Source organism: Erpetoichthys calabaricus, chromosome 1 (genome assembly GCF_900747795.2).
Source record: "Erpetoichthys calabaricus chromosome 1, fErpCal1.3, whole genome shotgun sequence".
Taxonomy (NCBI): Eukaryota; Metazoa; Chordata; class Cladistia; order Polypteriformes; family Polypteridae; genus Erpetoichthys; species Erpetoichthys calabaricus.
The window spans coordinates 63,364,989-63,430,090 of NC_041394.2; the positions used below are offsets into that span (position 1 = coordinate 63,364,989).

At 37.5% G+C, this 65,102-nt stretch overlaps 1 protein-coding gene across 1 annotated transcript; it reads left to right on the top strand.

Moving 5' to 3' along the window:
• Positions 1–18,281: 18,281 nt before the first annotated feature.
• LOC114650987 (complement factor B-like) lies at positions 18,282–60,471 on the top strand. The gene is made up of 18 exons (XM_028800945.2): positions 18,282–18,445; positions 27,458–27,667; positions 29,901–30,086; positions 30,503–30,682; positions 37,101–37,202; positions 38,611–38,741; positions 38,835–38,970; positions 40,749–40,877; positions 41,053–41,151; positions 42,165–42,302; positions 43,354–43,475; positions 44,386–44,530; positions 47,812–47,959; positions 48,360–48,436; positions 52,757–52,857; positions 56,803–56,938; positions 59,522–59,571; positions 60,093–60,471. Exons 1-18 carry the CDS (start codon positions 18,388–18,390, stop codon positions 60,237–60,239), a joined length of 2,295 nt encoding a protein of 764 aa, XP_028656778.2. The 5' UTR covers positions 18,282–18,387; the 3' UTR covers positions 60,240–60,471.
• Positions 60,472–65,102: the final 4,631 nt, after the last annotated feature.

Here is a 65,102-nt window from a genome sequence, read left to right on the forward strand (position 1 = left end):
AAAGAAAAAATAGGTGAATGTCAACCCCATGCTAGAAAATAAAAAACTCACATTATAACTATAGATATTATTTATCAGCCTTTGCCAGCAGAGTTCCTGACATGTGATTCCTGTCTTCACCCACTGGTCCATTCCTTCAGTGCTGTGTGTGCATGTACACTACAAGTGGTTTAGTTTGACACGTGTGAGCGCAAGACTACAACAGCACACTCATGAGGGCTGCATTTCTCACTTTCTTCTAATTTGTTAGCACTCCACAGGGAGTGGGCTGGTGCGATGTCTGCCAGCAGTGTTGTGTTGGCACAGTTTCCAGTATTGTGAAAGGTCAAAGCAACACAACAGGAAACATAGGCACTTAGAAACAGAACGACTTCTGAAGTGAAAGATGCATGAAGTCTACTTGCTATATATTAATAAGTCAAGATTAATAAAGAAACATGAAAAAAATAGTTCAAACCAAGTTGTTTCATTTATGATCAATGTAATGCAGAAATTACTGCAGTGGGTTGGCACCCTGCCCAGGATTGGTTCCCTGCCTTGTGCCCTGTGTTGGCTGGGATTGGCTCCAGCAGACCCCCGTGACCCTGTGTTCGGATTCAGCGGGTTGAAAAATGGATGGATGGATAATGCAGAAATTAGGTACAAGTATATAAATTGTGCATATTCCATCTGCACTAGTGGAACAAGATAATATTATTATAACATCATCATCATCTTTCTGTCTTTTATTTGACCTACAAACATAAATTGTAAAATGTAAACTAACAAGCAGACAGTTATTTGAAACTGGCAGAACTTGTACATAAATAGAGGACCTTTGCTACCATTGATAGCCCTCCTCCTCTCCTTTTTGTATCTTTATGTATTAGCAACATCAGACAGGCAAATAAGCATTTGGTTCTCTGACTCTTTCTGATACACTACCATAGTCATGCTTTTGACTGCAGTTTGTAGCACGTAGATATTTAACATCATTGACATCAATTTTTTCAAATATTTTGCATGCTGAAAAACCGATGATCAGGATTGAGAGCTTCAATCTGAACACTAATCTAATTTCAGAGTGAGTGTTGTCATGCGTGTGCGAATACGTAACAGTTTAAGGGATCTGGTGATGGTAATTCTCAGCCACTCCAGTGGTTGGTACTGTGTGATAATGCCTTCTCTTTTCTTCCCTCTGCACCAGTAACGTCACTTCCAGTGTTTGACCCGCCTCTTCCTGTTAGAAGTATACATTGTCATGAAAGTAATCAACAGACATCAAAAGGTTTGGGGCAGTCACCCATATAATATGCCCTGGCTGCAAATGGGTAATTTTATTGAGATATTCACAGGTTTGAGTCCAAAACAGAACTGATTTGATGGTGAAAGGCTGGTGCAGGAAGTGAAGTCATCAGCCCCGTAACCAGAAGTGATGTCATTGGGACTGGAAGTGACATCATCATTAGTGCTGAAAATGGAAGTGACATCTCCGGGGCAGGAAGTGAAGTCATCGTCGGTGCCGGTACGGGAATTGATATCTTCAATGTTACCTAGTGGGATTTCCTGTGGATGGTCTGCAGGGAAATGAGAGAGAAAGTCAGTGCAGCTCACCAACCCCTGGTCTTTCATGGTACTACTATTATTCAGGCCCTTTAGCTGCCTCCCAATCGCACATGTGTGACAACATAACTAGAAGCTCTGCCATCTTCGAGTCAGTCAGAACCAGACTGCCATCTAAAAAGATGTTTCTTTAAATGCTCTTAATTGTGTTTTGTTTATTTCTGAAATTCAATTATATAGGGTTTTCCCACAGGTGCCTCAACCCTTCTTATTGTGTCCCCTTGTTCTTACACTGCATAACGTATTAAATTGGAAATGCATGAAATGAACTTTTTTTTAATTTAACATGCTTAATCACTTATTGATGCTGACATGTTGCATTAGTTCAATTGAGTTAAAAATGTGTTGTGGCTGAATTATGTTTGTACCCTGCAGATAATGCTTCTCATTTCAGTCTCCAAAAATATTTGATCTGCACTGATGAATTCCATTTACCCTGACAGCACTTTCCATCATTGCAGTGTTCTTGTGAAACCTTTCACCGTGCTCATCATTGACTGCACCAAGATTAGCAGGGAAGAAGTCTGTATGCAGAAAATTAAACTTTAGTAACATGTTACACTTCATGGTTTTATAGGATAAATGCGTGTTGTCAACCAGCTAGACATTATGTGGTGTTACTCAGAAAATCTTGAAATAACATCCATGAATGGCCTCACTAGCAGATCTTCAAATCACTTGAAATTGATGACATGTCTGATTTTTTGGCCAACAAAAATGCTGTCCTTAATCTTGGCATCTGTTATTCATGGAAACATGGATAACTTTCCTTGTCCATCAGTCCAAGATTTTTGTGAAAAGAAGGCAAAAATATCTTTGTTGTGTCAGCAAGTGGTTTATGTGCTACACCTTTCTGCCTTGGAACTAAATGCTTACAGTGCGTCTGCTCTTTTCTAATGTCATGAGACTCTTCAGCACAGCTGTTACATTTCCTAATAAAACACAGTATTTGGTGTATCTGAACTGTTTTCCTAGTAGCACTTCCATTATTTTTAGATCACCACAGATGTTCCAGTGGTAGCTGGTGTATGTGTAAAATTATAATCTGAAAGAAAATCACAAAAATTAGTTATTGCAGTAAAACCATATGTGACAGAAAAATTTAAAACGGATTTTTGTGATTAGTAGGCCAAATCCACAGGATACACCTAAAAGTGTCCTGGAAGCAAAATCTTTTTTGTCCAGTGATTTAACCCAAAACCAACAAATTAGTTGACACTCACTGACATTTTCAAAGTTGGTTTGCAATCTGAAGTTAGTGCTAGTAATAATTCCATCTCCATTAAAAATTTAAAAAGAAGTTAAATGACAACGAAGTTAAAAAGTGTGCATAATTACGTGCATGTGTGTTTAAGGCTTAACACGATAAATAGATTTACGAACATACATGTTAAAACAAATAACAAAATACAAGAAGAAGTGAGTTAATATTCTGGGGCATCATACAGTATATAAACGGTGTGTATGCACATAAATGTTGCGTATGCCCGTTTCCATGCTCACTTCAAGATGTACAGTATAAAAACTAAACTTGGTATAAAGCCACGCAAATTTTCATGGCAGCCTTCCCCCTTGTGTATGCAAATTTCTGCTTGGTTTTGCAAACTGGCAGCACCCAGCAATAAAGCAGTGCTACTGTTTCTGTGGTCTGCTTTTCTTTTTTAGATTCACATCTAGGATGCAGGTTTTATCAAATACACAGAAATTAATTGCATATTGTTTACAGATTTAATTCACTTGATTATCATCATTCTGTAGCAATATAATGGTGCACGGAATGGACAAACTATTCTAACTACAATGGTTGCTTTAGCATTGTTAGAAAACATTGCAAATGGAAGAATTAGAAGAGAGTGCGTATTTACAGATTATGATGACTTGGCTTCTAAGTTGATTTCGATTTCCAAGAGCTAGCCTCCAAGAGCTGTGTGCTGAACTGGCACTGGCTTTACAAAGGCAGAGTCTGAGAACTTGTGCTCTACCTGCTCCTTTCCACTCTTGGGTTTTTAGCAACAGGAGCTTTTCAACATGAACTTGCTGACTGATTGAGTGTTTCTAAGTCATCACTCAGTCGTGCCATTGCAGCTGTATAGGATTGTATTATCCGCTTGTCACCCGGATTTATAAGATTTCTTTACACTGTGGTTGAACTGGGAAACATCAAAGAGCAATTCACAATAGGTTTTCCAAATGTGATCGGAGCAGTCAACTGCACGCACATTGCTATTGCAACAATGCTGGATAAGTTACATTAGACAGGAATGAATCACCAAAAGAATGATCTGGCATTACATCATCTATAACAGAAGAGCCTATAAAAATGGTGGCAGTCACAGGTGCTTTTTCCAACTAGTGTGGCAAAAGGCAAGTAGCCCTTTTAAGGATAAAGAACAGAGAATCGATCCGTTGTGGTGCTCAGTGCCTACGCTACACTATAAAAGCACCTTCAGAGAATGAATTTGCTTATGTAAATAGAAAGCATTTCCACTCAGAAAGTGTGTCGTATTCTGTAAGCATGTAGCTTGCTGAATAATGTGGCACACAATCATGGTTTGCCCGTACCTGAAGAAATGCGGTATGATGAACCTGACCCAAATTATCAGCCAAATTGGAGAGCGTTACAACTTTGTTTGAATATAATTAGCAGAATGTGAAAACATGTAATCAGATGCAGTATTTTTTTTAACCAATTAATTTAATTTGGGCTTAATATCACATAGTACGGTCCTTTATATTCCTTAGTTCTTTGGCCACATCTCTTACAGCATCTACTATTGCATTTTGTGACTCAGAACAACATCTTTCTGCACACAGCCAGATGGTCGCTCAGTGGTTTCTGAGGCAGAGGCGTGTGTGCAGCCAGCGCCCTGAAGATGTGCTCATCACAGCAGCACCATCACCGCCTGTCCATCGCACAGGGGTCAGCTTATCTAATATTGCCTGAAACAGAATAAACAGACAGCTGGCTGCGACTCGCCTTTTCACGTCGACTGTGATATCTGACCACTTCTTTTCTATTTCAGGCATGGTGCGACTTTCTGAACTTGAACTTTCGAATGTCTCCACCACACTTTTGTTGCTTATACCACTGTGTTTCCTTGCCTCCACTTCGCATTTCCTGAAATACTTCTTTTTTAATGTGCTTTTGCCATTGTCTTTTAACCAAACAATGAATGGAAGGTGATATTTATATTGATTTGCAAATTAAAATATGCAAAATTCTGGGAGAAGTCGGGGTGGGGTGGCAGGCGTGTGCACATTCATTACATTTAACACTGACTGGGATTTAGTGAATGGAAGTGCGTGGAAGTTGACTTATGCACAGTTTTGTGCATCTGAATTTCTTTGTGTGTACGCACACATTTCCACTTTTGTCCGTATGGCACATTTTAGTGTTAATTCTACGCGTTACACATATATCTATACAGAGGTGTTTTTTACTGAGAAGACTGTAGAGACCATTGAAGAGAGTTAGGATGAGCTAGGTTAGATGGAATCAGATAAAAAAATCAAAAGAGCAGAGAATACTTGATTTGACTTTGCTTATTGAGCTTTATAAGTATGTTTTTCACAATTTTTTTCAAACTTTGTTAGATTGCACTTGTTTTACATGTTAGCACTGCAGCTTGTCAGAACAAGTTTTCAGTGCAAAAGCTTATAAAGACTTATTTATGATATTCAATAAGTGATGGAAGACTGAGTAGTTGGGGGTGTTAAATGTAGAGTCAAGATAATTAAACATGTGGATTATGTAGAGGGGGCGGCACAGTGGTGCAGTGGGTAGCGCTGCTGCCTCGCAGTTGTGAGACCTGGGTTCGCTTCCCAGGTCCTCCCTGCGTGGAGTTTGCATGTTCTCCCTGTGTCTGCGTGGGTTTCCTCCGACAGTCCAAAGACATGCAGGTTAGGTGGATTGGTGATTCTAAATTGGCCCTGGTGTGTTTGTGTGTGTCTTGTGGTGGGTTGGCACCCTGCCCGGGATTGGTTCCTGTGTTGGCTGGGATTGGCTCCAGCAGACCCCCGTGACCCTGTGTTCGGATTCAGCGGGTTGGAAGATGGGCGGATGGATTATGTAGATGTATTTGTCAAAAATATATATTAAATTCAGCCCTAGTTCTGATTTGTTTTGATTTACTTACATATATATATGAGCACTCACACAAGCGAATAGAAAATGTATCCTTACCATGAGAAAAATTGTAAGAGAATATGCAATAAAACACAAAAGGCTTACTCCATATACTTCCGGGTACTTAAAAAAAGATTTATTAAGTAAAATTAAGTAGCATTGGTTTTTGAAAACACATTCCAAATATTATTACATCTCACATTCATCTACCTAACTTTAACATGAAAAGAATTATATTAAGATTCTTGCATAGTAAACTACAATTTGTCATAAATGTTTCTAGCCTCTTTTAATCTCTTGCAGTGGCAGGGCAATGATATGAATTATCCAGAGTTCCTGGGAGTCTCCTGTTTTGATCCTCCATTCCAGATAACCAACAGCAGAGACACTGAACTTCTCACTTTGTAAATTAAGCGTAATTAGGAATGTAATGATAGACAGAGTGCTATGATAAAGCACACTACTTCAGAGGACAGGAGCTATAATTTTCTTAGAATTTTATCAAATAGAAGGGGTACATCACATAAACGCACTAAAAGTAACAATGCTAATTGCAGTGGAGGAGAGCTGTTTTATTGTGTGTCTTTGATATGAAAACCTTAAGAAAATCCTGAATCAATATTTGACCATTAAAACAATCTCGATATATGGGCAATATAAGTTCTACTTACCAGCTGTTACATTAAAAAGGAGAACTTGATGTCATTATTTTTTTTACAAACATGCAATATACATTTATCAATTGACTCCATCAACATACTCATCTGGTTTATGACTTCTTAATTGCAAATTCTTTGTAAACTGTGAATTTCAAAGGGCACACATCTGTTGCACTTTGTTGAACTCTGGAAAGCACTGGCATATGAAGCATTCTTCTGCATTTTTTAAATTTCTCTTTCAAGGCCAAAGAGTTTCCAATGGCATGTAAAATGAGAATAATTACTTTTTAAGTTATTTCAGCAGCACATTGGTTAGTACTGCAGACTCTTATTATGGATCAAATCCCAACTCATGTCAACTTTCTGTATTCCTCTCAAGATGGTTTAATTGGCTTGGGATGAATGAATTTGAGTGTGTGTAGCCAGGATAGCATTTAATGAAGGGTCTTGAAGAAAGTGGGTTGGTGAGAACAAATATGCCAATTTAGCAAAACACATTGCCTTGTGACAATTTTTTCTTTTGCTTACTTCTATTAAGTTAAATGAACTGACCATAGTCAAACATTTTCACATACATCTACTAATAATCAAATTGCAGTTTTATTACTACAGACATATTCTGTAAATTAACAAATCAAAGTGTGGTATTTCAACAGAATCATCGATATGTTGACAGTGAAAAGGAATGAAATGCAGTCAGCATTATATCAGCATCACATCAGCAGATTTACATGAAGTAAACTGAGCATTCTGTATAGATTTGCATGTTTGAAGAAAGATCTTTTTTCTGTGGTGCTCTAGAAGCATTTCTGGAATTCATAGGCACTACAAGACTCTTATCTTACTAGGAAAGGGGCTGATTAATCCCATTCAGTGTCTTTTAATGTCCAAGCCCTTTTCAAAAATGAAATTGAAGCACCCAATACTGCAGGGATATGCTTTAGCCTCACACCTTTCTTATCTGGATTTAGCAATACTGAAGATCTTGTAAAGCTGTGCATACTATCACAGTTACTTTAACTATGCTAAGCATAGAAATGGAGGACAGCCATGACACCCTGAGTGAATTCCTCAGCCTAGAGATTTGATAAAGTGCTTCTTTATGATCTTTATTTTGTTTAATGGTATTTAGTTTTTGCTTTTGTTGTTTGTTAATAAGATTACTATTAAATAAGTCTTTAACATTTTCTTTCGTACTTTTTCTTGAAGGAGAGCAGGAGACACAAAAAGCTTTGGCCACCCCATATACTGAAAAGCAGAAATTTTAACACATTGATACAAACGGAGTTCAAAACAGAACTGAGCACAGATGTGATACAGAGACATTTATTTGGCTAAAACAGAAAGAGGGTGGATCAGGGGGGCTGGAAGTGAAAGTGATGTCTTCGGTAGGTGAGTTCTGAGGAGGAAGATGCCATCAAAGATGGATGGATGAGACGTCATCAGAGGGGGGTTGATGGTGACGTCGCTATTTGGTCTGCTCTTCTACTGATCTGCAGAGGGACAAGAGGAGAAAGGATTAGCTGACAGTTCCAACCCCCAGAACGGCTGAGAAATAACATCTTTTAAGCCCATCAAGCTTCGTGTGTGACAAAATATATACCCAGTTAGTGCTATTCACAGCAAAACATTTAATAATCCAAGACCATTCACCTTTATTGTAGGCATAGGGCTCGAGGTCTTACAATAAAATTTATGAAAAGTTTCACTTTATGGAATGCAACATTTTTCCTTGCAATTTTTTGAAAGTATGATATTTAACCTTATATTATCCACCTTACAGCATATGTAAACCAGTTTAAGATACTTGTACAGCTTAATAATGTATTTTTCATTTTCAACATATTTCAAAGATGAATTATAAACTATAAACTGCATCTTTTAAAGCTCTACATGATTTGGCAAGCAAAGCACAATAAAAAGGGAACCCATAATTCAGGGTAAGGCCTACTCAGGATATGGGCAATGTGCAAAACTGCATTATGCAATGTTTTTATTTCTTCTTTCCAGCTAGGCCACTTCATGTTCTGGAAATCTCTTACTTAATTATTTCCGGACCATGTTCCAGTTTAAGCCCCAGATGTTCTGTGGTTTGTTTGTGTTTTGGTGTTTTCCACACAACTCAAAATAGATGGATAATATATGCTTACATTTGATGCATGTATAGTCAGACAATTAGGATGTGTGGTTTGGTATTAAACCAAAGTACAGCAACATTATATTTTATATTCTCCACATAAAGTATGCCTTAATATTTTAGAATAACTTTACATTTTTTATTAAATTAACAATTTCTACAAAGAGTAAATGTGGAAAGAAATTAATTGAAGAAAAATTAATTCGTTAAAATCAAGTGTTGACCAAGGTTTCTATAGGTAAGTTGACATTAAAGGGTAGAAGGCTAAAGTCTCCTAGAAAGCATTACTTTTGGCTGCAAGGCACATTGTGAATATTTGTGAATTCAGTGGTCCTTAAATATGTCCAGACTTTAGATGCAAGCAATTTAAACTTTTATTCTTACAGAAAGTTGTATTTTGATTTCCACAACTTTAACAGCTATGGCTTATCATTTAGTTTCTCAAGGTAGTTGCATGAACCAGTAGATTTATCATTCTTTAAATTACTTATTTATTGAATAACATTGCATATAAGGTAAACTTATACAACAAATGACATCATAATGAAACTAGAGAGTAAAATGCATCAGAAAGTTAAAAAAGAAACTGGAACAAAAAAAAAGATAAAAAACTAACAAAACAGAATTTTATCCATCATGGTATATACTGATTTGTGTAAATTTTAGCCATGAATTTTCCTTATTACTTCATCAAATAGTGGCAGCCAGAAAAATTCTCTGCAACTATTTTGTATATTAAGGGCAGAGATTCAGAAACCGAGAAGAGCAAAAAAATAAAACAAGGTTTTATTAGGACAATCTTTAAATTGCTCTGATAACATGTCCAATGATAGATAGATAGATAGATAGATAGATAGATAGATAGATAGATAGATAGATAGATAGATAGATAGATAGATAGATAGATAGATAGATAGATAGATAGATAGATAGATAGATAGATAGATAGAGTGGAACCTCGGTTCACGACCATAATTCGTTCCAAAACTCTGGTCGTAACCCGAGTTGGTCGTGATCCGAAGCAATTTGCCCCATAGGATTGTATGTAAATACAATTAATCCGTTCCAGACAATACGAACTGTATGTATATATATATATATTTTAGTTTTTAAGCACAAATATAGTTAATTATAGCATAGAATGCACAGCGTAATAGTAAACTAAATGTAAAAACATTGTATAACACTGAGAAAACCTTGAACAACAGAGAAAACTAACACTGCAATAGTTCGCGCTATAGTGCTAGGAACCGCTCGCTAAAAACACTTTTTTTAATGAGTTTTAAGCACAGGGGAAAAAATGAACATTTGAAAAATCCGTAATTTAATAAACCACCAAGAAAAGTAACATTGCAACAATGCAGGCTACGAACCGATCACTGTAAATAGAACTGAAAACAAAACAAGCCTTCTCTACCTTATGCGTCCCTCCCTCTCTCGCTCGCTCGCTCTCTCTCTCGTGCCCTGTATGTGTGTGCGTGCGTCTCTCTTTTGCGAGCCTGGAGCGCATGTGTGTGCCTCTCTAGCGCTGCTGTGTGTGTGCGCGCCTCTCTCTTGCACTCCTGTGTGTGTGCACGTCTGTCTCTCTCGCGCTCCTGTGTGTGTGTGCGCGGCTCTCTCTGTCTCACGCTGCCTGTGTGTGTCCATCTGTCTCTCTCTCGCTGCCTGTGTGTGTGTGTGTGTGTGTGTGTGTGTGTGTCGGCTGTCTTGCTCTCTCTCTTGCTCGCTGCACAGGAAATGCACAGGGAGAGACTGAACATGTACAAACCAAAAGGGAAACTGGCTTGTTCGTATACCGAGTGTGTTGTCGTGAACTGAGGCAAAAGTTTGGCGAACTTTTTGGTTGTAAACCGATTTGTACGTGTACCGAGACGTTCGTGAACCAAGGTATCTATCTAGATAGATAGATACTTTATTAATCCCAAGGGGAAATTCACATACTCCAGTAACAGCATACTGATAAAAACAATATTAAATTAAAGAGTGATAACAATGCAGGTATACAGACAGACAATAACTTTGAATAATGTTAACGTTTACCCCCCCGGGTGGAATTGAAGAGTCGCATAGTGTGGGAGAGGAATGATCTCCTCAGTCTGTCAGTGGAGCAGGACAGTGACAGCAGTCTGTTGCTGAAGCTGCTCCTCTGTCTGGAGATGATACTGTTCAGTGGATGCAGTGGATTCTCCATGATTGACAGGAGCCTGCTTAGTGCCCGTTACTCTGCCACAGATGTCAATGAGTGCTTAGCAGTAAATTTTGGGGGCTGCTACCAAGGAAATGGCAAATACAAAAGGATATAAAATAGCAACACTAATAGGGAAAACAAAATGGCATCGCAGCAATATGTAAACAGGTTCTGTAATTCTTAATAAAGCCAGAAACACCAATTCAGAGCACATATTTGAAATACTTGCACATGAAATCCCTAGATTCCATATACATATTGCCAGGGATATATTCAGAGAAGACCAAATAAATTTATAAAATGTATACATTTATAGAAATTCAAGACCACAACAGAAGGGGCATCTTTAAAAGTAGACAGATCAATCTACAGCTTTGTGGCCCTCTAACTGAACACTGTTATTTTATTAATCCTTAGAAACTTGAGTAGTCTGGTTCTCTGGTTTATAAGTAATGGCAATTTCAGATGGGTAAGAAGGCCTTGGCCTTTTATGGCTTCATACGTAAAAAGGAGGATTTTGAAATCAGTCCAAATCTTAACTGGAAGCCAGTGTATAAACCTTATGTGGTTGTTCTAGTTTTTTAATGATCTATGCCAGGGGTTGCTAACTCTGGTCCTGGGGGACCACTGTGGTTGCAGGTTTTCATTCTAACCCTTTTCTTAATGAGTGTCCTGTTTTTGCTGCCAATTAACTTCTTTTGAACTAATTTAAATTGACTTGCTCTTGAAGACTCAGACCCCTTAATTGTTTCTTTTTCCTTAATTAGCATCCAAACAATAATGAAATATAAAATGAGCCAAAACAACTGGTGTTCATCATACAATATCTGAAAATAAAGGAAGATGAACTTCTCAGGAATGTTGATCTGCTCGGGTTCCCAAAACATTTGAACAGTGCTCTTAGAAAGAGAAAATCAACAATTTCGAAAATGTCTGCTGATGCACCATGAGAGCAGCAACAAAGCCATGGAATTAAAGAACGGGTTTAATTAACGACAAGAACTGGTGCATAATTAAGCAGCTGGTTGGAGTGAAATTGGTTGGAGTTTGAGGCCCTGACTTAGTTGGTCTTCTGTTGGCTCCCTCACTACACATTTAATTTCTGTATGGGTGCCATTTTAGGAAAGAAATGAAGCAATTCAAAGGAACAAATCATAAAAAAAACAAGTCAATTAAAATGAATTCACAAGAAGTTAATTAGCAAGACAAACAGGGCACTCATTAAAAAATGGGTAAGAATGAAAACCTGCAGCCACAGTGGTGTTGGTGACCCCTGATCTATGCAGCAGGTTTTTGAATTAACCTAAATGAAAGTGTATATAGAATGGTTTTAAACAGCCAGTGAATAATGCATTAGAAGTATAAAGAATCACTGAAATAACATGAACTAGCCAAAGGTTAGCATGCTCAGAATATTTAATTAAGCGGTGACTAAATTGATCAATGACTGACTGTTTTTTTTTGTTACAAATAAAAAAGGGCATAATTTCACCAATATCTACTCTCTCTCTCTCTCTCTCTCTCTCTCTCTCTATATATATATATATATATATATATATATATATATATATATAAATAAAATCCTAAGCCTAAAAGTGCAATTTTATGTGACGTGTTTATGTCACGTTTTTGTCACACTTTAAATCTGGCTTATTTTAAAACCTATAGATATATTTTTGGTATCATTCTTTTCTGAACTTATCGAATTTTAATGTGATGTTGTTAGATTTCAGAATCAGAATCAGAATCAGAATCAGCTTTATTGGCCAAGTATATGTACACATACAAGGAATTGGACTCCAGTTTTACCTAGTATTGTCCCTGATGCTGTGAGATTGACTTAAGTGTTCATGAGAGTGATGGCCTGAGGAAAGAAACTGTTCACATGTCTGGTAGTTTTGGCGTACAGTGCTCTGTAGCACCTACCAGAGGGAAGAAGTTGAAAAAGGTTGTAACCAGGGTGTGATGGGTCTGCAATGATGTTTTCTGCCCGTTTCCTGACTCGAGATCTGTATAAGTCTTGAATGGAGGGCAGATCAACACCAATGATTTTTTCTGCAATCCTGACTGTCCGTTGAAGTCTGTTCCTGTCCTGTTTTGTGGCTGAGCCAAACCAGACTGTGATAGATGAACAGAGAACAGACTGGATTACTGCAGAGTAAAATTGGATGAGCAGCTCCTGAGGCAGGTTGAACTTCCTGAGCTGGCGCAGGAAGTACAACCTCTGCTGGGCCTTTTTAACAATTGTGTTTATATTTAGTTCCCACTTTAGGTCCTGGGAAATTGTGGATCCAAGAAACCTAAAGTTTTCCACAGCAGACACAATGCTGTTGAGTAGTGTGAGAGGGGGCAGCACTGGGGGGCTCCTCCTGAAGTCCACTGTCATCTCCACAGTTTTAAGCTTGTTCAGCTCCAGGTTGTTTTGACCGCACCAGAGGGCCAGCTGTTCGACCTCTCGTCTGTATACAGACTCGTCACGGTCCTTGATGAGGCCAATGACTGTCATATCATCTGCGAACTTCAGGATTTTAACAGACGGGTCTCTTGAGAAGAGCAGAGGAGAGAGGACATATCCCTGGGGGGCGCCAGTGCTGACTGTTCGTGTGCTGGATGTGATTTTTCCCAGTCTCACTTGCTGCTTCCTATCTGTCAGGAAGTTTTTGATCCACTGGGAGATGGGAGCTGGTACAGTGAGCCAAGTGAGTTTGGTGTGGAGGACTTCTGGAATGATAGTATTGAACGCCGAGCTGAAGTCCACAAACAGGATCCTAGCATATGTCCCTGGAGAGTCGAGATGTTGCAGGATGTAGTGCAGTCCCATGTTGATTGTATCATCCACTGACCTGTTTGCTCGGTAAGCAAACTGTAGGGGGTCAAGCAGGGGATCTGTAATGTCCTTCAGGTAGGTCAACACCAGTCTTTCAAAGGATTTCATGACCACAGATGTCAGGGCGACTGGCCTGTAGTCATTTAACCCTGCGATGGAGGTTTTCTTTGGAACCGGGATAATTGTGGAACGCTTAAGGCAGGAAGGAACTTCACATAGCTCCAGGGATCTGTTGAAGATCTGTGTAAATATGGGGGCCAGCTGATCAGCACAGACTTTAAGACAGGAGGGTGACACACCATCTGGACCTGGTGCCTTCCTGATCTTCTGTCTCCTGAAGAGCTGACTCACGTCCCCTTCACAGATCCTGAGTGCAGGTATGGTGTCAGTGGGGAGGGGCAGGGGCTTGGTAGTGGGTGCTGGGAGTGTATTTTGATTGGCGTGGGTGAGAGGTGTGAAAGAGGGATTATCAAACCTGAAGTAGAACAAATTCAGCTCGTTGGCCAGTTGATAGTTCTCTTCAGTATGGGGGGATGGTTTCCTCTAAGGTTGTCTTATTTTAATTTCTTATTTGTCTTTTATTCTTCTTTTCTTCATTATGTAAAGCACTTTGAGCTACTTTTTGTATGAAAATGTGCTATATAAATAAATGTTGTTGTTGTGTTGTTGCTGTAGTTGGTGATGTCTTTCAAACCTCTCCACACTGATGCATGGTCATTGGCTGTAAACCTATTTTCCAGCTTTTCAGTGTAGCACCTCTTTGCTACTCTGATCTCCTTTGTCAATGTGTTTCTGGCCTGATTATACAGGATTCTGTTCCCACTTCTGTAGGCCTTCTCCTTAGCCTGACGAAGCTGCCTGAGTTTTGTAGTAAACCAGGGTTTGTTGTTGTTGTATGTGCAAAAAGATTTCATGGGCACACACATATCCTCACAAAAACTGACGTAGGATGTCACAGTGTCAGTAAGCTCATCCAGGTCTGTCGCTGCAGACTCAAAAACACTCCAATCAGTACAGTCAAAGCAGGCTTGTAGTTCCAGCTTTGCCTCGTTGGTCCATCTCTTCACCGTTTTCACCACAGGCTTTGCAGATCTTAAGTTCTGCCTGTAAGTCGGGAGAAGATGAACCAAACAGTGGTCAGAGAGTCCCAGGGCAGCACGAGGGACAGAGCGATAAGCATCCTTTAATGTAGTGTAGCAGTGGCCCAGTGTGTTTTTGTCCCTGGTAGGACACTTAATATGCTGACTGAATTTTGGCAGTTCTTGCCTGAGGTTTGCTCTGTTAAAATCACCAAGAACAATGAGCAGGGAGTCTTTTTCTGTTTTTAAATTATAAACTAAAAAATATCAAGAACTCACGTCCCACGAGATGAGTCTTTGTGCCAAAAGATTTAACCGCGCCCGGGGCTGGAAATAAAAGACAAAGAGTATTACAGCTGCAGTACAGGCTTTTAAATGTTCGAAGCACCACATGAGTTGCAGATCACATGGCACGGCAGCAGCAGCAAACCAGCATCTGATTGAGCAAAGAGAACGTAAAAAAAAAACTGCATTTGTTTCCCATTGTATCACCATTTAAGAGGGGGTTTCGGAGGAGCAACTGCGTCTCCTTGGGGTGCATTCAGCCCCTCTCTTCACAACACGAGCAGCAGAGACGTGAAGTGGCTGGTGTGTAGTGCAGTCCATGGGTATTGGCGAAAGAAGCAGCAGGGGGGAACCCCCTTGTGTTTTTATAAACATACTGGGATTCTTCCTGTTTAGTGAAATGGGATCATCATGCTAGAAGTGCAGTGTACAGTTATCATAAAATATTGTTTGTTAATCAGTTGTGTCCCATTAGGCATAACTCCAAGATCAGTTTTTTGGGAATTATGTGATAATTCCTCCACAGTCTCCAACCAGTTAGGCTGAACATGACACTACTAGTTATGATTTAAAATTCAAAACAGAATCATAGATGGGCAAAGAATGTCTTTTGTGAATTGAATAAAACTGTCTCTGTATTTTAAAGGATTACTCTTATGCAGAACAAACAGGCTACAGTTTCTAATAGGTTTCAAATATTTCTAGTAGATGTTGTCTCTTTAAATGTTCCAAAGCAGCTTCCAGCCAACCTTGTCATTCCTGATTGTTTGCTGTATTGCCATGTAGCCAGAGGAAATCAAAGTGTCATGATGCCTTTATGTTGGCTTTCTCTGGCTTAAACATCTTTCAAGAGTAGTCTCTTCTTTGCATTGTTTATCATTTCTCAAGGTTTTACTTGCCTGTTATACATTACATACTGCACATGTCTTTAAAAGGTATACTAGTTAAGCTCCATTATCATTAATAACAATTTGTAAGTCTGAGATAAGCTTCTTAAAGTACTCAAATAATAGTTACTTGCTTGTCTGCTATGTGCTTAGATCCTCTTTTATGGCAGCCACCCATAATAAACTGTTAGCCTTCATTTTCGAACCAGGGTGTTGCACTCTTAACCAACCTATAGATAAGATCACAGCTCTCTTTGTTAGGATTTAAACAAGAAGTGACTGCATACAGTAAATGTGTGGACTGAGTCCTACTAGCTACAAGTCTGTGGTGTTCTTATGAACACCTATTGAGGACAATCTGTTTTTCTTTTCATCTTATTGCTGAAATTGAGGAGAGGATTGTGAAAGGATACTTGAGACTAATCTCATAGTTTGTTTTTTCATAGTAAAAAGACATATGCTGCTGGTAATTTACAGAAAACTCATAAGAAGAACAACATTTTTAGTCAGAAACGGGAAATTTAGCTTAAAGCAATCTTGCACAACAGGGCTTCCGAGGCTTGCCCAAGATTGAATCACCTCACAAATCAAAAATATTCCTTTTTCTTTTTTTAGCATCATTCACACCATTTTTTATTTAGTGCTTCTAATTTATGAAAAAAAAACAAGGGAAATCTCACTGGGGTGTCACAATACAGTCATTGACCTGAAATGGTAAGTTGGACGCTCTTAGTTTCAAGCCATTTTCTTTTACAGCTTCAATTAATTGAGGTGAATTTAACATCCAGAAAGTCTGTTTGCCACAGAAACTATGAGATTCAGGAGGAAGGATCATGCTGCCTATTGTGAAGAGCTCAAGAATATGAGATATTTGGGCAGAGGAACCCTACAAGAAATCAGTGGCTGAACTGAAATGGAAGTTCAAGGCTTCAGTTACTTCAGAGATTTCTTTCTGCAGTGACCGGCAACATATGTTGAACGTCTGCCTGAAAGCAAAAAAAGAGTGGTTGCCAGTATGTACTAGGTGTCAAACATGCATTGCTTAGGTGTGGACCCTTTGATAAGCGGATCATGAAGTCTCACATGTACCCATTAAACCACACTATGTTTTGTAGAGTCTATACATGTTCTACCTTTTACCATGTAGAGAATCTAGACAGTGAATGCAGGACAACTTTTATACATATATTGGTAAATTACCTCCAAGTTGCAGGGAAATGTTGGGAGTTGGTGGCAGGGCTGGCACTCCAGCCACCGTAAAAAAAAACCTCACACTGTTCCAGAGTGGTGCTGAGGTGTCACCCGCTGCATTGGGGTCCCAGTCCAGGTGGTTCGTCGTGTGGTGGGTGAGGCAACACATTGTATCAGATAGATAGATAGATAGATAGATAGATAGATAGATAGATAGATAGATAGATAGATAGATAGATAGATAGATAGATAGATAGATAGATAGATAGATATGAAAGGCACTATATAATAGATAGATAGATAGATAGATAGATAGATAGATATGAAAGGCACTATATAATAGATAGATAGATAGATAGATAGATAGATAGATAGATAGATAGATAGATAGATAGATAGATAGATAGATAGATAGATAGATAGATAGATAGATAGATAGATATGAAAGGCACTATATAATAGATAGATAGATAGATAGATAGATAGATAGATAGATAGATAGATAGATAGATAGATAGATAGATAGATAGATAGATAGATAGATATGAAAGGAACTATAGATAGATAGATAGATAGATAGATAGATAGATAGATAGATAGATAGATAGATAGATAGATAGATAGATAGATAGATAGATAGAATTAATTTTTGGCAAATGAAACTTTAGTTTATACAGCACCATAAAGATCATGCACCATCACAAGGTGCTTTACAGATCACACATGAGTCCATGAAGTGGAAACATTAGAACTTTATCCAATAACAGAAAACAAATTTTGCAGCTGGTATGGGTAAGCTGTCCTACTTTGGTTGGAGAACCTGAGAACAGTATGCCCTTTTTGTGTCTCTAATTTTTTTAAAATAGTTTTTGTATTTTGTCCCTCTGAATTTACAGTTTACTTAATAAAACACAATTTTTAAACCACTTTGGATCTCCTTGGAGATTTTTGGGTATGAAGATATCTCAATAGCACCCCTTACAGTCCACAATATTCATAAATATGTGCAAACATTCAGTCTTCTTAGAAGAAACTATGTGAGAATAATTAACTATTTACAAATTGTGAATGCTTGCTAATAATTCTCATTTGCTTCCAAACTGACTCATCATTTGAAAACAGTAAAAGTCAGAAACTAGAACTCGTGATCTTATTGCAGAGAATGATAACATGCACATTTTGTAAGCTGTCCAATTTCTGAGATTATGATGCTGTTGGCATGGGTGGAGTCTGGCAAAGTTAAGGAAGCACCACTCATCCAATGGCACCACAATCAATAATTGTTTTACCTCCTCCCCTGGATTGTCCATTTAGCTTAAAAAGTAACAGGATGTAAAGTTTATTTTCAAAGGTGCATTGACCAAGTTACTGTTTTACTGGACAGGCAAAGAAACCAGCACTTAAGAATGGGAACTCCACTATTTATCATCAGCTTTTTCACTCTTGCTTCCTATGCCAGATCAGGTAAGGGTCCATCTACCATTCTTTTAAAGTACTCAAGGAGTTAAGATAATTTTTTTAATGAAATTTCATTAGAGTAAAATGTGCTTTTGTAAATAATGTTAATCCTGACAGTTTCAGTAGTTATATGTGAATTAGTGTTATACATAAAAGTTTATAAAAGTATAAAATGTTATACTTAATCTCTCTCTCTTTATATATATATATATATATATATATATATATATATATATATATATATAGAGAGAGAGAGAGAGAGAGAGAGAGAGAGAGAGAGAGAGAGAGAGACTTGTGGAAGTACACAAAGTTGAAATGGTATGCCTTTATCCCTCTTTAGATTTACTTTTTTTCTTTTTAAATACAGTATGATTTCCTCTTTAAATCTATCTATTGCCTTTCATAACCATCTAATTTTCCATCTATCTATAGCCAGAGAGTTGTCAGGGTATTATATAATAATAATAATAATAATAATTATTATTATTATTATTATTATTATTATTAGTAGTAGTAGTAGTATTATTAGTATTATTAGTATTATTCACTTTACTTGCCATATACAATTTCTTGCATTAGGACTTTGTCATTTTTTGCATACTGAGTCAAAAATCCTCCATCATATCCATAAAATATGTCTTGAATTCCACAAATATATTCATTGTGCTGGACTTTTACCTTTTTACACAGTAACACTCATGATAAGAAAATGAACTTAATTCATTGTTCAAAGTCATAGCTTTTAATTTCTTAGCACTTAAAGAGTGACCTAAATATTTTTTACAGTTTAGCCCTGCAGTAGGGAGGTTTGAAGTTTTTTGGTCCTCTGCCACATAGTTTGCATTTCAAGCCGTTAGAATTCTGGAAAGCACTGAATTACTCAATTTGACTTCTCAGGTTGCTTTCCTGTTGTGACCTTTCATTTTCTTGTTATGTTTTTTTTTTTGCTCTTTTTTCCTTGAAATGAAAAGCTAGTTGGTTTAGAACATTTTAAGCATATGTTTAGTTTGGATATTTGCATGATTTAAGCTTGTTTTTAATGCTTTAATTTTTAAACTTACACTCTTAAATCTCTTTTATTCAGCTTACTGAGATTTCACTTTGTTAGAGATGTAAGGAGAAGATTCATAACTGACAGTTGTTTAAAGTATGCTAATTTGCAAATGAAGGAGAAGTATGTGATCCATCTAAAAATGCAAAATTGTTATAATAAATTTGATGATAAAATGCTGTGAGCCTACAGTAAGTTATAAAATGGTTATTTAGGTATTACTAAAATAACAGGGGGTGGCACGGTGGCACAGTGGTAGCACTGCTGCCTCACAGTATGGATCCCTGGGTTTGCTTCCCAGCTCCTCTCTGCGAGAAATTTGCATGTTCTCCCCGTGTCTGCGTGAGTTTCCTCCAGGTACTCTGGTTTCCTCCCACAGTCCAAAGGCATGTAGGTTAGGTGCATTGGTGATCCTAAATTGTCCCTAGTGTGTGCTTGGTGAGTGTGTCCTGTGGTGGGTTGGTGCCCTGCCCGGGATTTGTTCCTGCCTTGCGCCCTGTGCTGGCTGGGATTGGCTCCAGCAGACCCCCGTGACCCTGTGTTAGGATATAGCGGGTTGGAGAATGACTGACTGACTAAAATAACAGGGCAGAAATTGCATTACATACTGTATACATGTAACAAGCTTGTCAAGGCAAAAATATGAGTGTACATGTAGGATGAATAAACACAAACTATCCTGACTGGCACTCCATCCAGGACTGGTTCCTGCTTTGCTTTTAGAACTCCCAGGATAGGCTCCAGCACCCCATGACCCTGACTAAATGGACCTACGTATGAACTTTTTAAGCGTAGGTTTATTGATACCATTAATGTCTGCATCGATAATTTTTCACAGTGAGTTGTGAAAGGTCAATTGTTAAGATAATATGAGTCAGAATCCAATTACTTTACAGAAGTTGCAAATGCTTGGGCAAATAGCAATGGATTTATAACATTTTAACAATGTTATGATGTATTCAGGTTTGTAGGATATAAGAAATTTACTTAAAGCAGTTTCTGGATGGGAGGTGTTTATAAATACTAAGGATCTGACAGGCCAAAGTCATCATCTTTAATAAAAAAACAACTAACTGAAAGCCATATAAAATACTTTTCAATACGCATTTAATTTCAGCAAATAATGACAGAAATGAGTCAACAAAGCCTTTGATCTTTAAATAACGTCCAAAGGACATGTTTACATAACTACTGAGTAAAACAAAATTCCAATAGAAGGAAAGCAAATATATCAGAAGGGTTTGCACTCTTGGGTCAGTGATTGTGGTGGACACTTGGGAGTGTCCGATTAGAAAAGCTAGGAGATGATACCTAAAGACAAAGATGTGATCTGGGGTATAAGAAAGTCTGAACCGTGAGTCAAAGGCACAAATGAATTTGAAACCAAAAACAAAATTCTACTCCTAGGGCCTACTTGGAAAAGAAGCTAACTGTACTGAGAGATTTTTTAGATGCAGAATATACATAGTGTAACCACCTCCATACTTGTAGTGTTACTTCTATGATGTCACTAGCATGACAATCTAGTTTATGTGAAGAAAAAAGATAGGAATGAAAATGAGCTTTATCAATTTAATTTCCAGATGAAAGTTAAACATCAAAAAAATACTTTGCATGTGTATAAAGCACAAAAAAAACTATTAAAACATTATTACAAACTAGCCAACCTGCGGCGTAACAGACGCCGCATAATTATGTATTGATGGGTGAACACTTGCTGAACGACACAGTTGTCCAAATGGGGTGGGTTTGTGGATACCACTGTGAGTGAATGAAAAGATGGACCTCTGGAGAGAGCAACATACAATTGTCCGTGACTGAAAGCGGGATCGTCTGTGACGATGGAGGCCACGCTGGTGAAAGTTACTTCGTCGGTAGGGATAAGTTTCAGCACTTGTTCATTAAGGTGTAGCGAGTCTTCGTTGTTGACGCTTAATATAGCTTGTGTACTGAGTTGTTCCGGAGTCACAGTTGAGAAACACTTTTTTAATGTCTTTTAAGAACAGGGAAAAAAATTAACATGTGAAACATCCGTAATGTAATAAGCCACCAAGAAAAGTAACATTGCAACAATGCACGCTACGATCCGATCGCTGTAAACAGAAGTGAAAACAAAATCGAGGCCGGTGCATTCTTTAACTGCCTTGTAGCGCAATGGTAGTGCTGCTGTTTTGCAGTAAGGAGACTGTGGAAGATTTTGGGTTCGCTTCCCGGTTTCTCCCTGTGTGGATAGCGCTTTGAATACCGAAAACACCGGTATATCAATGTAATGAAGTATTATTATTCTTATGCGTCCAGCGCTCTCTCTCTCGTGCACCTGTATGCGTGTGTGTGTCGCTTGCTGCACGTGTTCCTGCAGGCATACCAGTAAGTGAATGAAAAGATGGAACTCTGGAGAGAGCAACATACAACTGTCCGTGACTGAAAACTGGTTTTGGCAGATACATTCACATCTTTTTGAAAGTTTGGCCCTGTGTCTTATTAATTGTCATTGCAAAGGCAAATCTAACAGGAAATTGTCTTTGCTCAGATGCACACGCAGGCTCTCTCTCAGCAGCACGCGAGCCCCCTCCCCCTCTGTCTCTCAGAAGCACGTGAGCCCTCTCTCTCTCTAACATTGCAGCAGTTGTATAAACACTTTTTTTTAAATGAGTTTTAAGCACAGGGGGAAAAAAACCCAGGCTCCCTGCATGCGCAGGCTCTCTCTCTCTCTCTCAGCAGCACGCGAGCCTCCCCAGCCCCCCACCCCTCTTTCAGCAGCACGGGAGCCCCCTCCCCCTCTGTTTCTCAGAAGCAGGCGAGCCCTCTCTCTCTGTCTAACATTGCAGCAGTTGTATAAACACTTTTTTTTTAAAATGAGTTTTAAGCACAGGGGGGAAAAAAAGGAACATTTGAACAAATCCGAACTTTATGTAAAAGCCAACCAAGATAGTAACATTGCAGGAGTTCACCATTTTTAATCACGCGACTGACAGTAGTGGAGTCAGGCACAGAGAAGGTCAGCTGCAGAGAGAGCGTCTCGACTGTTGCAGAGCGGTGAAGCAGGTGAGACGCTAATGAAAAAGAGGCACAGGGCTTATTGGTTTTTAAAGACTACTTCCTTCATTGTGTTTTAACCTCAGTTTTAAAGGATTGCGCGGCTCTCTCTGTTGCGCTGCCTGTGTGTGCGCGGCTCTCTCTCTCGGGCTGCCTGTGTGTGCCTCTGTCTCGTTGCCTGTGTGTGCGTGGCTCTCTCTCTCGCGCTGCCTGTGTGTGCCTCTGTCTCTCTCTGGCGCTGCCTCTGTGTGAACCAAGGTTCCACTGAGGTTGACTAATGAAAAGTCAACGTGGCTCAGAGCTGCATGTGGACTGTGGCACAGACAAACAGAAATGACGGCATGTTTTCCGAGGCGTTGCATCCGAGTTGGTGGGCGTGGCTCTGTGAGTTGTCGTCGTATCCAATGGTCTTAGAGTTGGTGGGCGTGGCTCCTTCCTGCGTGCGCCATGGGTGTCTTACTTGTCGGCGACTTAGTGAATCCACACCCCTTCCGGCATGCTTTCCATGGGTGGCTACTTGTCTTCCGGCTTAGTGAATTATATATATAGATAGTGTGATGATGGAAAGTAACGGAGAATGCTGATAATGTAATGCCAATAGAAGAACACGTCTTTACTCTTGAAATGGCCTCCTTCTGTGCCATTAACTAAGAGAGCTGCAGTGCAGTAGGAGGTCTATGGCACAAGGCCCACAGTGAAAAGAGAGACGTTTTAGCCTTGCACAAAGAGTGTCTATGTGCATATATGTTTTATGAAAGTGGATGTTCTGTGTGATACTGTTCAGAAATACAATGTAGCCTGGCTTTTGTTTGCATATTGTGCATTCATGTATGATATGATTCATCTTCTTAAGATTGTTATATGTTTGATTATTGTTAATTATTCCTGGTGTTATTTTACATTTGTGTTGGTATTTTTTTCTTCCATTTGGAGGTTTTTAAACATGCATAACAAGTAAATGCCTCAGGGTTGCATTAGCTCCCACAAAATAATCTGAAGGATCAGAAACATGGGTTAAAAAGAGGAGTGAAATAGAGGGAAAAAGAACAAAGATTAAAAAAAGTAACTTGTTGGACGAGCGAATTGCAAAACCACTGAAGAGGATAAAATAAGGGGAGAAGAGTTGGAAGATTAGACAGAGCAGTTTGAATGGTTGTGTACAGAAGGTTTTTTGAATCATCTTCCAAATCGTAATACATAATTCGCCTGCCTCCTCACTCACTCACTCACTCACGTCCGTCCGAAGCCGAATGCGCAGTCGCCTTCTGCGCAGCTGCCCGAAAAACCTTACGAGACCGACATCCAACCCCAACATCGCGGCAGGTGGCGGATTTACAGCTGCAAAAATTCAAAGAGAAAGGCGACTTCAATTAAAGCTCTAGAGGCCTGAAAGGCGAGGCCTAATTACACATTCTGATTCAATTTCGCATTCATTCAATACACCTATACCAGGTTTGTGGTGCTTATACTTATTACTATTCCATATTGTACTGGAACATTCATCATTCAATATTATACTATAGTCCTGGAAAATTCATCAACTAACAGTACAAGCCTGTACAGTAATGAGTAAAGCGGACTACAATCATTACAAAATAACTTCTTCGTTACTTATCATTTGTTCTTCATACACTGCTGACACAAACTCGTGCCCGTTTCATCTTACGTTTGTCTAGTATTCAATAAATAAAATTGTAACCATGTGGCTGATGCAAGAAGCCATTGCTGGTGCTGGTCATTGCTTTGCTATTTCGGTAGAATTTTCGAAATATTTTCATTTTCACATAGCATCTGTTTTAGTGGTGCCAGATCTGTTTTGACTTTGACAAAACAAAAAAAGATGCTCCTCCATCCTGAAAACCTTCAGTTAAGATTACTCTCTTACAAAATAACATGGCTACCACATGGCCTTTTATTTAGGTGGTATATGATCTAAATTAGTAATAAGTTATGCTTAGACTATAAAGAAGACAATACAGGGTTGCTATTCTGCCCCGAAGAAACAGATGTAATTATTTTTGCATTATGGTTATTTGAAGAGGTCCTGTGTGCTAGAAAGTTAAACTGAAACAATAGATAGAGCTTGCTGTGAGCACTGCGTTGTTGCTAGTGGTCTCTGGAGAAGGAATGATTTGATAGGCAATGCAGTGACTCTGAAGGGGTCCTGTTTTCACTGTAAGTTACCTCAGCTGCAATTCTTGTCTCTCTCTGTCTGCCTTGATTGTTGTACTGGTGACATCACTTCAGATATCTGGCATAATTTGTCCTGCTTCTTGTATATAAATCTTTAATTTTCAATATCGACATGTCTTCCTGGTTTTGTTCTCCTTGATTAGATGATCTCCAAGACCCAGGGTGCCATATGTGAGCATCTAAGTCACTGCTGAAGGACTACTCAATAATGTCATTTTTATTAATTTTTGGTATAGGGCCATTTATGTTGTACTTTTTTTGTGAAATGTATGTTAACGATGCTATTATTCATTATCTTTGCTTGTTTACTGGTGGTGAATGAAAAAAGAATTCTATTGTCTTTCAGACAAAACAATTCAACTGAATTTAAATGATAAAATGAACATTTGTTCAGGTCCCAAAAATAATCAATAAGGCAGCTGCTGTACTTGATAAAACACTTCAAATAGAAATGGTGTTGCATGGGTACGTACATGGTGCTCAGTGGAAGGGTGAGGCTGGATTCTCATGAGTCAAATTTTACATAAATGCAGTGGTTCTCAGTTCTTGCCAAAGCCTTCAGACTTGTATTACCAACTACCATGAGGCAGACATTTCAAATTTTTGCTTTGCATCCTCCCTAACCATAATATATTGTCTATGGGAGCAGCGTTTCTCAACCTTTAAGTATTTGCGACCCGAGTTTTCATAACAGTTTTAATCGAGCCCCCCTAAGGTTTTTTTGAAAGAAGCCCACTAATACCAATTTTTTCTTTTTTAATTAATGATATATCATATATGCATATTTTATTATACCTACTTAACTTTTACGACATTTATCTAACTCTATATTTATTTTTCTAGTATCAGAATGTAGTTTAAGTTAATTTGTTTTGGTTTCAATTGATGTATTTTTCATATTTTCGATTCTTGTTTTCTTTTTTTACATCTTCACACCCTCCTTTTTGTTACTTTGTGCCCCCCTAGGGGCGGTATCCGTCAATAAGGGCGCGCACATAAAAGCGACCTTCAAAAGGGCGACCTCAATTGGGCGCGGCGAATAAAACCGCACATAAATAAAAGCGATCTTCAAAAGGGCGACCTCAATTGAGCGCCGAATAAAGGCGCGCGTAAATAAAGGCGAGCTTCAAAAGGACGACCTCAATTGAGCGCCGAATAAATGTGCGCATAAATAAAGGAGTGCTTCAAAAGGGTGACGTCAATTGGGCGCAGCGAATAAAGGCAAATGCAACAAAATTACAGAAAATTTATTAGATAAAGGCAATGATTGAACGTATAAAAAGGTGAAAGCAAGAATATTAAAACATCCAATTAATTAATGCATGAACTTCTAACGAACTACTTCTAACGAACTATTTCTAAAGCTCTCTATATTTCCTTGTTTTCAAAATTACAGAAAATTAGATTAAGGCAATGACTGAATGTATAAAAAGGTGAAAGCAAGTTACACTTGAAGCTGTAGATTATGGGCAATGCCACATAGATATTCGAGATGCGGTCTATTAGCATAATCAAGGACAATTAATTTAATTCGCTCCGAAGGTCATCCTTTTGAAGCGCTTCTTTATTTACGCGCGCCTTTATTCGGCGCTCAATTGAGGTCGCCCCTTTGAAGATTGCTTTTATTTATGTGCGCTTTTATTCTCCGCGCCCAATTGAGGTCGCCCTTTTGAAGGTCACCTTTTTGTGCGCGCCCTTATTGAATAGAACCCCTAGGGGCACCCATCCCACAGTTTGAGAACCACGGTATGGGAGAAAAGCGAAAGTTTCAGATTCATCAAAAATTTTGATCTCTGGTTTTCGACATTTTAGGATCCCCTGATACCAAAGATATCGATACCTCGATGATGGGTGTCTGTCTCTGTGTGTGTGTGTGTGTGTCACAGTTTCTTGACGACTGTCTAGAGCTAAAATGGTTGGATGAAAAAATACCAAATTCGAAACTTAAGCCTGTTATGAAATGACAATGTGTTGATTAGTTTTTGAGCCAAATCATGCAAGACCAAGAGTCACTATAGAGGAACCCTCATATACTGTAATTCTGCAATTAATTATGAATTCTTCTTATCATTTGCTGTTGTAATGACCAATTTTATGATCAGAAAGGTAAATGATTACTGAAATATTATAGAATAGTTCAGACAACTTGGTTCCTAGAACTCAAAGGCTAGTGACGGTCATGTCCAAATTTTTTTGACTTAATAATGCTTGAGCTATTCACATTCAGTGCTTGTCTGTGATCCACACTGCTGTATAGTGCTCTGAAATCTGAGGTATGCAAATATACTAGAATTTTGTGTTTTACCCATCATGAAAAAAAAGCTAATTATTTTTATGTTAATGCTTTCATGTAGTTTAAATAATGGAGCTCGATTCTTTCTTGCAAATATGCTACATTTTTTCTTCAAATTGTTTTTCTGTCAGATTTTTATGTTTGGCTCTTAAATTCCAGACTGGTGTATGAATATGGCAAATTTTAATTACAAATGAAAAGTCACATTTATTACTGGCAATGTCTCAAGTGTTTGCTAGTTGGTAACTTAATAAATGTGTGCTGAAAATCTGAAATTCTAATTAAGTGAATTTTAAATCAAAATTACATGTCAGTTTATATTGAATGCTATTTTTATATATATATTTTTTGTTAAAATTTACAATGTTACATTTGTCACAAGGGTTCCAGAAAGGAGTTTATCAGCATGGCAGACTGAAATTGTGTCCAAACTTGTGTCTTTCAGCTCCAGTAACATGTAGCTTGGACGATGTGAGCATTAAAGGAGGATGGCTTAGTCAGACAGGGACTGAGTATGGAAGTAAATTAACATACCACTGTCCTGAAAATCAGTATCCCCACCCTATGCCGGAGCGGAGGTGTGAGAGGACTGGTCAGTGGACACGGCTTAAAACTTTTGATGGTGCACGGTATACAAGAACTCCAGAATGTAAACGTAAGTACAATTTATTTGTTGTTTCAGTCAGCCTCTCTCAGTCTCTTTTTCTCCACAGCAGATGGAAACAATTCCTTACTTTTTCTCTTTTCACAGCCGGACTGCACACTCAGTGAGGTTTATTATAGGGGATGGGTTATAAAATATTAAGATCAGGGATAAGGCACATTCTTCAAAAATGTAAGAGTGAGTTAAATGGCTGCTGGAATCAACTACACCTCTGAGCCAAACCCACAGATAACCTGCAGGAGTCCATACATATCTTATGCCTACATCTCATTTCAAGCAGCCAGTAGGTTCATGCTCTCCTTCTGCCACACGTTGATTAGATGAGCTCCTACTTGTTTCCTACTTGTTCTCTTTCAGCTCTGTTACCCTTTGAGCATTTACTTTTAGTACACCCTCAGCACCAACATTAAAAAGGGACTCTCCAGGGTCTAGTAAGGACTTTTCCAGGTGCTGAATTCTTCCGCTGTCCAGTGCTACTTCAGTGCCTCTTATCCCTCCAGAGAATCCCTCACTAGAGTCTACAAAACCAGACTGGCTTTTTTTTGCTGTTAATTTCACATATTCTTACACACATACTCACACTGGTTACTTTATCTGAGCTACATTTAAACATACAGTTTACTGCATATTCTAATAGACAATGACACTCTAACAATTTTAACTTTCACAGAATTCCTCTCAATGTCTGTTTGACATACAGTACACCCCAAAATGTTATCTAGTCGGTAATTTGACACTCTTGGAAACTACGTCACAAATATTAATTCTCTAATGAACTTATTTGTACTTGCTTGCTATTTCAGTTACAGAACATTTCCCACATGAGCTTTGAGTCCACAAGTTATTTAAAAAATTCTAAAATAAAAACAAACTGAAATAGTTTGAAATATTATGAATTGTATCTAGCATACTGTAAAAGCACAATTTTATGATTTTTATGAAAAGCACAGCATTATGATGATGTAATTCAAATAATTCACTAAATAGTTCTGGAAATTTTGTCAAAGAGTGTACTAAAACAAGACTTTCATGAATTGTAAAATAACAATTTCAGTTGTACTTTCACAAGAGGTTTAATTTATTCATAATGAGTGTATATCTTACTGCAATATGAACATAAAGAGAATTTCCAATTGAGAGGTAAACTCATCATTCTAGCCAGATGTAAATATTTTTGAGTAAAAACGTAAAACAATAACAACATTGTACTCTGTGGTCCTCTCCGGGGATAAAAGGAGAAGCAGGCACTCTAAGGTATCAAGGGGCTTCTTGCCTATTTCATTGGGTTTTGCTTGAAAGACACGAGGAGAAGAAGCAATAACTTAAAGGCTCCTTGAATCGAGACTGCATTTGTACTTTATTGTGCTGGAGACCTTGACTCTGAGCTCACCACCTTGACCAGTGAGTAGGAATGAGAGGTAGGGATTAGTTGATCTTTTTTTTTATTTGTTTCCTTCTCTACTTGCCTTTTTTTTTTTTTTTACTTTATCACATACTCTGTGTTCCCCCTATTTTGCTAACTGAATGACCACAAAAGATGTAAAAATATACTAGAATCAGACAGGACAGTCATCCATGTCTAACTGTCCAAACCTACATCTGTATGCTTATGAATGGTCATTGTGAAGCAGAAAACCAGGCATCCATGGATGTCTGCTCATTCCTGCCACATATGTGGGATTAGGTCTATGAATTATTATTTTTCATTTATTACTGTATAAACAAATTTACCCAAGATGAGAAAGGTGATGAAGATATATGAGAATTATATTTTACACACACACACACATGCACACACACATACACACACATACATATATATATATATATATATATATATATATATATATATATATATATATATATATATATATATATATAAGGTATATACAGTTTTACAACTTGAACATATGCAGGTTAATTAACTTGCTCAGAAGCACTAAGTGAGTCAAAGGGATTAAACTGGCCAATTGTGTAACTTTAATGTTTTAAAATTTGAAATGAGTACATCTGAATATTTCATTGTGGAATAGTAACAGCATGGCCTAAACATTATTTAATTTTCTGTTAATAATCATATTTTCAATTTGCATCATTTGCTGTTGAGAGGTTTCATCTTGCTGGAACCGTGTCCAATTAGTTTTTTTAACTGACAATATATAATACTACGGTATATTAATTCAGCATTAAAGCATTAGCTAAATTCTTAAATGTTTTCCTTCAGAAATTATATGTCCAGACCCTTCAGGGTTTCAGCATGGGGCACTGGAGCCATCTCAGCCACTTTATTATATAGGAGACACCACCACATATCAGTGCTATGAAGGATATGAGCTGTATGGTTCAGCAAGCAGGATATGCCAGCCTAATGGAAAGTGGAATGGGTCCACACCTATTTGTGTCAGAAAATGTAAGTAACATTTTAAATCTGATTTTTTTAAAGCATGAAATGAAATGTTAAAATACATTATTGTATTCCTTTCAACTGAGAAAAAAATAATGCAACCTATATTTACAGAAAACTCTAGAGTAAATTTTAGTTTCATTGATATGTAAAAATCTCACTGTGTCCCTGTTCAGACACAGACGCACACTGTGTAGCTCATTAAATTAGATTTTAGATTTGTAATCCAGTTGCACACAATTGCTTTATGATGCAATTTTTTCATGTTAATTTAAGTGCTCTCATTTAAAACCACAGTTTTAAAATAATATATAATTGAATACACTTTTAAACAAATGTAATACATATGACAGGTCAGTTTTGTAAAGTTATGCATTATAAAATATCTTCTAAAGGAAATATTAACACAATCTGCTGTTTAGCTGATGAAGAGGCTTGTACAGACCCTGGGGTTCCTGCCGGCAGCAGAAGGACTGGCAATAGCTTCGACATTGATGACAAGGTGACATATGAGTGTGCAAGAGGATTGATTTTGTTTGGATCCAAAGTAAGAGTTTGTCAAGAATCTGGGGAATGGACTGGCTCTGAACCTGTCTGCTACTGTAAGTCCATCATAATGCAAAAACAGATTGCATTGACTAAGTATTAACTGTGTTTATTACAGTTCTGTTTTTTAAATGTAACACCTAATTTTCTATAAAATCTTTCTGTGTAGGATTTCATAATTTATTTTATGTTACATGTGATTATTTTAAAAATGAAATAGTATGTCATGCAATTTAAAGATGGATATCTGAGTTAATGCAACGTGATAAGGTCACCCTTATCATGCAAGAGCAAACACTCTGTCACTACCACTGTGACTTTCATTTGGGAAACTTTGAGATTGAGCTAATCACTTTTGTAACCTTTTTTAAAGCTGTATCCATTATTAGAAGTTAACCTAATTTTATTAATTTACGTATTACAACTCCACAAAGGTATTTAGTTTGACATTTATTTTTACAGCTAATGTAAGGTGAAGAGATTGTTATTTATTATTAATTAGGGAAACATTCTCTGTATAGTCTTCTCAAATTACACTTGCAGGAATTTACATGGTGATATCCCTCTCTCTGAGGCTTAGGGACATTACAGCAACACTCTCATTGTAACCTTCTTCTGATTGTTCAAAATCCTCATCTGACAGTGCAGAAACAGACTCATCAGCAATACACAAAACACTGGCAGAGTATTTTTTTTTTTTTTAACAAGAGCAAAGGTTGGAATTTGAAGCCATGCAGTAAGGAAAATCAATGCTGCTAGGTTTATTTCACTGACTTTTCTCCATTTACCAGCTAAAACCAAACAGTTTGATGACTTTTGTTGATGTTTAGCCTTCTACCCCCTGATGCTGACTTTTGTCAAGACCCACCCTGTTAAGGTATCATGTTGGGCCTCTCTAGACCCTCTAGATCAGTGGTCCCCAACCTTTTTGACAGCAAGGACCACTTTATTAGATGCAAATTTTTCCACAGACCGGTCGGGGGTGGGGGGGGGCAGTTTTATACACAATTTACATAACATTTCTATTATTATTAAGTTATTAAGCAGTTCACATACGTTTGCAACCCGAGATTTTTCTTCTTTTTTTGCATATAACAAAGACATATGCTTTGCATTTGCCATTCCAACAGATTGCACATCACAAACATTAACACTGTTATCGTTTTTTTCGTGTCTGCCGTTTCCATAGGAGGGTGACAATGAGTTAAATTCCAATGGATGTTTTTCAAAAGTTGACAAGCAATAAGCAAAAGGTATCACTGAAAACCACAGAAAACAAAAACGGCAAAAAAAAAAAAAACAGTACAAGGAAAGTTCAAAGAAAGAATTTTTTTTTTACAATGTTTCTGTTTGGGGATCGTTGTGTAAATGTGTACAACTGAGCTGCGACCACAGATCTAACTGCTCTGTGGATGATTCGTTCAAGCATTTCAAGGTCACTTCGTTGTAATGAAAGCATCTGCTGAATGTACTTCGTAGTAACGAGATTTCTATAGACTCGTGTCATATGGGGAAACTGTCGGGACCATAAAAATACTTTGTTGTAATATTCTCTCATCTCGGTCTCTCTCTTCTCTCTGTGCCACTGCAAAGCCCCGCCCGCCAAGCGTTCTGAAAAGTCTGAGTGAGTCTCCATTGCTGGCAGTTCTCTCGCGGCCCGGCTGTCAGATGGCTGCGGCCCGGTAGTGGGTCACGGACCAGTGGTTGGGGACCCCTGCTCTAGATCACAGGTGTCGAACTCCAGTCCTGGAGGGCCGCAGTGGCTGCAGGTTTTTCATTCTGTCCTTCTTCATTTGTGACATGCTTTTGCTGCTAATTAACTTCTTTTGCCTTAGTTTTGATTAACTTGACTCAGACCCCTTAGTTGTCTCTTTTTCCTTAATTAGCAGCCAAACAATAATGAGACACAAAACAAACCGCCACATGACCAGCTCACCTGTGCCCATCACACAATATCTGAAAATAACGAAAGGTGAATGCTTCAGTAAGGTTGATCTCTCAGGTCACCAAAACATTTTGACGATGTTCTTAGAAAAAACAGAAAATCAACAGTTTTCGAAATGTCTGCCGTGGCAGAAAGAGAGCAGCAACAAGCTGTGGAATTAAATAACGAGTTTAATTAATGGCAAGAATCAGCTTTTCATTAAGAGATTGGTTAGAGTGAAAATTGGTTGGAGTTTGAAATTCCAATTTAGCTGGTCATCTGTCAGCTTGTTTCACATCTCATTTCTGTTTGGCTCTCATTTAATGAAGAAAGCAATAAATTCAGAGGACTGAATCCTTATAAATAGGGCTATTAAAATGAAGGGAAACTGAGTTAATTAGCAGCGAAAATTAGTCATTGATTAGGAAAAGGGTTAGAATGAAAACCTGCAGCCACTGCGGCCCTCCAGGCCTGGAGTTTGACACCCCTGCTCTAGATGCTTTCATGTCTTCAAGTGACAATCACATGATAGGTTGTCCTTTTTTTTTATACCTTTCTGAATGTCTATGGGGTAATGTTGAAAGTGAATTTGTATATGAAATCTACTTTACTTATTCTGTGGTTGAATATTCTTTACCATACTTATTGCAATGGATTGTTTTATTACTAAAAAAGAGCAAGAAATTAGCTTAACATTGTGCAATACTTAAACTGGCTTGAACTGAAGAAGCTGAAAACCATGGATCTTCAAGTGGAAATCTGTGCTGAATTGTCATAGAAGACACAAAGCCCCAGATATTTTAAATGAAAAGAACTTGTGAACAAGTGTAAAATCTGAGAAGTCTATCTTATACAGCAAATTGTAGCCCAAAGGTGTGCAGTTTGAGTTAAATAGTGACTCTAAACTTATACAAGTCAGGTCAGGTTCGGGTGCATGCACTGGTACAGCATGTTTCCGCACCCACCACAAAACAAAACAGCTCGGGATCCTGGTTGGCAATGCCTAAGGCAGACACACAGACAAGTCTCACCCTCTGGAAATGACTGTCTATCTGCCACAGCCATGTGTAACATAGCCGATAATGAAGATTCTGTGAACCGAGTCACAGGATGTAATCATTACATCTTGCCTGAAGAAGGGGCCTGAGTTGCCTCGAAAGCTTGCTTATTGTAATCTTTTTAGTTAGTCAATAAAAGGTGTCATTTTGCTTGGCTTTTCTCGCTATATATATTGTAATTCATGCAAGCGCGTTTTCTTTGGTATGCGCTGTCATTTTCTTTGTTATAAGTGGAGTAAATACATAATAATTTCATTTAATTAAAATACAGTAAAATGTACGGATGCTCACCAATGATGAATGATATTGATGATGATGATGATGAAGTAGCTTTAAAACTTTAGTAGATTTAAAACTCCTCGGGTGGCGCTTCTTCTTCAGGCGCTTCAGGAGGAGTCATATCTTTGTATGGGTCTTCTTCTGGTGGGGTTTCGTGCTGGCTCTTCTTTATAGGTTTCAGGAACATTGTGATAGGAAGTTGCTACATTGTCTCCTGTAGCGAACTGCTGGTACAATTTCCGTGCTTCCGTGATGTTACCATCTTCTTGCAGTCAGTGATCCACAGTGCCAAGGCAGGTTCCATCCTGACGATATTTTTATTCCTTACGGTCTTTTCCTTTTTGGCACTATCACAGTAACTTACAGATACGGTACTCCAGATTGCTGCTTCATTCTTCTTTATGTAGCATACGGTGCTTTCATTAATGCCATAGTGGCACGCTACTGCAACATAACAGTTTAGTTCCCGGAGCAAATCAACCTTCTCCTGGAGTGTTTTAAACTTCTTCTGGCGCTTAGGCTCAGTTCCAGAAGCCTTAGAAGGTGCAGGGCGATTTGATGACATCGTGTGCGTTTAAAAATAAGACGTGTCACAAAGCAGCAGTCAATCATCAGCAAGGAGAAATGAATAACGCTCTTGGATTGACTACTTTCACCATCCCAAACTGCATTCCCAAACGTCTTTCCTTTAAAGATAGGTTGAGAAGCTCAGTCATCCAGGATGGACTCAGAGTACAGCCGCTGCTCCTCCGCTTCGAGAGGAGTCAGATGAGGCGGCTCGGACATCTGATCAGGATGCCTCCTGGACGCCTCCCTGGTGAGGTGTTCTGGGCACATCTAACTGGGAGGAGGCCCCGGGGAAGACCCAGGACATGCTGGAGGGACTATGTCTCTTGGCTGGCCTGGGAACGCCTTGGGATTCTCCCGGAAAAGTGGCCGGGGAGAGGGAAGTCTGGGCATCTCTGCTCAAGCCCCCGCGACCCGATCTCGGATAAGCGGAAGAGGATGGATGGATGGATGGATGGATGGATGGATGGATATTTGCACTTCTGCTAACAATTAATAGTTAGGTTCTAAGAAAAAATCCGGGAACAACTGAGTTCACGAACCCTGAACCGCGACTTTGCGTTGGTCTACTGTATTCATTAAAGAGTGATAAAAAATACAGGTATAATAGACAATAACTTTGAATAATGTTAACGTTTACCCCACCGGGTGGAACTGAAGAGTCACATAGTGTGGGGGAGGAACGATCTCCTCAGTCTGTCAGTGGAGCAGGACATTGACAGCAGTCTGTTGCTGAAGCTGCTCCTCTGTCTGGAGATGATCCTGTTCAGTGGAAGCAGTGGATTCTCCATGATTGACAGGAGCCTGCTCAGCGCCCATTGCTCTGCCACAGATGTCAAACTGTCCAGCTCCATGCCTACAATAGAGCCTGCCTTCCTCACCAGTTTGTCCAGGCATGAGGTGTCCCTCTTCTTTATGCTGCCTCCCCAGCACACCACCGCGTAGAAGAGGGCGCTCGCCACAACCGTCTGATAGAACATCTGCAGCATCTTATTGCAGATGTTGAAGGACGCCAGCCTTCTAAGGAAGTATAGTCGGCTCTGTCCTCTCTTGCACAAAGCATCAGTATTGGCAGTCCAGTCCAATTTATCATCCAGCTGCACTCCCAGGTATTTATAGGTCTGCACCCTCTGCACACAGTCACCTCTTATGATCACGGGGTCCATGTGGGGCCTGGGCCTCCTAAAATCCACCACCAGCTCCTTGGTTTTGCTGGTGTTCAGTTGTATGGCATACTGGCATGTGAAAGTTAACAGACTTACCTTAATAATTCTAAAAAAAAAATCCTCCACTGAAGTTTTTCTGTCTTGGTCCAGTTTTGATGCCTTTTTATTATTTAGTGTTCTTCAATGATATTTCTTATATTGCAAAAACTGATTATTAGAAATGGAAATAGGGAAGTGGAATACACGCCATCCATTGCTGGCAAACTAACAACAAATCGATTTATCCATCAATGTGTCATTTCCAAATTTTGTGAAAAGGGCTAATCCTTGCTTATTTTTCAAAATATTTAATAGATTGCTATTTTTTTTGTTCTGTCATGTCAGTTCATTTTTTATATTTCAGATTTCTCTTTTCTGAGAAAGTATACTAAATGATTTGTGGTCTGGAACGGATTAGTAATTCTCAGTCCTTCACAAACACTTCTTGAAAGAACACAGCACAGATCCAATAGGACCAAGTTAGGCCGTGAACTGCTGCTTACTTGGTCTCATTTGTAATTGGTAATTGGTTAAGAAAACAGGAAACAAGTTAAAAGCTATGAACAGATCTTTAAGAAAAAAAAAATTAAGGGTGTGGGAATTAAAAGTTAACTTTAAAACTGCTGCTTGTATAATACTTACCTCACTGGCCGTAACTACTGTAGCTTCTAATTTAAAATTGTTTTTGACCAAAAACCAGCAGCCACCAGGACTTGAACTTCAGCACTCAGAATTATGATGTTAAGATGATGTTCCACCAAAAAATTATCTTTTTTAAAGCTTTACTTACCACTGTTGTTTTTAGTTGTTTGTGAGAAAAAGTATGTAGGCCTAATCTTTTTTTAAATGGGGACTGGAGATGACAACTTTGGATTTCAATGGGGGCCCATTGGGTTCTGATTAAAGAACATCAAACAACATTGACTCATCTATGAAAAAAAAAACTCTTTTTTTCTTGTGTGATATATTCCACATGTTCTTTTGTTCTTTAGCCAGTAACATAAACTGATTGAATAGTGGGTTCCTTGTTTTAGCTACTTATCACATTATGAAGCTAATTTGTTCTCTAAAACAACCCAATGCTTTCACTAACCATCACATAATGATAAGAAAAAACTAAAACTGAAAGCACCGTCTGTATACATGCAAGAAAGAAAACACATTTACTTATAATTTAAAACATACAAGAGCCAATAATGTTGTAGAATTAAAGTACAAAACAATGCAGCCCTGCTGCTAAAGGTGAAAAAGATCTTGATTAAAATATCCAGTGGAAATAGTATGAAGTGAAATAACTGTGGCTTTCTAAAGCATTAGTGGCCAGTTGTGTTTGATGAGAAGCACCTCAACTCAAATTAGGCTATTAATATCTGAAACTAATTTTGTGAATATTATTACGCATTAACCATATTTTTCATATTTTTTTTCTCTTCTTTAACAGATCCTTACACTTACGACACACCAGAAGAAGCAGCCTCTAAACTGGGTTCCAGTTTGAATGCTTTGCTGGAGGTTTCCAATCCTGAAAAACCTAACGAGAAAAGTAAGTCTAAAGATGATGTAAGTCAGAATAGTTTCTTGAAACATGCGTGCTGCAATTTATTCAGTTAATGTCCCATCAATCATCTTTGTGTCCACATTTTCTTGTTGGGAGAAATGCTCATCAGGCCTATTCAAGTTTGCAGGGAGTAGCGTCAATCTCAGCAGCTTTGGAAAAGCGCTTGGAAACAACCCTTTTGCTTGCCCAAGAAAAGTTATATTTATTGTTTTGTTAATTTATGTTTCCATTATGCTTATTCATTTTATTATCTTAAACTAGCCTGTCAAGGACAATACTTACAATGTATTTACAAATATTTGATCTTTTTTGCCTTACTGTCAGTATTTATCCTATGCCTACCCTCGGTATCCTCATCTGCCTCAACCTGTCTCAGCTGCTGTTTCTTCTCTTGTTTGCGTCCCCGTAAAGCCTGCTTCTCAGATTCTGTCATAATAAGGGACTTCCACTGGATGAGACAACAGTCCATTGGAGGATAGGCTTACATACACACTCACATATACAGGACCAGTGTAGAACTGATAATTATAAAGTTTGTAGGATCAGTACTATCATGTGTACAGAGTACAATGAAACATGCAATACATCGCCACTCTCTGGCAGCATGATTAGTGAGTATAACGACCTCACTCTCACAACCCGGACAAAAAATAATAACACTATAAGAATGGTGTGTTTCCTGTGACTCTGAACTGGATTAAGTGGGTTTGATAAGAAATGGATGTCTCGAGTGCGGCACAGTGGCGCAGTGGTAGTGCTGCTGCCTCACAGTAAGGGGACCTGGGTTCGCTTCCCAGGTCCTCCCTGTATGGAGTTTGCATGTTTCTGCCGTGTCTGCGTGGGTTTCCTCCAGGTGCTCTGGTTTCCTCCCACAGTCCAAAGACATGCAGGTTAGGTGTATTGGTGATTCTAAATTGTCCCTAGTGTGTGTGTGTGTGTGTGTGTGTCCTGTGGTGGGCTGGTGCCCTGCCTGGGGGTTTGTTTCTGTCTTGCCGCCCTGTGCTGGCTGAGATTGGCTCCAGCAGGATATAACGGGTTAAAGAATGAGTGACTGGATGTCTAGATCAATCAAGTCATGTATTAATTGATGCTTAGAGACAGAGAGCAAAAGGTTACTGCACAATCAAACCATGTTTATTCCACATAGAAACTGACATAACAAGGAAATTATAACTCCACCTGAAGCTGAAGCACCTATATATGATTTAAAAATATCATTGAATTAAAATGGGCTGGTCATCTTAACTGTGTTTTTCGGTCATAAGATAAAAGAACAACCTTCTACAAATAAATAAATATTTACCAATGTATTTTGCTGCTGGCATAAGCTCTGGCTCCCCACAACTCTGAATCGACAGATTTTAACCTCTTTTGTTTGTTTTTTACCTTATAGAGGATCATGCAAGAAAGATCATTCTAAAGCAGAATAGTATACTTCACATTTATATAGTTTTAGACACATCGGACAGTGTTCAAGATCAGTTTGAACAATCCAAAAAATGTGTAATGGATTTGATGGACAAGGTAATCAGCTACTTTAACTTCTGCATAGCTTTTCTAAGAACCAGAGAAAAACAACTCATAAGTTAATTCAGTTGTTTCTATATTTATAAACAGATCAGTGCTTATGAAGTTTCCCCAAAATATGCAATTTTATCCTTTGCCTCAACTACAATTACTGTTGTTGACATTGCTGACAAAAAGATGGATCCTGCTCAAGCCATACAAAAGTTGGAAGAGTTTAAATCAGATGGTAATGTTCTGTTTCTTTCAAGAATTTTAAACTGTTTTTTCTGTTTGTAATATTATAACTGCAAATAGTGTGCTGCTTCTTATTTACTTGCCAAAAAGATACATTTTAAATGTTAAATGTACTGTATATTAATGAACAAACAAGCTAATTTGCGTATGATGGCTATTTCAGTTATAGAACATTTTGATTACAGAATCTCATATGAGCTCTAAAACATATTTATAGTCTTGTTCACATAGTTTAAGTGCCATTATCTAAATAATTCTGAAATAGTGACACACTAAAATAAAGCAGACAAATTATATATTACAAGTCATATTTAACATAGTACAAAAGCTCAGTTTTCCAACAGCATTACAGATGTCCACTGACTCAAAGCTTCACAATGTGAACTCACCTGCAGTGTGTCTGCAGTATATTTCTGTCACAGTCATTGTATACTGTCCAGTTGATCAACTTACCATTCTTAGGATACATATGAAACACATGAGCTGCAAAAATAAGTGTTACATGCTCCCGTTATTTGTAGTAGATCTTGAAATTCCATTTTATGATTTGCAGGAGCATACTGTACAACCCGACAGCTCCCTCTAGTGTTAATCAGCCCCATTGCAGAGATTTCAAAGTCAAAGCAAACTTTATTGTCATCTCAACCATATACAAGTATACAGATAGACGAAATTGCGAAGCTCAGGGTCCACAGTGTAACAACATGAAGTGCAAATATAAAAAATAAAAAATTAAAATTAAATTAAAATTAGAATTAAAATTTTAAATTAAAAATTAAAATTAAAACACAAACAAGACAAGACACTGTGCAAAGACAAGACAAAGAAGTAGCAGCAATATTGATGTGTAGTAAGCAATATGAACATTGATGCAACGTATGGTATTTTTCAATTTAGATGCATATAGTCAATAAATATTGTGACAGATAAGGGGCACTATCACTCCCTTGAACCCTCAGATCAGACACCAGATAAAAGTCCAATTCTTGACTTTATTATAATAATCACTAAGCACCCTCCACTCCACAATACTCATAAACAAATCAATAATCTCAATTAATAATCAATAAACAATCCTCCACTCCCAGACGCGTTGCCACCCTTCCTCCCGACTCAGCTCGTCCGTCTGGGATTTCCCAGAGTCCTTTATAGTCCTTGACCCGGAAGTGCTTCTGATCCCTCAGTCCATGTGATTATCCAGCACTTCCGGGTCAGGTGAAAACTCTCCTTCTTCATCCCGGAAGTATGTAATTTCCTGTGTCGCTGTGACTAAGATGTACTTCAGGGTTATAGGGAAAATAGCAGTCCCTGCTCCTTCCTGCAGCATCCCCTGGAGGCCCCCATGGTATTCAGCAGGGCTGTGATGTAAAACTCCACTGTCCATGATGCCCTGCTCTAACTCGGGGCACCTCTATGTTGCAAGAAGGGCTCCACCTGGCGGCCTGGGGGTATTGGCCGGGATGACAATATGTAATATAATAAATAAATAACAGATACACTTAATACAGCACAGTGTAAGGTAGTACAGAAATAGCAGCATAACTCAGTGTATGATAATAGTTGTTTAAAACGTGTAAACAATGACTATTAGCTTAACAATGTTATTAGCTTGGCCATTACATTTAAAGTGCTCCATACTTCATTTATTCCCCAACCACTGGTTACTGTAAGTTCTGCTGGATTGTTTTCAAAATGTATATTTTTAAAGATTTAAATGCATATTTAAACATAATTTTTATTGATTTACCGTTTCATTCTATTCTTTTTCAGTACACTCGGATCTGACTGGAACAAATATAAAAGGCGCAATGGACAAGGTGTATGACATGATGAGCGCACAGAAAGCAACGTTGAAAAATTTTAATGAAGTTAGGAATGTTATCATTTTATTAACTGATGGTGCGTTGAAATGAATCCTATTTGACATATATATATTAGCATCACTGTCAATAGTAAATATTAATAACTATGCAGAGATATACTGAGTTCTGATTCTATTCTGAATATTGAGCTTTAAAACCGCAGTGTCTTTATATATCAATATAAATTATTACTATTTATAAATATATATTAGGTCATGTGAACATGGGTGGAGATCCTTACCCTACTGTGAGGAAAATTCAGTATCTGGTTGGAACTAATGCGTCAGGAGATGCAAGAGATGAATATCTGGGTGAGAAAGGATTTTGGTTATTTTTATGCTTTGCTCAATTTCTGGATTTGCAACTTAAATTTGTAAATTAAATATATTGCTTGTTTTAAAACATGTCAATATTTTAACTTTTTGCATTGTATTTATTTCAATATTACTTGACATAGCTGGTTTTCTTTATGTACACTTGTTGAAAACAATCAGATATACAATCAAATATACACAAGTAGATGCATATACCATATATATTCGCGGATAAGTTCTCCCGCGGATAAATCAGGGCTTGATTTTACTGTATAATTTTTGGTATGTTATAATGTTGGTCATATAAGTTGAATGCGGAAAACTCACGCTATTGGTCCAAGAGCAACCACGGAGCAGGCTGCCTTTTGTATTCCTATGTATTGTGCCCACACAGTAATACCCACACTATTCCTAAGCAATGTTTTCACTGATTTGTGTTTTTTGTATCTCACACCCTTATACACCTTTATTGTAAGAGCATCCCTTATCTACGATGGAGCGTTTGATCAGAAGAAAACATGCAGGTGGTTTTAAAATTAAAAGTTGTTGAAGTGGCAAAAGAAATTGGTAATTGCGCTACTGCAACAAAATTTGATGTGTCTGAGAAACTGGTGCGAGATTGGAGGAAACAAGAAGATGTAAAAAAACTTTAAGTGTTGTATTTTTGAACGGGCGTATAAGTCGGGTCTTGCAACCCGAAAAATCGATCATAAAATCAGAACCTGACTTATATGCGGTAGTGGATAGCGCTTTGAGTACTGAGAAAAGTGTTATATAAATGTAATGAATTATTATTATTATTATTAATACTGAAAAAGGACTGCCTCAGTGAAGTTCTCTACTTATTTAAGAGGGATTATTTTACTTCTTTAATATTCTACTTCCATTAGTATTGTTTGGACAAACAATATTGAGCATGTGAGTAATTTGTTTCATACCTAGTGCAATCTGTAAATCAAAAAAGATTATGTGTTTTTCATTTGTTTGTTTATTATGTTATCTTCTTTCAGATATTTATGGATTTGGGGTTACAAATGATGTTGATAAGGATTTAATTAATAGACTGACCTCAAAGAAAAATAATGAAAACCATTACTTTATTCTGGAATCCCCTGAAAAGTTACGGGAAACCTTTGACAAAATGATAGGTATGTTTTGATCAGACTGAAATAGTGTGTGCACATGTAAAGGAAAATCTGGGAATTAATGAGCTTCCTTCAGGAAAATGTAATGCAAATCCTCTTATTGTAGCTGCTAGAGATTTACTGTTGCCTTATTTTGTTTCTTTTTTGTTTTAAAATTGATCAAATATTTAATTGCTTTTTGTATGAATTGAGCAATAAAACCCCAAGCAGGGGACATGAATTAACTGAATAAAGTGATGTCACAAACACCATACCACACCATATTCAAAGCAAGCTTGGACCAGCAGTCAAACAAATGACATGAAGCAAAGTGAATTAGCTGATATGCATTCATCATACAATATCTATTTCAGTAAAATATTTGAAAATAATAAAGTGAAGATTTAAGAAATATTGTTGTGCTCGGGATCACAAAACATCTTGAGGGTGATCTCAGAAAACAGAAATCAGCTATTTTGAAAATGACTGCTGTGGCTGAATGAGAGCACAGCGGAGCCATAGTATTTGCTAATATGACTCATTAGCAGGAAGAACTGGAGTCTACTGTAATTACAAAAATGGTTGGATTGAAAATAGTGTCCCTTCAAGAACTGAGTTTGAGCATGTTATCTTATCATTTACTTTTTATCTCATCGTTGTTTGGCTGCTGGTTTAAGATAAAAGAATCTGAAACATAAAGGCAACTCTTTAAAAATGAAGACAAAAAGACATCAGCTCTGTTAGTCGTGGTGACTGACTAGTTATTAACAAAGTGGTTGGATTGAAAACCTGAAACTGCTGTTGCCCTCCAGGATCTGAGCTTAGGCAGTTGTATACACTACAGAGAGAAACACAATTTGTGTAAGTAAGTGTATGGCAGAAACCAAAACAAGACATTTACATGTGAAACAAAGCACACTATGTGATCATGATGAACTTCACACACAGAGAGGATGATTTTGTGTTTTTTTGTCAAGTAATTTGTTGTCTCTATTGAATGCTTAAAACAGAATATTGTTGTCTTTCAGATATAATGCTGTTATTACTTAGTTAATAAATTTACTTTCTAAATCAGATGAATCGGACAGTGTGGCATTATGCGGTATTTACAAGGATACAGATGAGCAAAAACCACTGAAGCAGGGAGATTCCATGAAGCAAGAACACTATCCTTGGCATGTGTCTATCCAAATAACTGTAAGCACCAAATTAAGCGTACTATCCCAGATTTCCACCCACTTGTATATATACAGTATATAGAGATAGATAGAGAGAGAGAGTCTGCTAGATACTGTCCCATGGCACCTCAGACTTATAGTGAAGAAGCTGTTTCATTAGTGAGATCAACAACAGTTAAGGCATTATGTAACATTTTTAAGAAAAGTATTTTTGAAGTGCATGTAATTACTTCATCTGTTGTTTTGGACTGAGACTGACAATGTTATCTTAAATTTCTGAAACGTTTACCTGGTATTACTTAGTCTCTTATAAACAGAGAATCATACTAAAGGTTTTGTGAAAGTGGAGAACAATATGACCTATTTTTCATTTCAGTCCAGATTGAATAAAAATATAAAATTGTAAAAACTGAACTTCAGAGTCAAGTAATTTGAGGAAAAGGAGAGAAGAATTGGTTACGGTAGTCAGTTTAGTCGTCACAACTGCCTTACTGTGCAATTCACTTCATGCTAACATTTTATAAACATGTAAACTGACAGACGGTTGGTGGGATTTTAAGCCAATGGGCTCAAAGTTCTTACCTAAAATAAGCATCTAATGAGCATATAAGAAAGCTGGTATCTTAGTCTCTCTTGTGCTGGATGACAATATCAAAACTAAATATAGAAGTGCCCAAGATAGCAATGTTAGCTGTGAGCAGATCAGTTCTTTGAAAATTAAATAGTGACAATGACTCTTCTATCACATATTAAATAGTCAAGTCAGGAAATTAAAAAAGCCTCTTGAGAAAAGGCTGAAGTGGTATTCAGGAACAGTGAAAAAATAGAAAACAGATAAAACCCATAAGGCCCCCAAAAGCCACACAAATTGTGCGGAAAACAGAATCATGATTCCATCTTTATCTGACCTTTAAATGTTACTTTTACAGCGTCATGGAAAAGCCGAATCATGTAAGGGATCCATTGTTGGAAATAAGCATGTTCTGACCGCTGCACACTGCTTCACAACAGAAGATGATCAAAGCAATGTTAAGGTGCTAATCAACGACGATGATGATCAAAAGAAATCTAAAGGTAACTAAGACTACACATATATCATGTAAATCTATAAAGTATAAATTACATACTGCATATATATCATTGTAGAGGCTGTGAGACTGGAGAAATGGAGGCATATCACCAAGAACTGTTTACACATTTTCCATGTTAGTGTGACCATTTAAAATGTATCTCACACCACACTGGTCCTTACTTAAACCACAGAGAAGCTAGCAAAAAGTACCAGAACGATTTATATAAAACATTTTTCTTTTCCAAGCAGTTCCTCTGTTATAGTATAGCTCTGAAATTGAAAATCAATAGCAGACCAAGTGACTAAGAATTTATTGGCGTCACACCAAATGGTATATAAAATCTACAAATCAGCAGTCAAAAAGGAAAGGAAATGCAGGAAATCCTGAAAAAATAAACTTGTAAACAACAACATTTGTTTATATAGCACCTTCTAAAACAAAGTACAGTAAAACCTCAACTATCTATCAGTCTGCATTAACCGTCAGGGCAAAAAAAAAACAAAAAAACGTGGGCACCTATTACTGCTACTGCACACTACGCTGCGAGCTACTGTTATTCCCTAGCAGCATGTCATGCCGCATTTTTAAATGATTGTGTCAGTTACATACCTTCCACTTTAATTGTGTTTCATGGCTTTTCTCTTTTGTTATAATTAAAATCCTATACATTGTTACGGCTAATAAACATATACATTTGTTGTTGGACTTGTCACAGAAAAGTGAAATTGTTAAATGTTACGAAATGCGCTTCAAGTTGTCCTTCAATTTACAGAGTAGGAAGAACAACAGTGAATGATATAATAGTGATGCCGATAAAATTGAGAAACGTGTCGAAAATGGAAACCATTGATGGTAATGTTATTCTGTATTAATGTTAATGTTCTTCTGCATTATAATTTTCTTTTTAAAGTTTGTAGTATGCGTTGTTAATATATTGTGACGTGCAGGTAGCTTATGATGAGCTGTGCAGGAGCGTAAAGGGCGGAATGCTGTGTAAGTGATAGGACTGGGTGAAGGGGCAGACATGCCTCTTAGGAGATGAGTGACAGGAGAAGTTAGGAGAAAAAGGAAGGTGCCGTGGAAGGAAGGACGTTTTGAGTAGCAAGTCAGGAGACAATAAGCAGGAGTGTTTGTGATATAGAAAAAGACAGACATTTTTCTGAGTGGCAGGAGATAATTATCAGTAGGGAAAGGTTTCTTTTACTGTTTCGGAGATGTGCTCTGTAAACCAGATAATGGAATATAAAAGACAGGGCTTTTTACACTGGTCATTACAATATTATATAAATTAATTAATTTTGTCAATACTATATTATATTTTGTTAAGATAGTTTTTTTTTTTGTAAATAAATACGACTATTCTCTAAACTGATCTACTGTATGTCATTTTTAAAGTAGCTGTTCTGTTATCCGTCTTTTCTCTTATCTGTCACAGCCTTGGTCCAGACCCCTGACAGATAATTGAGGTTTTACTGTATAATTCAAGGTGCTTTATGAATGATGGGATGTGAGAACAAAGAAAAACAATAATCACATAAACAATTTATAAACAATTATTTTCCATCCATCCATTATCCAACCCACTATATCCTAACCACATGGTCACGGGGGTCTGCCGGATCCAATCCCAGCCAACACAGGGTGCAAGGCAGGAAACAAACCCTGGGCAGGGCACCAGTCCACCACAGTAAACAATTATCAGTATTTTAAAATTGATTACGAAAGGCACAGGCAGCCAGTGTATAGACGCTAATACTGGTGTAATGTGGTCAGATTTCTTCTTTTCAGTTAGGACGCTTGCAGCTGCATTCTGAACCAACTGTGATCAATTTGAATCAAAGACGTATCAACTTTTTTGTATTCTTTAAATATATAAACAATGAACATGTGATCGATTTCTTAATTGAAAGAATGCAATTCTGGTGACATAATAATTATAAGATCTAAAACTAAGATCCACCCGCCCCGCCCCGCCCCGCCCCACTCCGCTCCCCCGTTTTCTCTGTACTTTTCTCCAATCCCGTCTCACAATTATCTTACTTGGACTGTTGATAGGCCAATCAGAGGACACGTACATATTCAGCTTAACCTTACACAACCCCAGTAACTTGTACCCCATTTCAGACAGTAGCCAACCCGCGCCGCATATTATGTATTGATGGGTGAACACTTCCTGAACGACACAGTTGTCCAAATGGGGTGGGTTTGTGGATACCACTGTGAGTGATTGAAAAGATGGACCTCTGGAGAGAGCAACATTCAATTGTCCGTAACTGAAAGCAGGATCGTCTGTGACGATGGAGGCCACACTGGTGAAAGTTACTTTATCGGTAGGGATAAGTTTCAGCACTTGTTCATTAAGGTGTAGCGAGTCTTCGTTGTTGACGCTTAATATAGCTTGCGTACTGAGTTGTTCCGGAGTCACAGTTGAGAAACACTAAGCCACCAAGAAAAGTAACATTGCAATAATGCACGCCATGACCCGATTGCTGTAAACAGAAGTGAAAACAAAATCGAGCCCAGTGCATTCTTTAACTGCCTTGTAGCGCAGTGGTAGTGTTGCTGCTTTGCAGGAAGGAGACTGTGGAAGATTTTGGGTTCGCTTCCCGGTTCCTCCCTGTGTGGATAGCGCTTTGAATACTGAAAACACCGGTATATCAATGTAATGAAGTATTATTATTCTTATGCGTCCAGCGCTCTCTCTCTGTCGCGCGCGCCTGTATGTGTGTGTGTGTCGCTCGCTGCACGTGTCGACCACTTCTTAAGGCAATTCAATATGTAGATCAATTTGATATTTTATACAGTGAAAAATAAAATTCATGTACCACAACTCATTAATTTGGTTACATTGAATCTGAGCCGCATTACTTTAATTCTCGTAGTTTCTGTTATTTTTGCGACGAAATTTAAACTTTTGTTCTATATAATTTCGAAAACTTCCTTGAATACTATATTCAGTGTGAAAACTCTATTAGTGCCTTTTATCAGTTACCAGAACTCTGCTCACATCGCGTCGCTTCGTACCGCAAGCCACAAGTAGTAAGTCTGTGATAAGCAGAATACTGCTACGCTTTGCACTCACAGGACGGAAGGACAATCCCGACCGCTTTTATATAGTGTAATGAAATGAAATGATGATTAGCACAAACTTGCATTCTGATATTCTTTTTTTCTCTTTTTTAAACCTAGCCCAGGTTACACCTATAAACAATAACAAAAAAAAAACCTGTTTTAAAAAGACTTGGACACTTGTTTCATATTTTTTATTGTTTTACCTTATAGACAAAAAGGTGAAAGCAATCCATCTGCATCCGAATTACAGCATTTACTCAAAGAAAAATCAGGGCATTGATGAGTTCTATGACTATGACATCGCTGTTATTGAACTGAATGAAACTATCAACACAATAAAAATTTCACCAAAAGCCCGGTAAGGAAGATTCTTAATGGTTTGTTTCAACAGGCTGCAAAACATTAAAGTTGAGTTATTTTGTTCTCTTGTTCAGATTATTCAAAGACTGGAGAATAATATTTTCTTTCCCTTACTAATTAGTACAACAATAGTATAGTTAACAATGCAAATTGTGTTAATTATTTTATGTGAATGAATAGCAAATTAATTAAGTATGGAAGAGAAGCAAGGTGAGAGTGGGAGACAGAAGTAGGTAAATGCATAAACTTAATGCAATTAATTTAATTGTAATTCATTTTAATTCAATTAAATACAATTCCTACAGAGATCAACAGAAGATCAGTGTGCCAGAATGTCTTAAGAAGTTAAGCATTCATTTGGAAGATGTTTTAATAAACAATGTGATTTTGTTTTCCAGTCCTATTTGCATTCCCTGCACTGAGGAGTCGAGGAGAGCACTGCGACTGAAACCTGAAACAACCTGCAAAGATCAAAGTATCTATGTTTTTATTTTAAACATTCTTGCCTAATCCTAACAGATACTTTCTATTATTACAATAGCCTTTTTAAATACATATAATTAGCAAAAGGATGGAGAAAGGGATGGATAGCTAAACAGATAATTAAAAAAAACATGATTACTTTCACTTCATAATGTCAAAGACTGATAAAGTATGGTGAGGAGAGTCTCTCAGACCCAGTAGGGGTTGGGTTGAAGACCTGGGAAGAAACAAGCAAGGGGGTAATTTGGTTTTCAGTTTAATGATTTATAAGTCATGTATGTAATTATATGTTTCATATTTTCACATTTTTCAGTTGTCAGTGAGTTCTAATACTGCCATTTAATTTTTTTACTATCATTAGCACTTCTTACAGGCACTCATATTTCATATAACCAGAAGGAAGTCATAATTTTTCAAATTAGAATGGAACTGTAGTACAATAATGGCTAAAATGGTAAAATAACACAAGTCATAGTCTGAGTGTCAGAAACAGGCGTCACCCCTGGAAGCCTGTCCCCAAACCCAAAAAGACAGGCTTCAAGGTCTGCACAGATCCAAAACGGACCTCAGGCTTTTAAAACTTCAAAATGATTTAAATGCACCAAAACTCCCTTTAAGTGGTAGGAAAGCCATCAATCTATCACTGAGGTAGTGAACATAAAAGAAAGTTCTTTAAACACGAAAGGATTTTTCAAGAAAAGTGCAACATTAAAATTTTAAGTGTGTATTTTGAATTATTATTGTTTTCGAAAGTTTATACTCCAAAGTTGATTTGTTTTGACAAAGTTTATTTTTATTTTTACTTTAATTTCTGTTCTTAGTTTATGCAATGCATTAATTACATTACGCGACCATGCTTTTTCCTTTTGTGACATTAGTGGAACTAGGGTATAAATACAGCAGCATTTCTTTTGTTAATTATCCCTCAACTGGATGAAGAAATAACGTCTTAGTGTTAATGTCTTCTTCAAAATAAGTCTAACATCAGGCATTGGTTTTGGTGTTTGAACTTTTTTTCTTCTTTTATTTTCCTTTTTGTTTTGACCCATTCATTCTGGCTCTGACTACACGTCTGTTTCTTGATTCTGATCTCCTGGTTTGTACAATCAATACCCATCAACACATCTGTGTTACATTAGAAGAGAACTAAAATGGCAAAGCACAGTGAAAAAAGGCAACCTAGGTCTTACATAAAAAGGCAATCTAAGTCTTTCAAGTCCAATCTTTTATCCAGTATGTAGAATCCAAAAACAAGGCAACAAAATCCACTATAAGCAGAAAATCAAGAAATGTACTCACAAAGAGTACAAAACACTATACTCCTCCAATAACACCCTGTGAGATGTAATCTCTTCAACCTGAATATATAAAGGCTGAAGGCAGAACCCTCAGCAGTAACATCAAGGTGGCAATGCCTCTTGGGATTCCATAAACAAGCAGCTTTGAGGTACATACAGTATGTACCATTACATAACAAAAATACATGAAAAATAATACTTCAAAATTAACAGTAATGACAATAAAAAGATAACATATATAAGCCAGGAAGAAAATATAACACAAATCATATAAGCTACGTTATTAGAGCAAAAAAATTCAGAAAACCAATAGAATTGACATGTTTGGTGATTAAAAGCTGCACATATAAGCACAGCTAGCAAATTGGTGTTATTCTGCAAAGATTGAAAGTGCAGTTGCTGGTTTTTAGGATCAGAAGATGAAACATAATCAGTGAAACACCAGTCAAAATCCAAAAACAAAGGAGATACAACAATACTTAAGCCAAATACTTAAGACAAAAATTAAAGCTGAAAGACCAGCCGATAAAAAAAAAATGGCTGAAAGAACAAAAATATTTGGTTTGTTGTAGGATTATACCTGCAATCTTGGTCAGAGATAAGACTTTCAGGATGAGCTTTTATCCTGTCATGTTAATAGTGTCATGTACCACAGATTTCTGGGATGAAACCATGGTAAAGGAGTAATCAAAAATTCCACAAGACAGCAACACCTGTGACAAACCCAAAGTTACAAATACATTTTCATGATTATAATAACAAAGGCCAAGCAGAAACTGAAGATCATAATGGATTCTGCAAAGAAAAAAAAGCCAAAAAATCATTAAGTAATGCAAACAAGAAGTGTCACATAACAGAAGTGAGAACATTGTATAAACTAATGTATGAATAAGTCTCCACAAGAAATTAATTAGTAATTTTCTTACTCACTTGGTCCTGAACAAGGTTGCAGGGGGTGCCAGAGCCTATCCCAGCTAGCATAGGTCATAAGGCAGGAACAAACCCTGGACCAGGTGCCAGTCCATTGCAGGGGCAAGGAGAAAATCAGTCATGTCCAAAATACAGAATAAACAGGCTTATAGTGTCATGATTATCATAAGTTGTAAGTAGAGTAGAGTAAATTAGAGTAGAATTATGGCACTGTCCTAATATATTTGGTCACTTTATTGTACTTATGTGAATAGTAGAGGTAGTATAGAAAGATAAAATACCGGAGGATGAGACATGAATCAAGAAACCAAGCTAAGAATGCATCAAAACCATCAGACAGATCTGTTGTTAAACCCCAAATCAGAAACCAAACAATTTGAAGCACTAACGTTTTTCGCTAAGTATCACTAAATTAAACACACACACTTTGTACTCTCAGATAGCATTCTTAGTGATTCTTGGGTAGAAATACCACAGAAACCTTTACACAAAAGATTTAAAATGGTGGTACCCATAATAACCATCACAGGAAGACACAAATGAATTTCAACATTACTAATTCTAGTTTGAAAGTGAAAGTGAATGTCACCATTGAGTTCTGCATGATTAAAAGTTCCATACAGAAGCCCCACAGTACAATGGTGCGGGTCCACTCCAGGCTCCCTCTTCACAGTTGGGAGCCTCTTGAACCCAACACCATCGATAGTTATGACTGAATGAGCTGAAAGATGGTGTAAAAAGTGTTCCGTGCTTTTATTAAAAAGAATCAAAACAAAACTAAAAACAGTGTCCACACTGCAGTGCTTCACAAATGTCCATAAATAATCCATACAAACAATAAATAAATCCATTAAAAACAGAGGTTAAAAATGCAGTCAGATCCCAGCCCAACTAATTTTTCGTCTCCCCGGCTCACCCATAACTCATGCAGCTGGCGGAGACCCAGCAGCCACGAACTTCATCCCCCGACTCCTGCCTTGGCTATCTCCTCACAGCGCAGCCAGACCATCCAAGGTCCGCACTCCTCCCGTCATCCTTCACGCACCCACAATCGTACCTCGGATCCCTGGGGAGGTCATCCGCCATGCTCGCCCCACTCCACGCTGTTGTTCTGTGGGGTAAACCAGCCCCTAGAGCACCTACAACCTACGCTCCTTCATGGGGCCCCTGTTTGTGCTGCCTTTCCCCTCTAGGTGGCCAGATCATCCTCACTGAGACTGGTCTTCAGCTGCCTTTTAACCTCAATTGCTTTTCTCGTTCCTTTCCATTCTCTTTTTTTTCCCACCCTTGTATTTGCGCTTTCTTATTTTATACATGGGGACGTGGCACAGTTGTGGCGATTAGCAGCTCCCGGCATCAATTACGGACACGGACGATTCCTCACCTTTGCACTTAATTGAAGAAACGCCTTCACTGCATCGCACGCGGGAACTGCTCCAGCCACACTACCACGCCCCCTCCTTCATCCGCGAGTGTGGCGATTATTTATTTAAAAAGGCAATCAGCTGCGGACCTGACCTTACCACACACTGACTATACAAAGTGTACAAGTCAAAAACTTTAAAACTAAGTAGTAAACTTGGCAATCATGAAACAAAAATAATTCAGAAATAAAAGCGCAAACAATTTGTCTATATATCCATTTTATGATTTTTTTTTTCTCATTTGGGGTTGTGCAGAGTCAAGAGGATAACAATGCCAGTTTGTCATTTGTCACAGTAATGGACACACACACTGACTCATACAGGGATTATATTAGATCCAATAAGAACAGATTGCATAGTTTTGGTGTGTTGAAAGTCATATAATGCTCACACACCCAATGAGAGAAGAAGCTGACGCCACAACAAGTCTGACCTGTGCAAACTCAGGTCACTGGAAGTATGATGCAGCAGCGCTGTCACAATGCCACCCAAAGGGGTCTAATGTTGTTTTGGGAATAAAAAGTGCTTAAACAAAAAAAAAATAAAAAAGGCAGTCTTACCTTTATTATTATGAAAGATTCTGTAAAGAAGACTTTCTACCAATGCATATTCTGTGTGATTAATAACCCACATATTTGTTTTGTTTTTTTCTTATAACAGTAGAAAACCTGTTCTCCCAGGACATAGTTGACGCATTTTTTGTGACAGGGGTAGAATCACAAATGAAGAATATGAATGTTAAAATAAAACTAAAGAACCAGGTATGTGCTTGTTAATTTCTTTAACAGACCCATTTTAATGATATACCCTGTATACTGTAGCATCATTGTAAAGGATAAGTTTGGTATTTTTCAAATCAAAAGTTATTTCTTCACAATCATTTGTTAACTTGCTACATGAAATTGCATTCTAAAGTGGAAATATAGTTTATAAATTAAATTTTTCTTAAAAGCTAGCCTTATCTTGCGTTATATAATAGAGCTTATGGGTACCAGGGTCCCAATCTGAAAAAAACATAAAAACTTGCCAAATACACCCATTTTTCAAGCCAAAGGTTTTATTGAGTACTGATCTGTGTCTTGAGATTACAAACATATTTTAAAACAGGGCATCCATGTTTTTTTAAGAAGGAAAAAAAGTGAAAGACTGTTATGAGATTCAGACATTTTAAAAGCAGACCGGCTGTGCACGTCACTTCTTTGCTTGTCTTTTTCCGCAACACCTTTCAGGGCCAGAGGCATAGATTTATGGGTACCAGGATGGAAACCAATGGATTTATCTTGGAAAGTGATGGCCAAACAATGTTATTGACACTTAATGTTGATGCTCAGATGTGAATTGCTTTCTCTATAGATAACTTGACAATAATAACAAAAAAAACACTTAATTGCTTATATCCTTTCACTATACAGAAGCTTATTTCATTACTTCACAAAGCTACTGCGTGTTACAGCTAGATTAATAATGCACACATGTGCTTCACTGACGTAGAATGCCGAACACGCATGCAATCAAGTGACAAGATCTGAAGAGACGTTATAGGTATGCATCAATCCATCCATTTTCTAAACCACTTATGCAGAGCAGCTGAAGCCTATCCCAGCAAGCATTGGGCACAATGCAGCAACATTTCCCTTTCAGGGTGAACACACTCACAGACACACTAGGGCCACTTTAGCAATGCCAAGTCATCTAAATTTAGACAGTTTGAAGTTTAGTAAGTTTAATACAGATGTCTTAACATAAGCAGAGAGGTAGCACAGACTGGTAGCTGTCATTCCCATGAGCAGACAAGCAAGCAAGAAATGTATCCTTACCTTGAGAAAATAGTACCAAGAATCTATAATAAAAATTACTAATTCTACACTTTTTTGCCACAAGCATGCATTAGAAATGCAGGAGGCACCTTTTCTTAAATTGAACCCTTTGTTACTTCAAAGTGGACATATTTGGTAAATTATACTTCTTTTATTCAGAATGGGATCCCAGTATCCAGAAGTTTCATTTGAAAATGTTATTTTTTAAAATATTTAAAATACACTTCACTTTTGTCAGGATTTAGCCACGGTTCCTCCCCTGGCTGGGGTTCAAATACCAATTTTTTGTCTGTTTTGTTCATTTTTGAATCCTTTGTGTATGTTGATAGTGTTGGCCATTTAGTGTTTTATGTATCTGTGTATCTTAATGTATATTCCATGTTTTTTGTGGGTGGTTCCCCAAGAGGTGGGCCGCCAGCCCAACACATTCAAGGGGCTGCCATCAGCCCTATAAAAGCTGGGGCAACCCACGGTCCCTTGCAGTGGTGAGTTTTCTCTAGTGATTATTTGTGCTTTTATTAATTTTTTTATGAACTTTTTCAACCTCTGTGCTCCTTTGTGTTTTTTTATGCTCTTCAGAGCTTCTTGTTAAACCAAGGCTTTTTTAAACAATAAATATTTTTATTTGTAAAGATACAATGTTGCCCTTTTTTGTGACTAGCTGGGTTTTTGATGGTATTTCCCTGTGTAGTGAGCATTTTGAGCCATTATTGGTGCTTTCAAGTTTAGAAACTTTCAACCTCTACAATTTTTGAACACAATTTTATATTGCAAATGAATATATACCATGATTTGGAGGAAGTAACTTAGATTTGCAAATATCTTTTAATAGCGAAAAGTACTCTTTTCTGTAGAATTTTTGAAAAAAATTCATTGTAAAGTAATACAGCTGTTTTTGTACAAATTGGCAGAAATCAGTGTTCCAGTGACTTCACTGATCTAGTGTTGCACTGTGGAAAGATCCAAAAAATGAAGAATTAAAGCAGCAATTGGGGTGGGCTGGCTTTGCATAGTTTAGCCCACACCACCACATTGATACTTGGGATCTGCTCTTTTCTGGTGACTTCTATGAAGATGACTGCATCATTTCACAGCATAATTTTTTCATAGCTCCCATTTAAGAGAGTACTTTTCACTATTAAAAGATATAAAAATGTGACTGTTCTCTTCTAATATATGGATATTCCACAAAATAAATATTCTAATATATTCTTCAAATTAGGTCAACTGCTGGCATTCAAAGGTGCAATTTTCTTTTTATAGATTCAAATATGATCATAGTCTTTAACTATTTTTGAAAATTTCTTAATTAACACAATTAATGCAGCAATTAAAAGGCCATATATTTTTGCATAATTAACTATATTACAAAAAATATCAATACAGTCAACGGTTTAGATATAGGTTAGGTTATACATGTATAGCATACTAAAATACTTCCAGAGTATAAATTTGTAGGGTTGCCATGTTGGTGCAGTGATTAGATGTTAGAAAAAAAAAATGATGAACTTATTTTTTCTTAATATTTATCACTGGAGTTTTTTTGTTTCTTTTACATAGACCTCTTAGGCTTGCCGTAATTTCTTCACAGCCTTATTTTGATTTAAATTAAACCTTATTAACTCAAAATTTATAGTAACAAATACTGTACATGTAATGCAGAATTCTGCTGCAGTCTATTCCACATCAACGCCACTCCTGTCCCCTCACCGCACCTTTGCCCCTCAACTTCAGATGTTTCCACTGTTCCCGTTATATGACATGTCTTTTCGCTTGTTCTTTTCTGTAAAATGCTTAAAGTGTTCAATTCATTGCACAGGCCTTATAAATGTCCAGTCTGTAAACAGCTTTACTGTTTCTAATTAGTTAAAGTAAAACATGACTCTGTGTTAAAAATTTATTTCCTGGCTATGGCTTTCACAGTAAAGCCATATTAATAAAATTAAAAAAAAAAAATGATAATGATATTATTGTATTACATTCCACTTCACCTGTGAACATTCGACTGGTGCTAACTCAAATTCTTAAGTGAACACATCTGACGCCTAGTTTAGTTCAGTTCTCTTGCTACCGTTGTATGATACGTACAAAGAGCTCATTGCAAGGTTAGGATTTGTGGTTTGCTCTGCTCTTTATTTCACTTTCCATATTTTTCCATCTTGTAAGTTTATTTAGGTTTATTTCAGTTCTTATTGGTTTCAATTTTAAGGATAACCTGTTGTTTCCATGTGCTAGGCCTGGTTTCAATTTTTGTATTGCTTTAACCTACCAAAACTTTGTATCGGTTCAAGATTACATTCAAATCTGATTAAAGCTACCATTTTAGCAGGATGTGCTATGGGCTGAATTTATTTTTATACACAAAACTCTCATTATTGAACTTATTACCGAAAGAATATTGTTTCTTGTAAAATCGCGTTTTTCCAATGACTATCAACAAAAGCTAAGGTTAGTCGCTAGGAAAAGCAGGAACTGAACTATGAAAGGGATGTTTCACTCAGGGCAATACTAAGTAACATGTTCAAGAGAACGAAGCGTCATTGAACTAATTAATATTAGGCCCTAGTAAAAAAAACAAATAGAAAACTACAGATATTTTATTCAGAAATGTACTTCTGATATATTTGATTAACTGATGGCACCTAAACTGAGGTCAATGTTCTTAGAATATTTTGTATTTTGCGATTTCTTTTGTTGCTATTGTAATGCTGTCACTATTCGGAAAAGAGCCATGCAAGTCAGAAGTTCCATTATGCTATTTACACTTGACAATAAATTGAACTTTGAAATTCCCAAAATGGCAGCTGCAAATGCATCCATGGCTGAGACAGATCATATGTCTGATATCAACATGCAAAATTCTTCAGTCGTATTAATTTATTTTTGCAGCCTCAACTGAAATGTAATGAAGATGCAAAAATGGCTCCTCTGTACACAAAACTCAAAGACTGGAGGGAGGTGGTGACTGACAGATTCCTCTGCACAGGAGGCACAGAGCCAGAAGTCGATGAGGTCACATGCAAAGGTAAGGGTGGTCCAGTAACTCGGCACTTTGCCAGCAGAGATTGCTGACCCTCATTGTTTTCACGAGTCAAAGTTACACTTTATGTCTGAACAGACATTAATGTATTTTTGCACTAGCAGATGACAGTTAAATGCGTATGCCAACGTTGCAATGAGGTGCATGTGTGTGGCACTCTATAGTCATGGTAGTGACTTTTCTTTTTCCTGTCTTGTCTTCTGCCAGCTGCGTATGCTATTTATACTCAAATGAATTGAAATGGCTTGCTTTTTTGTGGGCACCAGACAAGGCCATTTCAGCTGTTAAAATGTGATTGTTTAATAGATTATACAGTGCAGAATAGCTTTATAAAGTTGGCTTCAAGCTATGGTGGTAACATCTTTTACAGTTTCTGTGCTTGCCACACACAAAAATGATCTCTTTAATAAAGTGGTAAGATCATGAACCCCATGAAACTTACACTACCGTTATGAATTAAATTAATTGGTACTACATCCCTCATCACTCTGTGTCTGTGCTTTGTCAGACACATGTGTAGCATTGATAAAACATTTGCAGTAGTTAAATAATACTTTTGCATTCTTAGTCTTAATATATGGTTGAAATTGTCATTCTAAGACCAGTTAGAAGGCCTGCTGGTCACCACTGGTGTGCTACTTACACAGTCTCCATTTGTCTGCGTGAATTTGTGTCTCCATCTTCTGCCATATTAGAGTGAGGTGGATTGGCTGGTCAGTTGGCACACCTTTAACAATCTTAACTTGAATATCTTGAAAACAATGGCAACACTCCTCACCTCCTACAACCCCACCCAGTTATAAATGGTGTCACAGTCAACAGGGTGGAGTCATTTACATTTCTTAGCACTTCTAGATAGATAGATAGATAGATAGATACTATCACTTATAGTCTGAATTGGGATAAAAACATACCTCCTGTTATAAAAAAGCTCAGCAATAGATGTTTTCTCTCTGTCAGCTTACAAAGCTGAACCTCTTCCAATCAGGACTGGCATAATTGTATAGAGCGGTCATTGAAATAACCGCCACTTTCTTCATAACAGACTGGTATGGCAGTACATCTGTTCCGTCGAAACTTAAAACGGTAGCGTGTTGTTCGGTTAGCAGAAAAGTGGAAAGTGGACTCCATTGAGGTCCTGTCTATATCACATGTCAGAAAATGTGCAGGGAATATAATTAAATACAACACTCACCCGCGCAACAATCACTTATTACCATCGGGGAAATGTTACTAGTCACTAAAAACAAGAACTGCTAGACCATTTAAGCAGTTTCTTTCCTACTGTAGTAACTCTGGTTAAACTCTGATTCATCTGTGGTTTCTAAACTCCTACAAACTCTATCCTTAGAAAGACTTACTTTATATACTACTGGGTGAGAGTGCAATTCTGCATTATCATATTGTTTCATATATATTTCTGGTTTGTGCAATATGTTTTTCACTACTACTGTATATAATTTTGTCAGTCAGTCAGTCATTGTCCAACCCGCTATATCCTAACTACAGGGTCACGGGGGTCTGCTGGTGCCAATCCCAGCCAACACAGGAAGCAAGGCAGGTAACAAACCCTGGGCAGGGCACCAGCCCACCACACACCCACACACCAAGCACACACTAGGGACAATTTAGGATCGCCAGTGCACCTAACCTGCATGTCTTTGGACTGTCGGAGGAAACCCACACAGATATGGGGAGAACATACAAACTCCATGCAGGGAGGACCCAAGAAGTGAACCCATGTCTGCTAATTGCGAGGCAGCAGGGCCACCACTTCGCCACCGTGCCGCCATATAATTCTGTGATGGTGTTATATATTGCATATTGTGGTGTTTAATGCCATGTAACGTATTAGTGTATGGATGTAACACCAAGAGAAATTCCAATCAACTAGGTTTACAAGGCAATAACGTTCAAGACATAATAGTACTTGAGTATTCCTTCCATATTATAAACATGAGCAGGTTAGGTTGTGTTGATAAGTTGATTGACAAATGAAAATTGTTCAGGTATGGTAATTTACCTTTAAGAAATTTGCTGCTGGGTATAGTTGACACAAATATTGCATATGGCCCTATCTTCCCTCACGTGTATGTAAAGGTACTATCCACAGATGGTCCAAGTTCCTGCTTTGTAGCCCATGGTGGGCTCTTCAGATGCTCTGTGGCATGCTTGTTGCCCTTGGGATTCTCATGCCAGCTTGGCAGTGTAAGCAAAAAATAAATGCATTTTGATTTGAATTTGAAAACTCTCATATAGTGCAAAGCCTAGAAATTGCCCGATTGTTTCCCAAAGGTATTGCATCTTAGAATTAACCATAAAATCGCCTCTACTTTCCATAGTAAGCAGTACCCTAACCCACTTAAACAGAATTTTATACACTATTAAAGTTAAAGCACCAGAAAGCAAAGTGAAATTCCTGAGGTGGCTATTGAACGGGCCACACTGAGGCTTAAAGAGCTTTATCTTTGTCATAGAAGAATGCACTCCAATCGTTTTATATAAAATGTAAAACAAAATTCAAGTGGAGACAATTTACCAATTCTAGTCTTAATTTCTTTTTAACAGGAGATTCTGGCGGCTCTCTTGTAATTAAAAGGAAGAGAAGAGCTTTTCAGGTTAGTATCAAAACAAATACTGATGCATCCTTTTCAAGTGTATTTTATGAACACTTCTGTGAAATGAAAGATTTATTAAAAAATCGGCAAGACCTATTGTTTAAATGTTTTTGTGTGTTTTTTTAAAGCCTTGAAAGTTCAAAAAGTTGACATTGACTGTTATTTTGTAATGAGGTGGTACCCTTCAAGGTTTGGTTCCTGCATTGTGCGAAGAACCACTGCTGTATGAGAATAAGTACTTTCAAAAACGAATTATTAAGTGGACACGATTATTTAATAGAGCAGACTTTCTATTGCATGGTTGTTTAAGAGAGTCGCTGAATTGAAAGCGAATACGAGATTACACGATTTCAGCTATTATTAAGAACTCTTGTTTAAATGGTTCATTTTTAAGAATAATAGCTAATCATATTGGCAGGTAATTTAAATATATTATCATAGCAAAGCAGCTGTCTTTTTACGGCTGATACCAAATACATTGTATATGCACTGATTTTTCAAAGCTATTTCTGTTTTTCCAGGTCGGAGTGATAAGCTGGGGTAACATGAATCTGTGTCAGCCAAAACGAAAACAATCAACAGAACATTCCCGTGACTATTATATCAACCTTCTTAAAGTGCAGGACTTTCTAGAACCTAAGCTTCCACACCTCAAATTCAAAAAATAAATAATTTAAAAATGTAACTTTGTAAGCATAATGCTATTTTTGAATGCTCAACTAAGTAAGTGCAGTTCCACTCAAAACAAGTCTGGTTAATATTTCCTGCAGAAAAATGTCAGCTTTATTATAAGTATGCTCAATTTTGGTCTTCTGTATATTAATTTTATTGTTGTTGGTGTTGTTATGCACTTTTCTGGACATCTTTTCTAAATAAAAGTTTGTTATTTTTCAATGTAAAGATTTTTTTTAGTCATTGCTCTGTTCAATAGACATCCCTGTAAGCTCAGTCAAAAACTGGGATTTTAAAGTAAACAAATGACAAAAGGTGGAGTAGAGCAGGGGTTCTCAAAGTCGGTCCTGGGGGTCCCACTGTGGCTGCAGGCTTGTGCTTCAACCAGATTCATAATCAGTGACAACAACTGAAAACACTGATTACAATTAATTAGCTGTTATTTTTTCTCTTCTCTTATTCTACATTAAGAAAGCACAGCAGCATGATTGTACATTTATAAGACATTTAGAAACATTTCTACTTTTGCTATAGATTTAAATGCTCTCTTTTGTTGATTTCATTATATTTTACCTTTCTCTGTGCAGTTTACTCTATTCATTGTATCTTAATAACAACAATTAAAAGCTAGCAGAGCAGACACCCAGGCAAACAACAATGAATCGTGAAAGGCTGCAACTACTTTAGTGTTAGATGCACTAACTAGAAAGTACATTTGAATATTTTTTTTTTGCTAAACTTAGTTTTCTAATTTCTATATTGTTCCTAAAACACAGAATATGGGCAATAACAGTTCACTTAATTAGCCCAGAATTCCAATTAAAAACAGAAGCTGGTCGGAACAAAAACCTGCAGCCATAGGGGGTCCCCAGGACCGACGTTGAGAACCCCTGGTGTAGAGGATGGGAGGAAACTGGAGATGGCAACTGTGGAAATGGTTACAGGCTAAATAATATGGTGATGCTGTTTTCAGAAGATATATTGTGACATAGGTTTAAATTGATGAGTGGCTCTCGGAACATTGCTGCTGTAATTTGAACAGCCTTTTATAGAAAATGTCAACCAACGACTTCCTCAACAAAGAGATTATCTCACAAAATAGAAAAAACTTTACTCTTTAAGACTATAATTCAGTGTTTATTTCTAATACAGTTAATAGTTTCTTTTTATGACTATTTTAAAAAGGCATCAGCAGCATTTTTCCTTCCATTTGGTAATAATTACATTAGCAAGTGTAGAAGTAGAGGCCGCTATCAACCTCTTGAACCCTCAGGTACCACGCCAAACACCAGGTAAAAGTATAATTCTTCTTCTTTTTATTACAATACTGTGCACTAAGCACCCTCCACTCCACACTACACATACAATACTCGGTAATCAACAATAATACACAATCCTCCTCTCCCAGACACTTAGCCACCCTTCCTCCCAGCTCAGCTCAGTGTTCTGGTCTCTCTCAGTCCTTTATATAGTCCGTGACCCGGAAGCGTTTCTCTCTCTCTGTCCATGTGACCATGAACACTTCCGGGTCGGATAAAAGCTCCTTTTCTTCAACCCGGAAGCACGTCGTTTCTACTGTTCATGTGACCAGGACGTACTTCCAGGTTATAGGGCACGTAGCACTCCCCAAGCCTTCCTACAGCGGCTCCTGGTGGTCCCCATAGTATCCAGCAGGGCTGTTTGTAAAAACTATAAGGTCCATAAGGCCCTGCTGGAATTCGGGGAACTTCCATGCTGCTGGGAGGGCTCCATCTGGCGGCCTGGAGGTGTGGGCCGGAATATTTGGCTGGCCATCCATCACAGAAGGAATTTACATTAATGATGAATAAGAGTTTTTAACACTACCAATTGTCACACTAAACTATTCTTAATCATATCGCAGTTGCCTTGTATAGTACAAGTGGAGCAGTTGGCTACATAACTGAATATAGAATAAGTAATAAGTTTTTGTGTGTTTATGTACATCACAACAAAGAAACGCCAACACAAAATCTTATCAATCATCATGGATTTAGAAAGGTGAATATGTTTTTGACTAGTTGCGTAAACTGGCATTGCACAGGTTTTATTTCAAGTCACTGGTGTAAAAATGTCACTTTATAAACCATTTGATCAGATACAAAAACTTCCTATCTTGTACAAATATATTAATATATTTTTCAGATATCTTTAAATAAAACTTAAAATATTTTGAAATATGTTTTAAGTAATCTGAAATGGATCAGAAACCCACTTTAAGATATCACAAAATGAATTTGAGTTAGTCACAAGGTCCGTCCCGCCACCTTTTATCCCTATTGTGATAGCAAAACACAAAGTCATAGGGAACTTCTATCATAACAAGTGGAAGGGATCATTTGAAGGGATGAGACGAATTCCCAGTACAAATACAAGTTCTCCTTCATCACAAGCTTTGACAATCATCACATCATGAACCATTACACAGCTTGGGAGAGCTTAAAGGAATGTTTTTTATGTTACTTACCCCATGTAGTTTGAATTGGTGACTGAGAAAAATTTTTAATTTCATGTTTTTGTGTAACGGTGCTGACTTTAGTGAGAAGTCTGTAAAAGTTTATGAGAAAAGACAGGGAGAAAAGACAAGGTCAGAAAATGAAGCAAATAGTAAAAATCAGAGATCAAAGAGCGAAACAGTGCTAATCTAAAAATCAGTCTAAATTCAGAGCAAATGTCAATCCCAAAATATGCTCAAAATATAGCACATAGTTTGCAAATAATGAATCCAATCTTAGATAATGTGAGGCTGTGCAAGTTGTCCTTAATACAGTTGTGCAGTTTACATCACTGCCGTGCAAACCTAGTGCATTGTGGGAAGAATTACCATAACAACGAGAAACGTGCAAATCACGTCAAACTATCTCTGAAAATTGCTCCAATTTTCATGAAAATCTGTGTAGCTTTTCTTGGAAGAGGCTGGAGCAAAAAACATAGAGACACCAACTCAGCTTCAGTTCTGTAAATTAAGTAAGACTGCCCACTGTCTCTTCAAAAGTCGACATTGTGTTTTTCTCTTCTGTCAGTTTTGTTGAAAAGGAACACTTGCCCTGCTATTGAGGAATATTTCAGGCAAAATAAATACCATATATATGTAAATAAATACACTTATAGTGAAATGTGGCTATAAATAATAACAACATGAAATGTTTGCATAAATAAAATATGTCATAAGATTATGGTTTTGTTGCATTTTTCTTTATGCATTTACTTAATTATTTCTTCATTTATTTATTTCAATGATACTACAAACAGCATGAACACTGTGACTTTCACATGTTAAAGTTGAGAGAGTGGGCTCAAGTGAGTACTGTATTGTGACTGGTGAATTATTATCAGAGTGAACGGCGATCTTTGGTCATTGAGTGTCACATTTACAGCAGGTGCTTCAGATGAGGATTTCTGAGATGATGAATTCAAAGATTCTTGAATTAAATTAGCCACATTTTGCAATAATTCTTGCTGAATTTTTCTTTCCCTCCTGTTCTCCATGGATTTGCATGGTCACAACTTTCAACAGTTTCAATAGAATTTTTTTGTGCATTGATACACATTTATGGTGCACATTAACACACATAAGGTTTGTTGTGTTTTCATGCACTAATAACACATGTATCTTACCAGTCATTTAGCATTTAAATATAGTTCTCTAGTAAAAAGAAAAAATCTAAGCAATTTGCCGTTAGGCGCAGACTTATGATGTCAAACATAGAAAATGCAGTCATAACGATACAAATGAGGCAGACATGATATTTGGAACATTTCTATACTGTGGAGTGTGGTCAGCAATCACCTGCAGGACATTGGTAAGAGAGGAGGGCATTTGGAAGGTAAAGGCTGTGGACGGGTTTTTTTAGGTTGTGTGTTTTCCTTCACAACATAAAAGCACAGAAAAATTCACTGTTGTGAATGAGTCTTAACTTCATTTCCCTTAAATAATCCTCAGGTACTACATTCAGGTTGATTATTCTAGTCTAGTCCTTTCTCTGTTGAGATTCTGAAATTTCAATTGCAAACAGTGTCTGAATACACACTTAAAAATTCTTAAGGCCTTTAAAAAGTACTGAAGAGAGAGTGGAGCTGTAAAACCCCTGGCACAGAGGAACAAACCCATATTTTATTTTAATAAAAAAAGCTTAAAAAATACATTAGGAACCCTAAAAAGTGGCCAAATCATATACAGGGGTTCCTCGGGTTACGACACAGTTCCATTCCTACAACAGTGATGTAACCTGAATTTTAGTGTAAGTCGAAACACACCCCAGCCTAAGTCACTTACCTATGCTAACACATTTGCAAAATCATAATCTAGAACATAAAAACACAACTAAGCCACAGAAAAAGGACATAAACATAGTGTACTGTACACTGTACTGTAGTAAGAGACAAAATGACAAAAAATGAGTGTAAAAAAATCCTTACTGTTATTCCTTCTCACATCTCAATTTTTTAAAGTTTTTATGGGAGTGAGCGTTGTAAACTCGAAACCTGGGGGTCATAACCTGAGGACCCCCTGTAAAAATAAATGCACAAGATCACTGGAAAATGACTAAAACAAAGTGAAATGCTGCCTTCTTGAATAGGCAAAACAAAACTATACCCAGTAAACAAGAATGAAAATAAATACAAAAGAGCAATATCAAAAATCAGAAATCCACATAAAAATAGTCAATTAACCAACAGAACGTACAGTGAACAAGAAGAATCAAAAGGGGAACAAAACAATACGAGCAGGATGCACATGTCTTAACGCTAATCTGAGACATCTCAGTTCTTCATAAAGGCTGCACGAAGTCACAAAAGCTACAGGAAAAGGTGGCCCTGCCTCCTAAGGCTCAACATAT

What these genes read in the sequence shown, in the direction of transcription:
- LOC114650987 (XM_028800945.2), top strand. Translation starts at nt 18,388, where the DNA reads ATGGGAACTCCACTATTTATCATCAGCTTTTTCACTCTTGCTTCCTAT. An exon ending in TGCTTCCTATGCCAGATCAG is followed by an intron (nt 18,446 to 27,457) that starts GTAAGGGTCCAT and finishes TGTGTCTTTCAG; the next exon opens with CTCCAGTAACATGTAGCTTG. An exon ending in TGAAAAACCTAACGAGAAAA is followed by an intron (nt 37,203 to 38,610) that starts GTAAGTCTAAAG and finishes TTTACCTTATAG; the next exon opens with AGGATCATGCAAGAAAGATC.